General features: G+C 37.6%; 3 protein-coding genes across 4 annotated transcripts; 1 reads left to right on the plus strand and 2 right to left on the minus strand.

Annotated features, from left to right (window-relative positions):
• Positions 1-1,890: 1,890 nt before the first annotated feature.
• Positions 1,891-22,008, plus strand: LOC145775418 (vacuole membrane protein 1-like). 2 transcript variants are annotated; one of them, XM_082586711.1, is made up of 11 exons: positions 1,891-1,980; positions 3,516-3,593; positions 12,866-13,019; positions 13,995-14,085; positions 14,539-14,729; positions 15,298-15,379; positions 16,658-16,873; positions 17,324-17,502; positions 18,198-18,300; positions 18,968-19,143; positions 19,558-22,008. In XM_082586711.1, the coding sequence occupies exons 2-10, from the start codon at positions 3,551-3,553 to the stop codon at positions 19,109-19,111; spliced, it is 1,203 nt and encodes a 400-aa protein (XP_082442837.1). In that variant the 5' UTR covers positions 1,891-1,980; positions 3,516-3,550; the 3' UTR covers positions 19,112-19,143; positions 19,558-22,008. The 2 variants fall into 2 exon arrangements, 1 of the variants encoding a protein (XP_082442837.1); XR_014290152.1 differs by lacking the exon at positions 19,558-22,008 and having other exon boundaries at positions 18,198-18,389; positions 18,968-19,015.
• A 620-nt stretch (positions 22,009-22,628) lies between these two features.
• Positions 22,629-30,558, minus strand: LOC145775852 (guanine nucleotide-binding protein G(I)/G(S)/G(O) subunit gamma-7-like). Its single transcript, XM_082587232.1, has 2 exons — positions 30,413-30,558; positions 22,629-24,400 (listed from the first exon to the last, which is right to left on the minus strand). Exons 1-2 carry the CDS (start codon positions 30,512-30,514, stop codon positions 24,275-24,277), a joined length of 228 nt encoding a protein of 75 aa, XP_082443358.1. The 5' UTR covers positions 30,515-30,558; the 3' UTR covers positions 22,629-24,274.
• Positions 30,559-34,003: 3,445 nt separating this feature from the next.
• Positions 34,004-36,799, minus strand: LOC145776212 (uncharacterized). Its single transcript, XM_082587614.1, has 3 exons — positions 36,122-36,799; positions 34,904-35,947; positions 34,004-34,081 (listed from the first exon to the last, which is right to left on the minus strand). Exons 1-3 carry the CDS (start codon positions 36,797-36,799, stop codon positions 34,004-34,006), a joined length of 1,800 nt encoding a protein of 599 aa, XP_082443740.1.
• Between the last annotated feature and the right edge of the window lie 35,290 nt (positions 36,800-72,089).

Genomic DNA, 72,089 nt, shown 5'->3' on the forward strand with positions numbered 1-72,089 from the left:
AATGTAATTCATTTATAAGATTTTTTTAGTTAGGAAACCAAACAACAATCCAACCAATTGCTGAAATTTAGTATTTTGGCTGTTGAAGTTCGTTAACTATAATGTTGTATAAGCAATAATACCACAAAACTGTATTTTTGCTGTTTAGTCAAATTCTACTAGCAATAGAAGAAAAAGTTTTCTTAGAACAGGTAGAAATATGGGTCTTCTGAATCTTTTGAGCCATTAAACAGATTTGTAGCACCAGTAGAAGTGGAGATAGAGCAATTTTGACCTCGCGTGACCTTTGACCTCAGGTAAGAGGGTCAATTTAGGGGTAGGAGAACCAAAATTATGTTCAGGGTTGTTTTTTAGGCCCAAAGACAACATTACAACACCTTAAATTCACATCCAAAACATAAAGTGAAATTCACTCCACCCTAGTGTACAGTATCACGTACGCATGATCTCGCATTGCAGTGTTTTTGCTTTATAGCCTATTATAGACTGTATGTAATTCTGTGCAATTTAACACATGCTTATATTCATTTAATTATAGTTAACAAGTTAGTTTTCTGCAGAAGCGCAACCAACTTAGAAATGTTATCGTTTCTCAAATAGAAAAATCCATCATTTTTACACTGTGTAAAAATGATGGATTTTGTTGTATGGGTTGGCTGTAACAGCGCAGCATTCACGCAAATTTGAGACACTACCAATGGCAGACGCCTTTTTTTAATTTCTTTAATCGAGATGCGAGAAGTGCAGTCTAGTTGTTATAAGATGTCTATGGTTATGACGTTTGATTAACAGCGCTTCCTGAATTTTTGTGTCAAATTGGGATTGCCATTGCGTAAAATTTTAAATTAGTAGAGAATTTTCGATCTGTGCAAAAAGAACACTCCATGATATGGTCTTTGATCGTTTCTAGCACTAGTTGCAACGTTCATCTGATGAAATTGAAAGTAAAACTAACAACAAACAAGATGGTTTATTGCTTCACTGACGTTTCGCGCACCATGACAATGCGCATCCTCAGAGCGCATAATATACAAAATAAAATTTCACAAGGTTGGTTATATAGGCTACTGCAGCTACTGCAGTGCAATTGAAGGCAAAAAAAATAAAACACGCAATATTTTAAAATCTGGCCAATGATGTGTGAGCGGTTACTTTCCACGTTAAATTACGTAAAAACTTCCGACAATAAACATAAAAATTTCGAAGCAGTGATGACCAACAAAAAAAAATGCTATATTCAATGCCACATCGATTTGAAGCAAATCAAATACATGTTGTTTCCGCATCATGTAACAGATGATGTCTCTGATAATGAGATGTTGCTTAAAAAATTATGGTTTAAATTGAAATGCATTTTTTCGGATTTAAAAAGCCTATGAAAAGTTATAATTTCGAATTGATTTAATTCCGAAATTATTCTAAATACTGTACATAAAAATTTGTGCACTACTGTTACAGGTTTGATTTTAATATTTTCGCCCCCTTAGCTCAGTGGTTACGCGACCGGCCCAAGATCACGCGGCGCAAGTTCGACTCTCGGGGTGTGCGCTTGAGCAACGCATTTCAGGACTGCTTTTCATACAGCGGCACCTAGTGGATGGAATAATTTTCTAGCAACCACACTTCAACAATCGGACAACTTCACTCTGCCAATCCCGGTAACCGACTCTGCGTCAAGAGCCTCTACAAGTATGCGAAACTACCAGGAATAACCAATCAAGGCTTTGTCAGTCCGAGGATGAAAATTCAAAACCAACCAACCTTTTGCATGCATGCCAAACTTGCTGTAAGTTGAACAAATATTTGCTGTATACACTTTGAAACATCTGGCAACCTTGTTTGATAGATTCAGTGATCCGTGAAGAGTGCTGAATTTGCACATATTCATGTGAAGAACCTAACTTGCTGTGTGGCAAAGCTTGAAGTAAACAAGTGGACTTTGAACATTTGCTTTGTGCTTCCATTCAACCCAGACAAAAAGTAAGTAATTGCATTAGTTTTTTACATGCTGACGGAATTTGTTTGCAATTTAGTTGAAGAGTTTTTTTTTTTTTTTAACACAATGAAAGCTTTTGAGATTAGCACAGGCTCAACCAACCTTTGATCTATTGTAAATTTAGTGTTGTTATGATGCTTTATCTAAAAGTATTGTATAAAATAACCCCTTTTTTATCATCCAGTTAAAGAAAAAAGAATTGATGTAGCCTGCTTCATGTTTAGGCTGCCTTAATATATAGTAATTAAGAAAACTACGGTAGCCTAACAAACTTAATATTCCAGCTTAGCATATACCGGTAGCCTAACTGATGATTGTTTATGACAACACTCAACTGATTTTTGGATATTTTTTGATTGATTCTTTATTCTCGGACTGGGAAAGCTTCTTGCAGAGCTTAATCCTGGCAGTTTTGCATATTTGTAGAGGCTTTGAATTACTTACGCAGGCCGGTCACCGAGATTGACAGAGTGAAGTTTCCGATTATTGAAGTCTTTCCCCACTTTCAATGCGGCCAGTCCTTGCAGAGGACATCAAGCCTTTGAGCCATAGTGACAACGCTGGTTGTAAGTAGATGTTGGTGAGGTAGATATGCTCAAAGCGACTGGCTGACAGTAGGCCTATCAAGTGAAGAATTGAGAAGAAGGCTTGGTATCCACCAAGTAGGTGGTATGATGGAGGAGACTCGTTGGTATGGCCACATATAATAAATGGAAGAAGACTCTTAGCCTAAGAGTAAGAACTAAGAAGGTTCAGTCAATGGCAGTGGAAGGGCGTGATCCATGTGGACAACCAAAAAAGAAGTGGTGCAACAATGTGCTGTTCGATTATCCGAAAGGGGGAACTTGTGACAATCAATGTTCAAAATAGGAGTACGTGGAAAGCCACCATCAAGCTGGATCGGAATTTACTGATGTCCAACCCTTGCAATATTGGGAACAAAGAATGTAAAACTGTACGCTAACTTACTGTAATCATATTCATGGCTCAACTGTGTGTGCCCATAGACTGCTGATTAATGTTTGCATTTCTAAGTGAAGCATTGATCAACAATCTGCTGTCTTAAAAGGAAGAAATTAAGTTGAACATATCCTTAAAGATTTGTAACTCATTTACATTTACGACGCGCCAGAGTGTTGCGACATAGCCTATAGTTTGAAAATCACTATGATACACAAATAAAGCACAAATAATTATTAAATCTCATAATTTATCAATCATGCTGCAAACTCGGAAACTTTTGTATACCCCTTAAATCACTTTGTGGACCCCCGGTTGAGAACTGCTGAATTAAACCTTGCACTACTAATTTTGGTTTAAAGCTTTTAATTGCAATTTTTGTTCACCTTATGCTGCAAAGAATGTAAGGTTAAGCTATATAATTTTATCATTGTTTGCGTATTTATATATAAGCTGGAAAAGCTAATGCATTATTTGAAAACATTTGCTGCTAAAGGTCTTGAAAAATTTGCCTTTAAATCATCAAAAAGTATTCTTCCGACACTTTACGATCCTACAGGTTCATTACATGATTCTCTTCATGATACACGATTGATGATGGAAGAGAGTGATTCGATGAAACATCAAAGCATTAATGGTAAGTGAAAGATGATTCATAATAAATACGGTACGGTACCTAATATCAACTTTTGGTGTAAGATGTCATTTTTAGTTGAGCTGTAAGCAAATATGAATATTGAATAGTATTAGTAGTATGACAAAAGCACTAACTGTGAACAAAGGCTGACAGTATATTTAACAACAAATGTGTTCAACTGTTCAACAGTTAAAAAATACCAAATGACAGGAGAAAATGTGTTATTTACATATATATAATATTGTTCAATCACAAGACTTTTTAACATAGCAGTGTAATAGTTTTGTGTTTGCAGTTCTTATATTTTTGAAGCCAGTTTTGAAATGATTTCTGCAGTGGTGCACTCTATGAAAGCCATGGGTAGTGCAGGTTATAGACAGTCTAGGATGAAAAGATCAACTGTTTTTGCTTTTTTTAAATTTTGAATCATTTTCTGTTTTCGTGGTCTCCTGAAGAGAGACAGCAAGGTAAATGTCTGTTTAATGCAGAAAATCAGGGAAAGGTAGATCATCAATTATAATATGTGCCCATGGTAGGGGTAGCTTACACGTCATTCTAACGTCCAGTCGTCCACCATGTCAGAATGCCCTAACCTCATATGGTACTGGTAGGTTGTTTGAAACTGAATGAAAAACACCTCTCATGACTGTTAGCCTACTGTTATGGCACCACTTTGCTTTACCTAGGCAAAGTGTTAAACTGTGTTAAGTTGTTTCATTGTCCTTTGTGTGGTAACTAGGCCGAGTGCTTAATTAATTTGTCAGACCCCATCTTGATGTGTAAACTAGTTCTGAATTTCAAACTATCTAGTCTTTTTTTAGGATGCAATGATTTTGTTGTTTGCTGACAGATCACCATGATGAGATTATCTTTTCTGCTATATAGATGAATAATATAGTGAAACAAATACAGTTTGTACTGTGGACTAAATTCCTTAGTAACCTGTTTCATCTTTAGTGGAATTTTCAAAAGGTTCTAAAAACATGCAAATAAATAAACGCATAAATATTTTTACGGTATCTTCATTCTTTCCTCAGAATGAATCCCAAAATATATTAAAAAGCATTCACAAGTGAATCTCGCATTAGTCAAGGCTATCTTCTTTTGCTAGTTTTTACTTTGATTTTCTGACACATTTATTTGTGAAATGTTCCATGACCGATTTTTGTGTGCCTAATTTAGTTGATTGTGTATTATGGGAATCTTTCTTATCCAACCAAGGAAATTTTGCTGTTTGACACACTTTAAACATTGTAAAAGCTTTGAACCATTAACTTAAATATTATCACGGACGCTGACTGAGCAAAGTTTCTGCTTTTCATTGAAACGTTGTTGCATGCAAGTTATTCCATCTACTAGATGCTGCTGGATGGAGTAATTGGAGTTATTCTAATAGTGTGTTGCTTAAGCGCCAACATAATATTTGAGCCATCTTGATTTGATCTTGCTATTTTGTCGTTTGCAGATGGCAAATTTCGGTGCTTATCCAATTGAGTTAATGTGGTGGACCTATTGTTAGGCTTTACATACTGTATAATATGTACTAGATATTCAGAAAATTATAATTATTTAGATTTGGTTGGAGTTGTGCTATTGAAAAGTTGTTAATTTATATTGCAAATCAAGTATATAATAAACATTCATATATAATGGGTCTGCTACTATTCGGTGAGTCCGATTCGGTGAGTCCGATTCGTTGAGTCCGATTCAGTGAGTTCCTAACCTCTAACCCTAACCTCAAACCTTAAAACGACAATGATAATTAGGCTACGGTACCCGATAATTTAAAAAAAAAAATTAAAAAAAATCCCCCTTTAAGGGATCTGACTCACCGAATCGGACTCACCGAAACGGGCCATTCCGATATATAATAGGCTATAGGATATATATAAAAACGATAAAAACTATTAATACTACAAAAAGTGCTCAATGCTAATCAAAAAGGCAAAGCAGAGCGAATTAAATCAAATATATATAGTTATTACTATCTGAATCCTTAACAGCCTGTTTCACCTTAAACGGATCATCAGAAGTTCTTATTCAAATAGAATCCTATTTGAATTCTATTTGATTCTATATAATTTTATTTGAATAAGAACTTCTGATCATAGGCGCCGACTTTTCAAAAAACCATGGGGGGCGAGAAATGTGATGACGTCATAACCTTTGTTTTCTCTTCTGTTTTTTATCGAAAGTCTTTTATCGAATACCGTATATAGTCGAGTATAGGTCGAAATGTTCGCATACGTTTATTTGCATTGATTCAAACTTAATTTTCAAATTTAATGATTTCTTGTCAATTATAAACTTTATGCACTTGTTGAGCAATATGCAAAGCTCACGAAAGAAAACAGCAGAAAGAGCTGTTTTAAGAGATCAATTTTTTTTATTTTTTGTGTGTAGGATATAATCGCTCTTATTATGTAACATTCCATGACCGTTGAAGTCGATGTCAAACCTTAGCGGCCGCATAAAATGATGTACGGTTGGCTAGGTGATAATAGCGGTAAGAGACGTCGTTAATGCAGACAATATCTGCGACCAAGACCATTAAACACCTTTTCTTTTATCGGTTTTTGATTTACACTTTAATTCTCACACATTGCGAACACAACAATGCGTTCTGTTGAATCATAATTAATCTCACAGCGGAAAAACCTCGTTGAAAATAGCGCGTCTAATTTACCTGGTTTACTTAATATTGTCCTACTTTGAAATTTCCTCACCGTACGGCGTATGTCAATGCCAATACTTGGATAAACCATCGAATGGTAGTGCCAGGAATAAGCTATTCGACTTATACACGGGAGAAGGAAATATCACCGATTTTCAGTTCAAAAGACTTATACACGAGATCTACCTATACTCGAGTAGGCTATATGCGGTAGCGCAGGATGAGATGTATATATTTTCACATAATATACATCAACACAGTGCTTATTGAAGCAAAACACGGATGACAGTTTTGAAAAATGCATTTTTTCTTTTAAGCTGTATTTACGTAATTGTTCGTTGTGTCGTAGTTTTCAACTCGATAAAGTTTGAAGTTGCTCCTCACGCGTTTTGAGCGTTTCAAAAGAAGTTTTTGGCTTTGAAGTTGCTCCTCGCGCGCGGGAAGATAAGCAGTGTGTGACTGAGCGTCTCAGTAGAATTTACGTTCCAGAGAAAGTCATGCGATCAGCTTCTGTTTTGCGGGCAAGAACAACGTAGGCTGATTTTCGCTTTCAGCATTCTTTAAGTCCGTTCAAATGATCTAAAACTCTTTCGCAAAATATATTATTTTTGAAACACCTTGAAATAGCCATTTTTGTTGCCCCTCAACCATAAGTTTATGGGGGGCGCCGCCCCTCGGCCCCCCCGGAAGTCGGCGCGTATGCTTCTGATGATCCGTTAAATGTGAAACAGGCTGTTAAGGATTCAGATAGTAATAACTATATTTGATTCATATACCACAACTAAGGCATTTCTTTAAGGTCCACATCTTTTAGGCGCAGACAGTTAGGTGCCGGTCAAACAGGTGTGCACACTGTGGCGTCTGTATATTTAGGTGCGGAGCACTGTGGCGCCCGTTCATTTAGGTGTTATTCCGAGTAAAGTCTGCAGATTGTATCAGCTTGGCAGGTAGGACAATGCTTTTCACACAAAGTGTTATACTGTATTAAACAGAAAAATACGTTGTTTTGTTAAGCGCGTGTGGAGATGAGGTGAGAGACAACGCTCTACTACTCTTGATATTAGCACATATCCACAGGACATTTGCTATGCATCCTGATCACAGGTTGCAGCCAGATGGAACTTTACTTAATCTGTTATCTTTCGCAATTACTTCTACTCGGGATGGATTGGTCGTGTGGCGAGTACGTATGAGACAACGCTCTACTACATGAATACATTTTTATAGAGCATATCAACCCTGGCTACAAGTTGCAAGCATAATGGTGCGACTTTGTTCGTTATTAAACCTAGTCGGGGTTTTGACGGAAAACTAAGTTACTCTTCACTCAAGCCTACCACCCGTTTGAATATAGGCCACGGTATATTTTTTACTGATGTTTAGTGTAGTTATTATTTGACTCACAAACAGTGAACTCAATCATGTTCGGAAACTTAAATAATTTATTTATAAAGCTTTCACTGATGCAAACCTGGACTAACAACAAATAAATGCCTAACAAACCGACGATGGATTATGATGATGATGATGATGATGAACACGCGCATTAAAATACAATATATTTTTCTGTTTAATAACATATATATTAGGGTGGCTCATTTTCCTTGATGTTCTTTAAAATTTTTGTCAGTTTGGAATAATGTTTCATTTTGCTCACTGATATTTGTAAACCAAAAATTTTTGTTGGGTTTTGACCTTTGACCCTGGTTCACCCAAGGAGAAATTTTGAATTTTTCTGAAAAATTAGTAAATTTTGAAGTGGTTTAGAAGTATCTCAAGAGAGGATTTCTCAAAATTTGACCACATGATTTTGACGTCACTTCCTCTGTTAACTTCCACGTGGAACATCTTCACCCTACTCCAAGTCTGAGAGTCACTAATAGTGCATGCTTTTAGTGTCATTTTAGTTGATTTTACAGCCTTTTCGCAGTCAGTGAATCTATAACGTCGTAGACCAACAAAAAAAATTGGCATAAAAGATGAGAGTCATTTTAGAGTATTTCAGGGCCCCTGATTCCGAAAATGCACTTAGTTTTTTCGAATTGGCTCTAGTTTTCGAGATATTCGACAATGAAAATATTTTTGAAATTGTTTCTCAAAAACATTCAATTAGCAAATTACTTATTTTCAGCCCTGTTTACCATTATGATGTCATAATTGCACTTGTCTAGTTCAATTGGTTCATAATGCACGAAAGTTCAAAACGCAAGCAAAGGTTGAAATGAACTGTGTTTAACGTAAGGGAGACATAAATACTCAATGAAAACAGTTGTGAATCAGTAGGCCTACATCACAAGAAAAATATCCCGAAAGTCATGTGTTTATGAATGCAGCTTTATATTGAAAAGGTAGGCATACTGAAATGGATACTTGTACAAATGAAGTTTTATTCCAAGCCTTTGCTAAGGCCAAGTCTTTGCTGCAAGAAGTTTTTTTCTGGTCTATAGGCTAAATAAATGGCATATAGGCTAATAAAATATGCCTTTGACAAGTAGGATGCTGTACAAACAACCCAGATATATTTTGCTGCATGAAGCAACGCAGAGGACCAACACATTTTGCGATAGATACAGCGCTATATAAAAACAAGCATTATTATTATTACTTTGACATGAAGCTGGGTGATCAAGATAAGTTCTGGGTTCCTCCTAAAGTATGCAAACATTGCACTCAAACCCGTTTCTGGGCTCAAGGCTAAGAAGTTCAGAGTGCCATGACATAAAGAGAGCCGTGGAATCACCATGAAAATTGATACTTCTGCACGGTGAGGATGTTCGAAGGAAGTTGGAACATCATGTTTACATGAAGTGTGCAAGGCAGTCATTGCATGGACGTTGCTATTTCTGTTTTTTGTTTGCCCTCTCTATAGTTTCAAGTGGTGATTTGCTTGAAACAATAGGAAAACGAGCATGACTGAGAGTAACCTCAATACCTTCAGTAATGTTTTGGAGCAAGGTCAAGTTTTTTTCTCAAAACCATTTCTACCACCTACTGTAGTAGTTAAAGATTTAGTTATCAAAAGTGGTAGCTGCAATCTTGGCTCCTCATCTCGATCAACATGGCATTCTTGACTCCAAGGCCAAGATTACGTTCTTCCGCAGCAAGGATAAATGCAGTTACTTTACTGAAGAACATAACTTTGTATTCTGTAATTATATAAATGGCCTTCGTACCTTGATGGGTGTTGCTCAGTAGGCCAATCATAATAAAGAGTTGCGTTTGTTCATCGATAGCTTTGTTTTGTTTATTTGTCTAGTTTGTTAAGCAAAACAATGTATGCATTTTGTTTGTACTTAGTAGCTTAGTTAGTAAGTCTGAGACTGTTGAAATCAACAAATATATTAATGCAAAACGCAAGTTATATATTCTACATCTTGTATCCTCAGGCTTACTTCGCATCATATTTTGATTGTTACTAGGCCAGTAAACGTTAAATAGCTGTTTGTTTGGGTTGTAATCAACGTGATTGGTTCCAAATAGCGCTTATACAACTCAGAAATGTGCCTGGGATTACTTCCAGTTTTGTCTATGTAGTAAACGACACGACGCTAAATCTATAGGGGCTCATAATTGCGAAAAAAATGTTTTTGCTGTAACTCAAAAACTAAAGCCAATTCGAGAAAACTTAATGCATTTTTAGAATCAGGGGCCTCGAAATACCTTAAAATGACTCTCACATGTCTTTATATAAAAAAAAGTTTTGTTGGCCTGTGAAAATCGATAAACATCGTCAAATGATTCAAGAAACTGAAAGCAGTAGATATTTACTACGTGAAGAGTGCACAAAGAAAATCATGTCTGAAATGTGGTAGAATTCGACATTTTGAGTGTAATACACGTGTCAGTGTTCATGGAATTGCTAATTAAACTACTTTGCTTGCTACAAGTTTGTGTTACTGCCTCTTATTGTGTCCATTAAGATGCTAGAGTGCATTAGAAGATAGCGAGTGAGCAGTTTCAGGGATAAGCGAAAATTCGATATTTTGAAAAAATTCAAACCAGGTAAACCAGGGTCAAACGTTAATATTTTTTTGTAAAATTTGGTGTAGGAGATACATTTACCAAAAGGAACAATATTCCAAACTGACGAAAAATTTAAAAGAAAAAAAAATTTTTTTGGAGATTTTGCGCCAGCCTAATATATATATATAACATTTTGTGTGAAAAGCATTGCCCTACCCGGTACACGACAACTGGGCGAGACAAAGTGGGCGATACCCACTTGGGCGAGACCAGGTGGGCGACGAGACAAGTGGGCGACGGGTCAAGTGGGCGACGGACCAAGTGGGCGACGAGCCAAGTGGGCGATGGCCAAAGTGAGCGACGGAAGCGAAAGTTTAGCCGTTCGGGAAAAAAATATGACTTTTAATTTTTACTTTAAAATACAATGGTTGATTTGTGGAAGGGAGGCAATGAGAGTTCTCACGCTCAGTTTCACGAAGCATTGGAAGCAACATTTTCATTATTTTTTGTAGTCTAGTAATAGCGCTTGCTGTTTGATGTTAATTTGCATTGTGACATCATCTTGACACATTATTTTGCAATTTGTGGCGTCATGGTTTATCGTGGAGCTTAAGAGAAACCCCTCAGAAAAGAGACAAACGAATGGCCAAAGAGTGGTTGAAGTCAGTTATGAACGTTCCCTAACCGTTATCAAAGCTTGTCAGTTGTCAGTATAAAATATGACTTAATTTTTACTTTAAAATACAATGGTTGATTTGTATATTTTTTTGGGCATTTCGAATTTACTATATTTTTTTTTGCTTAGACATTTTGCTAAAATATCGGTCAATGACCGAAAAAAAAAAAACACAATTAGTGTTCTTGACGCTATAAATCGTATGTGCGCGGAAAATCCAATGTCTCATGGAGACTTGCTATTAACTTACATTTTACAATGTTGATTGTGAAACTGAAAGTACCAATAAAACTTTAATGGACAGGATCCACCACAGACTATGTGAGACAAAGACTTCTCAAGAGGCATAAGTCATAATTTTAACTAGGGCACTTAAAGTCAACTGATATTTTTAATCCGAATGCTCTAGTCTAAACGCTGCGTAGCCGCATCAGCAGTTTACAGAACACGTTGTGACTGGCAGTCATTACTAGGGCCATTTTGTTTATGACCTAAAAATTGAAAAAGTATGACTTTATTTTTAGATCATCAAAGTTATGCTAATCTCCGTAGTTAATGATTCGTATGTAAGTTTTTACATGTATTTTAAACAATAACACACTCGAACAACTAACAAAAACTTCTGTTTCGCTTGAAAATCACTACAAACATTCAAATGTCTAATGCATGTACCTACCAAACCACTTACTTAGTAGTTAAGATCTCAGCACTGGCTGACCTAGTGACCTACCGCAAGTGTTTATAATATTCAGAGACTGGATTGTGTGTTGCAAAATAATGTGTCAAGATGATGTCACAATGCAAATTAACATCAAACAGCAAGCGCTATTACTAGACTACAAAAAATAATGAAAACGTTGCTTCCAATGCTTCGTGAAACTGAGCGTGAGAACTCTCATTGCCTCCCACAAATCAACCATTGTATTTTAAAGTAAAAATTAAAAGTCATATTTTATACTGACAAGCTTCGATAACGGTTAGGGAGCAATCATAACTGGCTTAAACCACTCTTTGGCCATTCGTTTGTCTCTTTTCTGAGAGGTTTCTCTGAAGCTTCACGATAAACCCTGACGCCGCAAATTGCAAAATAATGTGTCAAGATGATGTCACAATGCAAATTAACATCAAACAGCAAGCGCTATTACTAGACTACAAAAAATAATGAAAACGTTGCTTCCAATGCTTCGTGAAACTGAGCGTGAGAACTCTCATTGCCTCCCTTTTACAAATCAACCATTGTATTTTAAAGTAAAAATTAAAAGTCAAATTTTTTTCCCGAACGGCTAAACTTTCGCTTCCGTCGCCCACTTTGGCCATCGCCCACTTGGCTCGTCGCCACTTGGTCCGTCGCCCACTTGGCTCGTCGCCCACTTGACTCATCGCCCACTTGACTCATCGCCCACTTAGTCCGTCGCCCACTTGTCTCGTCGCCCACCTGGTCTCGCCCAAGTGGGTATTTCCCACTTTGTCTCGCCCAGTTGTCGTGTACCGTGCCCTACCTGCCAAGCTGATACAATCTGCAGACTTTACTAGGAATAGCACCTAAATGAACGGGCGCCACAGTGCTCTGCACCTAAATATCCAGACGCCACAGTGTGTGCACCTATTTGACTAGCGCCTAACTGCGCCTAAAAGACTTACTCCCTTTCTTTACGACTTCTCTTTGAAGATTATTTAACATTTTGCTTGTTCAAAAATAGTTACTCAGCACAATTTAAATTTCACGTTGATTTGCTTCTTTCATACCTTGTATGTACAGATTACAAGCGGCCAGCATCATTGTAACATATCAAGTTCAGCCACATCCGTACAATGTAATATGCTTTTACACTTTAAGATATTTTTGCACTTTTTCTACATTATCATATAATTTACAAAAGTGTGTATTGGTAAAGTGAGTACCGTACAATTTTTCTTTGTGATTGTTATTTATGCTATACATAATGGTATATATTCCAGGTTCTGTTAGAACCAAGCATGATAAAGCTATGGAAGATTTGAAGCTTCGTGACAGAGAAGAACGCAATAGACTTGTCTTATGGAAACAACCCTTTACTACAATGAAATATTTTGTTTTGGAATTAATCATCAAGGTTCAAAAGTCATGCACAAGGTTAGGTGATAAGGAGTTTATTCATGTTTGTTTTGTTTATTTTTAAATCATTATTTTTGAAACATGTATAGTTTAACATTTTTTGAGTTTATCATCATAAGTAATGATATACATCGACTTCTAATGAAAATATACACTGGAGACTAGACACATTGCTTTTTGATACAAAGTGAGCATAAAGCTCTGTCTAACTGCAGAGCGGTACATATGCTGCATATACGATATAATCGATATATATATACTAAGTACAGAAATACAACACAATGTTCGCGACAAAAGAGTCTTCCACACAGTCTGCCTTGGCAAATGAAACACGGTCTGCTACTGTTTAGAGAATCCAATTCGGAGGCAGCTTTTTTCGGAGAAAGCTTCTTTCGGAGATTTCTAACATCTCACATTGGCATCTGTTTATTCAAAAAAATTAGCTTATTGTAGAGGTTAATCAAACAAAGTCTCAGCGAAAAAATAAAATAGTTGTCAAACGGCGTTTCATGATGAACAATAGTAGTTCAACAAATGAAGTCTCAGCGAAAATGTCTCGACTAAAGTTGCCAGATATCGCTATAGCCTATACCCGCATGATATGAGCTAATTTACATTTACCTCACTGAAACAATAACTTTCTCGTCTGCTTGGGTATGAAAAAGTTAACAAAAAAGCAGCTTACCCAAATAATTCTTTCAAATTCTCTAAATAAATAGAAGCCGTCGCTGCATTTAAGAAACCACTAAATCGATTTTCTCCTAGAAAAGGAATGTCTCTGAATTGGAATTTCTCGGAATGGGTTCTCCGAAACCGGTCATTCCGAATGAAACATTACACAAACACAAAAACGCCTCTTTTTTGTTAAAATGCAAGGTATTGCTTGCAACTTAGAAGTGCGGAGAAATGCTGTTTTCCATTGTATGATATATGTGTATTTTTTATTTACTATTATTTACGTTTATTTTTTCAATGAGTGTTTGCTAACATTAGGTTGATGGAGCGAAAGAAAGCAGTTTTACTCTTCACTGTGGTTTCTCTTGCTTTCACTCTCTTGTACAACATTGAAGGACCACACACCCAAGTAAGTGACCGCCGATACAAAGTTCATGACCCTTTTAACCAGCAAATCAACCTTTTTTACATTAATTCAACGTTTGCAGAATGATTTTCTGTCTATGTGGTTGTTGTGTTTGTGCCCTTTAAACATTCACCTGTTTGCAACAAGTTAAGTCTGTTTAGTTTGTGTTTTATTAGTACATGGCTTGATAAATCTTAAACTCTCTCAAAATGCTTTGGGATGGTCACGTATGCTGAAAACTCATCTCGTTTTTTATGCAAATCTCTTTAAATTTTCTCATATTATCACTACATAATATTTCTTTTAATTTTGACAAGTAGTTTGTTCTGTAACGGGAACGTAAAACAGAACAAACTTGAGTTCTTCTAGTCATTGTAACATGATGTGATCATCAGTTCATCACAAACCTTTTAACATGCCGTTGTATAATAAAATTATTACCAACGTTTATTTCAGTATTTTCACACGTGGAAAAAAGAGTTGTTTTGGTGCAGTTACTGGGTTGGATTAGGGATTCTATCATCTGTTGGCCTTGGGACTGGTCTCCATACGTTTTTGCTTTATCTTGGACCTCATATTGCCGCCGTAACGTTGGCAGCGTTTGAATGCATGTCGATTAATTTTCCCGAGCCTCCATATCCAGATGAGTAAGTCAACTAAATTTTTCAGCCATAGGTAGAAGTCTGTACATAATGAGACAACGGTTTTTAATTGAAATACTTTCTACTTTCTCAAGGTGCATGAACATTTATAGGAGACACTGAAAGCTTCTCAACACACCAACAATATCTTTTTGGCTTCTGAAGTTACTTGATATCTTACACTAATGTTTCTTTGTGCACAGCACTTAGTAATTTTATAAGTGTTAGAGAAGTTTAGTGGATCTTTGCAGTACCTGTAAACGTGACTTCGAAACATGCTTTTTGTCTAGCATAGTTGATTTAATTTTGAATAAAAATTAGTAGAATTACTGCATATTATAATTGTTATTCCTAACGAGGACACTTTGTGGTCACGAAACGTTCCGTCTAAATTTTTTAATGAATTTTTTTTCTGTGTCTGTTTAAAATTCAACGTAAATATGTCAAATCTGGTTGTGTTACTCGGCTTTGCGTGTTCGACTGTTCGTGGTACAAGACCGACTCTCTACCGAATCTTTAAAATTTAGACATATAATGTTTTACAAAATTATATGGATTTGTTCCATGTTTTTAGCATCGTGTGCCCACAAGAAACTGAAGACACCATGAGCTTATGGACTATTATGAGTAAAGTTCGGTTAGAGGCATTTATGTGGGTAGGTTAATTGCATTGGGTGTTTATTTGGGGAGCAAGTCTTTTAGGCGCATACAGTTTGAGATAGGCGTTGGTCAAATAAGCCCGCACACTGTGGCGTTGGGATATTTAGGTGCGGAGCACTGTGGCGCCCGTTCATTTAGGTGCTATTCTTAGTAAAGTCTGCAGATTGTATCAGCTTGGCAGGTAGAGCAATGCGTTTCACACAAAATGTTATATTGGAGAAAAAAATATATATATTGTTTTTTAATGCGCGTGTTCGGCATTTATTTGTTGTCAGTTCAGGTTTGCGTCGACGAAAGCTTTATCAATAAATTATTCAAGTTTCCGAACATGACTGAGTTCACTTTTAGTTATATAAGTCAAATAATAAATACACTAAACATCAGTAAAAAAATATACCGTAGGCTGTATTCAAGCGGGTGGTAGGCTTGAGTGAAGAGTAACTTAGTTTTCCGTCAAAACCCCGACTAGGTTTTGCCAAAGCTGAGCTGATTCCATCTGCAGACTTTACTAGGAATAGCACCTAAATGAACGGGCGCTACAGTGCTCGCACCTAAATATCCAGACGCCACAGTGTGCGCGCTTATTTGACCGGCGCCTAACTGTATGCGCCTAAAAGACGTGGAACATTTATTTGTAATAATGCTCAGTGCAGAATGGCATATCTGAGGAGACTGAGGTGTGCTTCAGTTATCTGAGATCTGTCTAGATGTGTCAGCGTTCATCAAGCTAAACGCATGCTTACAAATTTATGTTCTGTAGACCCAAACAACATTACGATTACGGTGTTCCGACTTCAGTGAAAAATATATTTATCTGTTCACTCAGCGTTGAGCGCCCTGCTTACCCCTCCCTGCTTAATCCAACTGTGACGAAACAATAAACAGATTGATTATGTGTCGTCCACTGTATGCGGCAATGAAAAAGAGCATGAATTGCTTTGAGGCTCTTATTTATACCAATATATGAAGATCAGATTAGAGCATCCAACAGCCGGATATGGGCCGTGGTGGGTGTCGCATATCTGCGACCTTGTTTAGTTAATACACCTGTTATAAAGCGTAGCCTATAATTTACAAACCTTGTTCAAGGATTAGGGCAAGCTTATGTATTTCGGAGATCTTTATTGGTTGATTTTTGAGAAGACATTTAGTGCTAAGCTTTTACTACCAAAAGACGTTTCGTAATCATTACGTATTCTTTTCAGTTGCCTGATCTGCACTGAATGTAGCTTGTAAACTTTGTCTTTTTTTAATACGTCTGTATTCTAACTTAGGGTGCCGGCACAGCAATTGGTGAACTGCCCCCGTACTTCATGGCAAGGGCCGCTACCTTGTCGGGTATTGACCCGGATGATGAAGAGTACGACGAAGCCGCACAAATGTTCGAGGATGATTTAAGTGATGATCATTCTCTCAGCACCAGACTAAAACTTGGAATGAAGAAGCTTGTGCAGAAAGTTGGCTTCTTTGGAATATTGCTTTGTGCATCGGTAATTGAGATAAGCAATGGTTTGAATACGCTGTTGTCTAAATAACAGTGGGCACGTATCACCGCAATTGTGTAGCAAAATTACAAAATTCACTTGTTTTTTGGAATATAAGATCTATCTTATAGTTAAAAAAAAATACTTTGCTTTTGTGTTGCTATCACCAGTCAGTTAATATGTTGACATATTACGTATAACCTTTTGATAATTAATGATCTATGCCGGTACAATAAACTGTTCCTTGATTGCGAGGGCAAAACATTTTGTCACTGAACTGATACATAAATTAGTATAGAAGCACTGAAATACACTCGAATGTCTAACAGTTCGACTGTTGTGGTGGATCAAACAATAGAACGGAGTCATATTATTGCGTGTTCTGTAATTTCTAGAGTTATTGTGAACATTACTGGACACAATTAACTCGTCGTTTTACAACTTATCTTATTTCAGATACCTAATCCGCTGTTTGACTTAGCTGGAATCACTTGCGGACACTTTCTTGTGCCATTTTGGACTTTTTTTGGTGCTACATTGATTGGCAAGGCTGTCATAAAAATGCACATCCAAAAGCTGTTTGTAATATTGACATTCAGTAAACACCATGTCGAAATGTTGGTTGATTTGCTCGGGTAAGATCAATACGATAAATATACAGAAGCTGCTGTCTAGAAAAGCTCTAGTTTGTGATGCAGACGATTGGTTCCGTATGCAAATGTTTAAAATTTCTTGTTGGAAAGCATTGAGGTAGATTTGACATGGACCAATTTTTTCATAGGCCTTTATTTTCACTTGCTATGCATGCTGCATCTTACACCCTGAACAAAGTTCATTTCTACTGTATTATATCAAATATAGTTATTACTATCTGAATCCTTGGGTCTGCTACTATTCGGTGAGTCCGATTCGGTGAGTTCCTAACCTCTAACCCCTAACCCGAACCCTAAAACGTCAATGATAATTAGGCTACGGTACCCGATAATTAAAAAAAAAAATTGAAAAAATCCCCCGTTAAGGGATCGGACTCACCGAAACGGGCCATTCCGTAAATCCTTAACAGCCTGTTTCACCTATACGGATCATCAGAAGTTCTTATTCAAATAGAATAAGAACTACTGTATTATATATACTTAATTTTTGCATATAGAACATTCTTTTGTATCCTTCAGTGAATTCAATCTGGTGATAAAGCCTTTTTTTCTTCATCTTCGTTTTCTAATTAACCACTCGCTTTTTGCATACTTTTATGTGATTGTACGCTTATTGCAAGCCTGGCGTAACATTATTTGACCATTACTTTGGAAGTAAAGAGCTAGCATCCTTGCAGATACATCCCATTGGTTGGAAAACCTATGCAATTGCCTTTTAAAGACTTTATTCAAAAGCAGAAAGAAAAACTTCATCACAAACCCGGAACTCCAGTTGCAGCAGTAAGTTGATTTAGTGGAACCCACCGTTTGTTCACCTGGTACCGCACTACTACAGCATATGGAGTGCTGAGCATCACTGCCTTTGTCAAGTGGGCACAATGTTCTTACAACGTAGCGTTTGTCTGCTTTAGTGTATTTTTATCGTATGCTGATTTTGCCTGATAGTTAAAAATTGACAGTGAATTGTGCGCGAAGGCAAGAAAGCTAATCTTTATCACCACTCTCAAGCATGTCATTGAATAACTTGTCGAGGCACCGCCGCATGCTTTCAGTGGGTGGCGAAGCGGCCTCCTTTCGAACGTTATACAAATGTTTAGACCTCTCCGCCTCTGTACCGTTGTTTGGCTTGCTTGTTGAATAATGGTAAACCAGTCGATTCAGCAAGTGATAGACGTCATAATTTGAGACGGTAAAAGAATATGTGTTCCACCATGAAAAAGAGAACTTATTCGAATGCAAAGAGCACTGTGAATAGTCACTCACTATCAAAGTGTTCTCTGCATGCATCTTTTCGCCATTATTGCGAGCTTTGTGTGTGTTAGAGAATTTCAGGATTTGCATATTTGTTGAGCCAGGTTGTTGGGAGTTAAACCCGATCAGAGTTGCAGCCAACTTCCTTTATTTTAAAGCCATTTCACGAGTTCTAATATTTTACCTTTTTTCACAGTCGGAAAGTTGGATTCAGTGGCTCTTTGAGAAGTTGATAATCGTCATGGTGTTGTATTTTGTCATTTCAATCATCAACTCGATGGCGCAGACGTACATGGCAAAGCAACAGAAACAAGCGAGAGAGAAAAAGGCGGCGAAATAAATCAATCCTGTCTCTTCAGCCTACTGTATGACGTGAGTTACAAAATTACATCGCATAATTATCGACGTAGCATAGTATTAATGTAAGTGCAGGATGCCCCATTGCTGATTCATACTTTTGATATCGCCTCTGTTTAACACTTAACCCCGAGTTTTTAAAGAGCGATGTTTATGTTTGTTGCGCAATCCGTGTTTAACCAACGCCATCTAGAAGTAGAAGGTAATTTCATGAAAAAAGCAAACATTGTGACGTCATCACGAGTGGTCCAGAATGTCATCGAAACCAATAGCTGGGTTAGTGTGCACAATGCACATAGCGACTGGCTGATAGGCCAGAAAGGTGAATACTTACGGTTTGACATGTGAAAGTTGACAGTTTTATATTTTTTTATTTCTTTACTTGGGATAAAGTATTTCAATTCATTTCTAATACATTTTCTTTTCCAGGTTTGAAACTTACTCAACTGCTATGGACATGTCGATTGGATATCTTAAATGTGTTGTGTTTGAATGCGTGTAATATTTATTTTAATTTTTGGTTTGCCCATTTTACTTTTTTATGTGATAATAATAGATTTAGGACAAACAGTTTTTTTGCCATTCTAACACATACGCTATACCTTAAGCATGCAATAAGTTATGTTATTTTTACTGTAACGCATTGCTTCGTCTGCCGCAAAGAAGCTTCTTGTTTTGTTGCGCTGATTTTTCTGTGGTGTATTGCTGGGCGACATTTTGCGTCCACTTCGTCATGACATGGCTGTGAAGCGCTGTCGTGACTAATATTTTTTAGAAATGTTTTACGAACTATCAAGTGGAAAGGCTAAATAAGTCTGGATTTTTTGAAATTTTGCGGCAATGGCTCTTTTAAGGATAGGAAAAAATTACTTGCATACGAATCAACGTTGTGTTGATTTTTGGCCATGTCGATTGTGGGTCAGAAATAGAGACTATCGCTCATATGCGTGGGACATGCAATTGCATGAAGGAACTCGACCAGTTGCGGCTCGTCCTGGTAGTCTGCAAGGCTGCAGCCTACTCTTTGAGCATAGGGTTTGGGATTTTAGGGATTGAATCTATGTCTTTTGACCTGGTGTACAATTCATCTGTATACTATCATAACATAAGTGCGCAATACAGTTAACAATGGTGCTAATTCTCGGCAGTAAGTTTTAAAGGCATAGTAAATGAAATTTTCAAACGGGGATTAAGCATTAAAATGCGTAAACTGAACATTCAAGAATACATTTCAAAAAGAATTACCGAAAAAAAATTGTTTTCAATGGCACTGGCAAGGCCCAAAGTTCAATGTTTCATTTATTTTTATTTTTTTTCAAAATGACCAAAAAGTGCAAACACTGCTCGAGAATACGTCACTATAGACAGCAATAACAAAAGCCACTGCTGTTTTGAGCAAACTGTCTGTTGTTTTGATGTTGAAACCTGCTGTTTTGATGTACATACATGCATAGCCTACAGTTAAATCGCCCGCAGTAAGAACGATTGCGCGATCAACTGATTGCTCGCCTATGGTGACGTAGACTGCACAGTCGCACGCTTCGCTGCTCACGCGTATTGTCGTCTTGAAAGCTCTGACAAAAGCAGGCGCGGAATGCTGATCAGACCGCAATGGGGCAAAATTTTATTGAAAATCGTTTTATGGTAGCATGTTAAACACAAAGAACGTGGAAAATTGCCAAGTCAGGTTTTTTCTTTTACTATCCCTTTAAGCTGTTTCAGAAAAACACTTTTACAGCCAATCTATGAAAGATAGCCACAAGCCACCAGTGAACTTGACCGTTAAAATATGGGTAATCCAACTGCACGACCAATCTAATTAAAAAAATCTAACTGCACGACCAATGGCGATGTTATTTTCAAAGCGTTGAAGGTAGTGGCAAGAAACGTTTATTGTGTCATAAGCCTACTTTTTCAGCTAATCCACACTGGATATCCAACTTTTTTTCAAAAAGTGTCTTATACCCCCTTGCAGTAGAAAATCGTAAATCCTTGATACGAGTAAGCTGCTAAAGGAATTTCCCCTGCACGTGTAATTTCTGCTGTGGTACTGGATTCATCATTCCTGGTGTTTTATCGTTTGTCATACCTAAACGTTTTTCTGTGTGCCACTTTTTGGCGACGTTGTTTCAAGCAACTGTTCTCACTGAATAAATCGTGCACGGACATTTTGCCGAAAGACATTTTGCCGATGGTCAAATTGCCGAAAGGACTAAGGTTGTGAACGATAGACTAAAACACACTGTGGAGTATATCGATACATATAACACAAAAGGAGTTTCGGCAAAATATCCATTCAGCAAAATGTCTTTCGGCAAAATGTCCTTTCGGCAAAATGTCTTTCGGCAAAATGTCCGGGTACCGAATAAATTGTTTGTGTTGTCACCTCGCGGAAACTATTCACCGTCTGCATCATACGCTGCATGGCGCTAGAGATGCATTTTGAAGTTTGAGCAGGCTGCCTGTGTTTATACACTATGCTATTGCATCAACTGTAAAGCGTGTCTCGCAATGTGCCTGCTCGCTGACTTTTTTATGCATTCCTTTTCTTAAGACATTGGATGTAATATAATTTCCTAGAAAAAGCGTCTATATGCTGAGTTTTAGTTTGCAGCAAACTGATATTATTACTGATGTTTAATCGTTGCTGTGTTTTTGTCTTCATTTGATTGATCTGATGGAGTTACAAATAAATGTAAGCCTTGTCTGTAGGCCATTGTTAATATGCGTTCTTTCTTGAAAATCTTGAGATGACTAGCCTACGCATCGAAAAGCTTGTTGGGCATGCTTTGGTTAAGCGAGTGTTTGTAAATACGCATCTGTTTTGAGGAAATTGATATCGAAGAGTGAAAACAAGTTCATATCTTCACTGTAATAAAGTTAAAGGTGGTCTCGTACTTGATTCAAGAGTCGGATATGAGAAGATAAGGTTCGGCATAGTTCGTAAGCCTTCAATTATGCCCACCCAATTTATTATACCCTGGGTAAAGGTGCACTGTGTTTTCAACAACCAGCTGAAGCCGGAAGTCGAACCAGGTTTGCATAATTGGAAAGCCAACGCCTTAGGGAACGTTCAAATATTACGTAACGCTTTTTTTCCGAATTTTTGACCCCCCCCTCCCCCATGTAACGCCAACGTAACGCTTTTTTCAATCCCCCCCTCCCCCATGTAACGCTTTTTCACTACGAATTCAGCACAAAAAACTACCATTCCGTACTCGAAAGCGTTACGTAACGTTTTGCTTGAACCCCCTCCCCCCCCGATGTGACGCTAACGTAACGCTTTGCATAAACCCCCCCCTCCCCCTCGAAGGCGTTACGTAATTGAACGTTCCCTTATCCGGTACGCCATCCCACCATCACTGTAATACAGGCAAGACAGTGTTGCGTAAGTCGCAAGTTCAAAAACACATCCTATGAACGGTTTTCCAACACTTGATTTAGGCTACACTCTCAACGTTACACTATCGCCGTTATCTGCTTTGATTTTTATTCCACACTGTAAAAGACCCAGGTAGCATATTAAGTCAACCAGAAGCAAGATAACATGCAGCACAAATAGTTCGAAAATTCAAATACGCTACAATTTTCCTGATACGTCACCTCAGAAAGATTGCACAAAAGTGGCGTAGGATACTGACCACACAGACAGAAAATTGTTCATTTTTACACTGATTTATTGTCTAGGCCTACAGGCGTTGAATCAATGCAGAAAATATGAATGTAGGCTACTGTTTGGGTAATTTTACAAACAGGTTAAGTCTTGGCTTTGACCTGAACTGCTTCTGCAGCTAAATACAGTCGGAATAGATCCGTGCCATCGTAATGTTGTTGATACTACTTGAACGCTTAAGTGAAATTTGAAAGGAGCAAACCATCAGAACAAAAGTTTTGTCCTGGATAAAGGCTAAAGAGGTGACGAACTGGAATTTGCTCCAACTTCACGACAATATGTACAACCGGTAGCGTTGACAAGAGGTACCTCGTACCTTACTTTGGTTTGGTTTAGAATCTTTATTCTCGGACTGACAAAGCCTTGATAGGTTATTCCTGGTAGTTTTGCATACTTGTGGAGGCTCTTGAAGCAGTGCCAGTTACCGAGATTGGCAGAGTGAAGTTTCCGATAGTTGAAGTCTTGTTGCCGGGAAATTATTCCATTCACTAGGTGCCGCTGAATGGAGAGCAGTCCTGAAATGCGTTGCTCAAGCGCTCACCCCGAGAGTCGAACCAGCGCCGCGTGACCTTGAGCCTGGCGCGTAACCACTGAGTTAATGGGGCGGACATTTAAACACGGGATGGTTTTAATTCCTCGTATCCTTTCCAAGGGACAAAACTTGAAAAAAATTCACCGCACATTCTTGAGGATGACTGGTTGACCCTAGATTAGGTGAGCGAGTAAAACAAGATAGCTGTAGGCAAGACCATTGGAAGGATAATCTTGGCCCCGTACAAGTGAAACGCCCAGCCCCACCATACAAGACTCTTTAGGAAAATAATTTAGTTTCAAAGAATAACATAATGTAATGTTTTCGTAGTTGTAAGGCCCTCTGGAAATATTCCGTTCCCTAACATGATCCAGCATCCAAATGTAGCCTACCTCCTGTCAACGACTCTGGCTTTGGACTCCGCATTTTGTGGCCTGAGCTACGCGCTTCAATATTAGACAAATTCTCAAATGTTTTCAGGTTGATTCGATCAACAATCGGTTATACAGTTTAGTACCGTAGGCTAGTAGGGAGTCTAATCTGCACAACGTTTGTATTCTTTCAAAAATGCAGCTTACAAACAATCTGTCACTTTCCTATATTGTGCAACTAAGGATTGGGTGCATCAACAGCAAATTTTTTAAGCGGTTGATTAAGTTAATTAGACAATTTTCTTAAAATTTTTCAACGGTGTATGATCTGGAATTGGTAGATGATCTACATCCAACCCTAATGTTGATTCATGGAAAAATAACAAATTGTGAGCATTTAGTAAAAACCAAATGCGAGCAAAGATTGGGCTTTCAATAAATTCCATTACCGAGCTTGTAGGCTGCAGTAGCTTACTGGTGACGTGAATAGACGAAAAGCGATAGGTTACGAGACTATGATAATGCATGGCTTCATATCCTTCAAACATTCAGTTATTATCCGAAGTGATCTCATATCAACGAACAGGAACTTTTTTCTCGAAATGGATTTGAACTTGATGGTATGCCTATGACCAAAGGGTCCTTGGGCGTTTCGGCTTGGGACCAATCAAGAATGTTCTTTGATCCTTCCGAAGTCTACCAAAAAGAAAGAAAAATCTAATTACTCTATAACGTTGATAGTACCGTAGCCTATTGTATTGACTAATAATGGTTTTCCCCGATAGCTTAAGTGGTTAAACCAGTGGTTCCATCCTCTTTGCATTCCCCCCTTTGCTTATAACTTTTTAATTTTTCCCTATTGCCAACAGTAGCCTACCATAGTCAAAATGCCTGAAATAGAGAAGCACCGCTTTGGAAAGATTCATAATCACATAATGTGGATTGGACTATGGGCTACCATCTTAAATCGCCCCCTTTAGTTGCGTTATTGCATCTTTGGATAAGTCGCTGTAGTCAGACCATCGATAAAATTGTATCATCTGAGAGTATAGGTTAAGCTTATGAAAATCTTTACAGATGATTTTGCACAATCAAATGCAATAGATGCAAATTCAGTAGATATTTTTGTCAATGTACTCAGCTGCGCCTCTATACGGCTACATTGACACTGTCTGCTTTGTAAAGCGCTGAGGAGCAACGCATTCTGCGATTGATAAAGCGCTATGTAAAAACAAGCAATATTAACCGCAGATCTTTTAGGTTATCTGCCCAAAATAATGATGGAATAAAATATTAAAAGCACTAGTCACAGTTTTTGCTACTTTTGTTCTTGTTTTGCTGAAAGGTTGTTTATTTTTTTGAAAAGTTTAAAAACTTACATTCTCTCTTATATACTCATACTGTACCATTATGAATGTTTATTGTAGTCATAAAAAATATTGAAAGACTTTTTCAAACAATATTGATATCGGCTGTGCTGGCAAGATTTTTGGAAAGCAACAATAGCGTCTGACTTTAAAAATACTTCAGAAAATGTTTTTTTAACCTTCCTTCTGACACTGACAGCATACAGTAGGCTAGGTACAATTTATTGCAATTTTTGCGTTTTTAAATTGTAATAACTTTTTTACTGGAAGCAGCAGGCCTATTGATCTGAAGTTTTCTGACATTTCTACATTTATAAGTTAAACATCGTAGGCCCAATTTCAGGCTTTCAACAAAGCCTTTACAGTAGTTGCTGTAGCCTACCCTATAAGCCTAGACAGAGTCAACGTAAAATGCAGAGTTTTATTGGCCAGAACCATGTGGACAGAACGAATAACAGCTGGAGGCTGAAGTAGGCTATAAAGTGACAATTCCTCTCCTGAACTCATGAATTTCCTCCTTGCGGAGAAAATTCTCCCCAGTGAGGAACCACTGAGTTAAATTCCCAATTTTGTAGACAGAGAAACGGCATAATCAAGCGCCGCTGGTCCAGTGTATGCTGTTTAAAAAGTCACCATTAAGGCAAGTTTTCGATTCACCGGCACATAGTGGATGAAATAGTTTGTAGACAACAATCACTTCAACAAACGGCTTCTGCCAATCTCGGTGACCGGCCTGCGTCAGTGGTTCAAAGCTTCCAAGTGTGGAAAAATGCCAAAAACATAAAAGAAGTTTTCTTACAGTGGTCTGATTAAGATTCCACAATCCATAACATGCAAAAATGGATCGTTGGATGGTGGTGGCAATAAAAATTTTGATTACCGATTATAACCAGCCAATTCTTTTACTTATTTGAATTGCGTTCAGTGAGTGATTAATGCTGCTCATCAACGTTTGTACCGGCATTCCTTGCTTTCGATTGCCGTTAAGCAGTCCAACACAATATGCAAAACTCAGTAGACCTAACAGTGTTAGATTTACCATTAGACTAAAAAGGCTAAAGCCTAGAGCCTCAAGATTTAGGGGGCTCAGAATTTAAGATGTACCCAGGGATATCTAAAGAAGAGGATACAAAGTCTTATACTATGTCTGACAATAGAAGGGCTGCTGTTTATCGTAGATAATCTCTTTGTCGTAAAATGACATTTGGCACCGACAGTGATTTAATAAAGCTTACTATGATAACCTGCATTACGGTATTAATATCAAACCTGGATATTTACTGCATGCTTATAGTTACTTGTTAATTCAACTACCCGTATAGTGGGAGATCGGGGCAGGTTGAGCCACTTAGATAGCCTATACTTACTCACTGCAAAAAGCTTTATTTGTAGAATGTACTTAGCCTAGATCAAAATAATGCTAAGTTTTTTGGCTTTAATTTGAGCCAAAGCCTTTCTGTATTTATTTACAAATAAGCCTATACACTTAAAAATTCACTTAATTTTTTTGCAGTTGAGCCCAGGCCCGTAATTAGGGGGGGCGCAGGGGGGGCGAAGCCCCCTCTGCAAAAATGTTGGCACTCCCTGGAAAAAATTATGTTAATTAGCTCTGTTCGCTGACTTTTCAGTTTTATACTCAATTTTCTTGTATTATTTAATTGTAAACATTGTGTGTTTAAGGGTGTGGTAGAATGTTGTCTCTAAAACAAAGTTTGCCTAATTTTAAACGAAACTGCATTAAAAGAACGAGTTTTGCCAATACCAAACATTCAAATATCTCAGCCAGGAATTAGCAACAAGAAACGTAGAGACTTAGCTTTATTACCGAAAAATGCCCTAGAAAACATGATCTTATCCTTTTGCTATGCCACCGGACAGCACCATTTTACAGGAATATTTATACCCACATGTTTGTTGAAAATGCTTTCAGAATGCACCAAATTCAAAGTAATTTTTCAAAATTTTCTGGGGGAGGCCCCCCAGACCCCCGCTGCTGGGTGTCGCCTTTGGCGAAGACGCCGTCGGTCTTTGTCCGTCGGCCGTCAACCCCCACCCCCTTTCAAAATTCCTGGCTACGCCACTGACTGTTTCTATGATAAACTAGTCTAATGTAAACGTTGTATTAGGCCTACGATTAATGTTCTTGCGTAAAATATACCCACATTGTGTACAAACGTCGTTTTCGTACATGATACGGAAGGGAAAAGTTGGGCCCCCTCTAGAATACTTTTTCCCCCCTGCTGCTCCAAGCTAGTTACGGGCCTGGTTGAGCCACAGCCTGGGGTAAGTTGAGCCATATACCATTTCTATTGAACATATCAAAATAAGCACGTAATATTGCATTGTGTACATACCAGTTTATTGTTGCATTGACACAATCAACAATAAGGTTTTGCATTATTAGCAGTGATCCTCAACCAGCGAAAAAAAAGCTGGTAAAGTTTCACGTCACCAGAACTTGCTGCTACTCAATGTTTAAAACGTCAAGATTGCAGCTATCGAAGACAAATTTCTGTTGCCGTCGAGCAGTTCCTTCAATTGCTTTCAGGGCCGAGGGCTTTCTCACTACATCTTCAGGCGGAAACACACACTCATCGTCGGTTTTGAAAACAAAAGCAACCCTTTAATCAAAGGCACTACGAACAGATTTCTATAGGAACTCAGCAGCAATACTATCATCTTGAAATTCTTCAATTCCACCTATGTATTGGTGAGTTTTAGACGGGCCCTTAAAGCGGACGAGAACCAAGTCACCAACATTGTATTCTGTACTTTCTCCGCTAATATCATCAAGATCCGAACCCAAGCTAAATTTTTCAAAATCGTGGACAGAATAAGCTTTTTCTTTATCACTGGTTACATTGGATTCCTTGAGCTCTGTTGGACGTTTGTGTTTGTGCAAGGCTTTTCTTGTTTTATTCGTTCTTTCCTTCTTTTTCCTATTCTTATTTAGAAGCTTCTCTTCTCTAAGCTTCTCTATGACCAATAGGGTGGGTCGTTTTTGACTTTTTTCGAAAATCAAAAACGGCTGGTAATAAAAAGTAGCGCATGCATAAAAAAAGTTACGTGTGCAAAATTTCATCAGTTTGGGGGTGCATCTTCTGCCCCTGCAGAAGGGTCAAACTTTTAATTTTTCGAAAAAAGTTAGAAATTTCACTTTCCGTTTTAACATAATTTTTTTTTATAATTTTTCTTCTGGCTAGTTATAAATTGTAAGTGGGATGTACCCAGAACTTTCCTATGTAAAGGCATGTTCAAAGCTTAAGGTTTACTGCCCCAGCATCGACGATCAAAATGCCGAATTTTCACCAATTTGAGATGCAATTTTGTCATTGCTCAATAAACAAACTTGTCGCAAAAGGGCGAGATGGTGTTAACGCAGTACGCTCATTTATGTTCTGTCCACTAACTTGGCAGGAGGATACGAATTGACAAACTGTAAGACGTAGTCTTTCTTAAATTGTCAAAGAATTCTCCCACGTTATGCTTGTTGAAAGCTGTTGTTCTTGCTAGCGAGAGTGCTTCAGGCTTTCTGACAGCTAACTTTTGTCGTTTCTGGAAACTTGCAAGCCAATCATCACCTAAATGCAGAACAATTAGCTACTGCATGAATGTATCACTCAACATTATTTAAAACCTTTTCACCAAAGCATTATTTATAAAATTCTCATGATAGTCTTTATCTTTTTCCAAGCAGAATAAACAAGATATTTTCCTTGATATTTTCCAAGATATTTTCCTTCCCATCTTTTCCTTGCAGAATAAACAAGATAATAACCTATATACGTGCAGCAACATTGAAAAGAAAAGTGAGGTAGATTCGTCAGCTCACCTGCTTTTTCATTTTTTATCTATGGTTGACGAACCAATATGCCATTTCTCTGCGCAAACTGAAAAGCAAGCACACGACATTTGGAATAAGATAGTCCATAAAACTTTTCAGCCAGATCCTTTATGTGATCAGCTAAATCTTCTTCGTGCGAATCAGAAAAAAACTCGCTTAGCATCTGCAATTCGTTTATAGCTAACTGACAATGACACATCGCTGCCTTTTATTCTGATATACCGTTGCAGCGTCATTCTATCAATCCCACGACGTGATGCAGCTGTCCGTAAAGATGAACCGCCTGCGATATCTTTAGCAGCTTTTTCCATTTCTTCTTTGTTTTTTCTCTATTTTTTTTCTTTTTGTAATTTTGAGCCATATTTAAGTTTTTATTATAACCTTCTGCGACAAAAACATATTTAGATGAGAGCATGTGCTTGTAAAAGCCCACACTATTTTACCGGGGCAAGTTGATCCACAAGGAGCCAAGGTGGCTCAACTTGCCCCGCTACCGCCATTTTTCGTATAGTAACATTTACTAAGAAAGCACTAAGCTGTCCTGCTGCTACCATGGAAAAATACTATCATTTCATAACTATCACTTAACTATTCGATTGAAGTACATTGACCAGCTACTTATATACATCTACAATCAACACGCGATTGAATTGGTGAAGCTATTGAGTTTTCTTATTGAGTTTTCTTTCTATTCCGTTTTCTTATGAAGAGGGTGGATCAACTTACCTCGGTGGCTCAACCTGCCCCGGTCTCCCCCCTACTTTCTTTACATGTAGGCTACTCCTTGTTTACTGCAAAGATTTTGTCAAGAAAAACATTTTACTGGTAAGCACCTTTCAACCGGCTTTCCAAACAAGTATTCTTTAAATATGCTTTAGCCTACAGTCTACATTTTGATAACTGTCTTCTGTAGTTAACTGCATCAGCTGCACTACAAAACTTTCTGCAATTTTAAAAAGAACCGCGTGTTTAACACGGTACCAACTACCGCGAATCTAGTGTCGTGAGAATAAGGGAATCGCTGTGAGCCTTCGCATCTCCTTGTTTAAATATCCCTGGATGTACCACGTATATTTAAAAACGTAAAAACATGGCCTACATATTTAGAGAAACTTTCACCTGGTAATTACGTGAAGTTTTCTAGCAAGCAGTTTGAGGGTCTTTTGGGGCATATGGTCTATAGGGCACTGTTTATAAGTAAACTAATAAATGTGAAATCCTCATGTGGTTTTTATAGCCCATTGTAGCCTAAATTAATAAAAAGAAACAACGTTATGATCTGTTGGGCGTCATATGGAATAGCCTAATATAAAGAAAATAATAAAGTCACATAATATCTGAACAACCTTTTCAGTTTTAGCTCTGGCAACAAGTTACCGGTAGGATGGCTTAGGTACCATAACTTAAAGCCTACAGTAGCCAGTTGCCTTTCACATTAATTATCATGTTAGATGTCAGTGGTAAGATGATGTGGGCTACGTGCTACGGTAGGCTTACCTTTATTCTCTTGATGCCTTTCTCTTTCTTCAATTGAGCGATGTAGGCTTTTCTTTGGGCATCACTCATCATAGTAAACGGATCTTCTTCTGTATCACTCATTTTATCGCTTGTTATTCTCTTTTACTAACTTTTACAAATTTAGATGTTCTATTACAGGTTTAGCAAATATAATTTAATTAGGAATAGAAATTTCAAAAATACTCGCTTTCCGTACAGCGGCTACGAAAGGGGTGAGTCAGGCAACTTTCCACCCTAGCATAAACTTATTAAAGAAAAACTACTAGTTTTTTTTATTTTTTACTTTTGAGTGAGGCCATTCTTATTGCTAAAATAAAAATTTACCAACTTAAAATACACAAATTTTTGTAGATGCTGCTGTAGGCTACTCTGGTGTTTTTCATCAACAACCAACCATGCAGTCTCGTGATAGGCTATGTTAAGCTAATGAAGCCTACTTCAAAACGTGAAATCTGATGCTGTTACTGATATTTACATCACTGAACGGTTTCTGTTGTTTCAACCTGAAAACTGGTTCTGCCTTGGCTAAAAGGGTAGGGTACTGCAGTATTTTTGCTTAACTAACTTAACCTTGAATTCAAAATCAAAGCTGGACAGGCCTATGATATTGGATTCAACATGTCTGGAAAGATGAAAGGTGTCCAAGCAAGATAAAAAGAAGTAGCCTAAAGCTTTTCTTCACCTTTTCTTCCTATGTTCTGCTAGTGGATGCAATTGCTTAAATCGAATTAATAATTGTAATTGATTGACTTGTAATTGATTGACTGTAGGCTTATGTTATTTTCGGTTCAACCAGATAAGAAATTTTAAAGCTGTTTCATTATCTTTGCAAAAAACTACTTTGAGAAAGTCATCAAAGCATAGGGCAGACAAACCCATTGCTTTACATTACCTTTTTGTAATTGAAGGTCTAAAGACCTTAGCCTATCTAAATGCAACAACTTGGAATCGAGAGCTAAATCGGAAGCTGAGTCCCTGCTGTTTTTTTCGACGTGCTATAGGAGCCTACTTGAGCAGTTTCACATTTGTTCTTCCCTGTATTATATGGTGAAAAATAATTTAATAAAATTAAAGGAAGATATAATCAAAATTAGAGAATGCTGGGAAGAATAGGCTACTAGGCCTACTGGCAAGCTAAAGTTCTTGTATCTAAAAGAAAAACATTATCTTTTTTGAGGAAAAACAACCCTCCAATAACTTCGCTTCACCAGTTGAATCATTCAAACAAACTGTATTTTATGTTGCGAAGGCTTCACAAGTTGTTGGTAGCCTATCAACGCATGTATCAACAAATTCAAACAGTACCGCAGTATATAACTTAGTAGCCTGCTTTTTATCTTTATGTTATTCGCTCTGAGGATGAGGATTGGCATGGTGCGCGAAACGTCTGTGAAGCAATAAAATAACTTGTAAGCTATGTTTCTATTCGTTAGTTAGATGAACATTGCAACTACCGTACTTCTATAAACTCCTATATCGTCGATAAGTTTGAACTTTTATGGAAATGTCATCGCAGGTCACAAAAAGCAACCTTTGGCCTTTACTAAAAAACTAGTCCAAAATGTACATTGCTGCTTTGTATGAATTACACACTCCTATTGTGGCATCTAACGATACTGATTATATTCGTTTGCTTATGCAACTAGAATCTTTATATCTGCTGCACTCCAACTTTAGTCACCAAGCAGTGTACTAGTAGGCAGCAAATTAAGACTTTTTAAACCATCACAAAACTGGATCAATTTGAAAGGTTGCAAATTCGAACACAGCTATCACATTTCTCAAACAAATTGACCACGATTTTGATGATTTGGATTATTTCAACTGTTGATTCAATTTTGTCACTAATAAATTAACAAAACAAATCATAAACCATGACCAAAAAAACACATTTATCACATAGAAAGAGGCATTAGTCCAAATTACACAAGGGTCCAAATTTCACTTTATTCCCCCTACTCTTGAAAGAAAGCTAGGTAGCAAACTTTAGCCATAAAGCTACGATTTCCACTCAAGAATATCATTGAAACGTTTCTTCAAATCTGATTTAAATTTTTTTTTACGTATTCCGGTAGGCTACTTCCAACGGTTGAAAGGTGCAAACGTGTCTTTAGCACACTGAAGTTTATAAAGAACTATTTCCGCTCCACCATGACTCAAAACTGATGGGCCAGCCTATACATTTTGTGCATCAAATCAGAGGTTGCAAAATCTTTATTATTTGATACTGTGATTTTTAACTTTGCATAGCAAAATATCCGGAAAGAATTGAATTAAATGCATTGTTGAGCTATCATATATTTTTTTGCCAGCATTGTATTAGCAACAGTGGCATTTTCGCTGCAAGTGTAGTCGAGTGATTTTCATAAGGAAAGAAATTTTTTTCATATCGATATGTTGTCAAAAGCGCAAGTTTAATAGAATTTAATTGCACGCTGAAGAAAGTAGGCTAAGTTAAGGTTAAGACGCATGATAGCCTACATATTTGCTGCTTTTATTTTTTCTAAACGTTGCTTTTTAGCGACCATTTTTTGGATTGCTCCTCGAGCAGACCTGATTTCTCTTTTGCCCTGTTCACTTAGCTGGCAAGGAGAGCGTAATGCGATTGAGCAAGCGAGAAAATATTGCACAAACGGAGAAAAACTAGCACTCGTTTGTCGATTTATTTTTGTGGAGGAAGACGCACGTGACTAAGTGCCTTTCCTCAAACTCACTAATGATGATAGCCACTAGCTTGAAAACTTTTGGTCTGCCGTTGAAAGCTTGACTAAACTTAATTTGCGCTTTCTGTTGGTGAACTTCAGGCTTGATTAAAAAAACTGTAATCTGAGATTTCATCAATCCATAAAGTTACAAAACTGATTTAACAATAACTTCTCTTAAATAGCAGACTTTGTCTAACTGAAACAAAGTGCATCTTCTTAGCTGGTTTAACCATACGGTGCGTTTTACTTCATCAAAGCACAGCAGCAAACAGTGAGGCAGTTGTTGAAACACCTTCATTTAAGACGAAATATGCGGGAAAACAGTGTTGCCTCACAAAGCTGTCATAAGAATGATTCACATAGCGGAAGTTGCTCGAGATAGGCTGTGTTTTTGTTTGACTGCAAAGTGTTTGAAGTTTCTAACATCAATGCAAATTAAACTGGATTATAATTATAATATTCTATGACAGCGCTGTCGGTGCGCTGACTTTCCGAATTAAAAACTGCGAGATCGACAAACGATGGTTTGCCTCTCGGTGTGAGCACATGAGCGTTGCGTGTCATGGAAATAACCAGGGCTGTGGAGTCGGGCGAAAAAGAACGACTCCGACTCCTCTTTATAACTGGCCGACTCTGGACGCGTCAAAATTCATCCAAATCCACAGCCTTGGAAATAAAAAACTTCGTAACAAGCAAATAGGCCTGCTACAATCCCTCAATCTCGGCGATCGAGCTTGTGTCAGTGGTTCAAAGCTTCTGCAAGTAGGCCTACGGTATACAAACTACTACGATTAGGCTGAGCATTTAGACAGACTTATTTCTCAGTCCTGGGATAAATGCTCTCTCAATCAATCAAGCCATCTAGCTATTCACTCCTTTTTTCTGCACCGTTGATCTGTCGTAATATTGCAGAGAGATTATCACCTTCTTGCTTTCCAAATGGCTACAACATCAAATATATTTTATAACTAAACAATAAACACTTCATCAAGGCAACGCCTTATCCAACATCTAGTTAGTTTGAATATTATCATTTAAACTTCGATTTTTATCAACTTTTCAAAGCACAGCACAGTAAGACTAGTATTGTGTCCAATAATTGCATATTCACAGTTTCAGTGGCTTAACCTATGATTAATAAATTATTTGCATCAGACTTCTTTCTTCTTCAACAGATTGATCATGTTTGATCATCTGTGATCTCCCTTATGAACTGCCTCCATTTTGTTCTGTCCTTTGTTTTTATTAGTGTTTCCGGTATGCTTTTTATTCCTGTAATTTGCTTGATATTGTCAAAATATTTCATTTTTTGTCGTCCGTTTGTTCGTTTGCCTTGCACCATCCCAGTCAACATTGAATTTTCCACCGAGTTGCTTCTTGCTATGTGTCCGAAATATCTCAATTTTCTGAGGTTAATGTTATTAATCAGACCCCATTTATCGTTTATTTGTTGGGAAACAAATTCATTTGTTTTTCTTTCCATCCAGCTGATGCGTAATAGTCTTCTGTGACACCACGTTTCAAAACTTTTTAACTTTTTAATGTCACGTTTTTTGCATGTCCAAATTTCACATCCATATGTGGCAATTGGGAAAACGAGAGTTCGCAGCAATCTTAATTTTGTGTTTTTACCAATTGACCTATGTTTCCACACCGTTGTAAGTGATGTCACAGCTGTTTTTGCCATAGCAACTCCCCTTCTAATTTCCGTGCTATCATCATAAGTGTCAGTTATGACACTGCCAAGATAGCAGAAATTACTTACACTTTCAACAACATTACCACCAATGTATAAGTTTGGACAAATTTCATCCTTTTTACTTATGGCCATCACTTTTGTTTTTGTGGGATGTAATTGCAAACCATATTCTTCACTTCTTGACTTGACCCTATTCAAAAGTTCTTGCAGTTCCGTTACACTTCCACTGACCAGCACTATGTCGTCAGCATATCGAAAGTTGGTTACCATTTTTCCTCCAATTTTCACAGAGCCATCAAAATTCTCCAAAACTTTTCTCATTATGTGTTCAGTATATAGATTGAAAAGATATAGTGACAATATGCATCCCTGTCTGACACCTTTTCCAATGGAAAACCACTCGGTGAGGTCATTTCCAGTTCTTACTGCTGCTTTTTGAGCAGTATACAGGCTTCGCATTAAATTGATCAGATGTGTAGGAAAGCCATAACCTTTTAGAATTGTCCACAATTGTTGGTGCTTCACTGAATCAAAAGCCTTTCGATAGTCTAGAAAACATAAGTGAGTTGAAAGGTTGCGTTCTCTTCGTTTCTCTATCAGCATTTTAAGATTGAATATTGCGTCTTTTGTTCCTTTGCGGGGTCTATAACCAGCCTGTTCAGGAGCTAATTCGTGTTCAATTTTGTTTTCTAGTCTTTTTTTAATTATTGTTAACATTACCTTGCTGGCATGACTAATTAAAGCAATTGTTCGGTGGTTGCTGCATTCCGTTATATCGCCTTTTTTTGGTAATGGGACAAATATTGACTTTACCCAATCATCTGGCCAAATGTTGGTTTCCCATATTCTGATACAAAGTTTATCAATTGTTCTTACTGCATTTTCTCCAATATATTTCAATAGTTCGATGGGTATATCATCAGATCCGGGACTTTTTTTGTTTTTAATAGTGTTTAAGGCATTTTCTACTTCACTCAGCAGTGGTCGTGGCTCTGTATCATTTTCATCTTTGCATTGTGTAATTGGATTTGTTTGTACATTATCGATAATGTCTTTTTCTCTGTATAATTCTTCGCAATATTCTTTCCATCTCTTTTTTACCTCCTCTTTCTGTCACAAAACTTCACCAAACTTCTTCATCTTCACAAAACTTCACCATCAAAACTTCACCATCTTTACCGCTTGGTATAAATCACGACATGAGTTATTTGATGCGTATTTTTCGATTTTACAACGTTGTTGTTCTATATTGTATCGTTTGTCTTTTCTCATGGCCTTTTGTACCTCCCTATTGAGCTGAGCGTACTCTTGTCTGGCCTCTTCTGAATGGGAAATGTTTGCTTTCAATTTTTTCCGTTGTTTTATTTTCATTAATGTCTCTTCTCTAATCCAGTTGTTTTGCTTCCTGTTTTTCATTGGTAATGTGTTCTTGGCTGATTTTAAATTTGTTTCCTTTGTGTTATTCCGAAGCTTCTGAGGTGATGATTCTCCGTCTATACCCAATAAAACCTCAAATTTGTTACTTGTTTCAATGGAATAATTTTCTGTCATATTGTCATAATCGAATTGAAGTGGGGGTAAAGAGTGTGTCATCTTTTGTAGTCGAAGCTTTAATGTTGCTTTTAGCAGTTGATGATCGGTACCACAGTCAGCTCCAGGATAAGTTTTTACTTTTTTAATGCTGCTTCTCCATTTTTGTGAGATCATGATATAATCAATTTGATTTCGTGTTTTTCTATCGGGTGATGTCCAGGTATACAGTCGACGAGGATGCTGTGCAAATGTTGTGTTTGTTACTACAAGCTTGTTGTTTTCACAAAACTCTATTGGTTGTTCTCCTTGTGCATTTTGTTGACCAAGTCCATGGATTCCATGTGTACTTGATGCACAATTAACTTTTCCTATTTTTGAATTTGTGTCTCCCATAACTACTAAAATATCTCTTTTTGGAATTTTGTCCATTGTATCTTGTAATGAATCATAAAATTCTTCGATAACAGAATTTTCTGCTGATGTAGTCGGGTGCATATATTTGTATAATTGTGTTGTTGCAAGACTTTGCCTTGATTCTTATCATTAAAACTCTGTCATTTACTGGGAGATATCCCATAAGACTGTTCGAAGTATTCCTTTCCAACAAAACACCAACACCATGGCAGTATCCATCTCCATCCTCCTTCCCCGAGTAAATAAGCAAATTATTATCAACTGTTCTGAAAGTACCTTTCTCTTTCAATCTTGTTTCACTGAGCCCAAGTATTTTTATTTTGTTGTTGTTTCATTTCTTCACTAACTACATTTAATTTTCCAGGTTGTATTAAAGTTCTTACGTTCCATGTTCCAAACATTAAATCTTTTCTTAGTCTCACACGTTCATCAGTTACATTTTCCGTGACTAGACTTCCAGAAGGATTTAATCTAGCCACATCATAAATGGCATGCTTTGCATCACCATGTAAACCAATTTCACCAGTGTGGATCTCTTCCCCAGTCGCTATTACAGAGCTGGCCGACAGCCTGGGGGGCCTACTATCTGACCAACTAAAGTTTGCTTTCTTATTTATTTTGTTCATAATAGGAGATAGTCTGGAGGTATGAAAAATTATGGTGGTAGAGCCTCCAAAGTTCTTTCCACCATCGCAGTATCTCGCTAACTGAGATTTTTGATCTTTGTCGTTGTCCACATGTAGGGATCTTCCGCCAAACATCTTATTCTGACCTCATCGTTGAACTCATCTTGGAGCACTTCCGTTGAGACAAGAAATCCATCACCCTGCTGCCAGCAATTTCGCCAATTTTTTCGAGTTGGCTTCTCTAGATCCGCCCAGATTAGCATAGCAGGCTCTCCTTGTGCAGGTTTTAGCTGGGACGGTCTTGCTACACAGACAGAGGCTGAAGTTCCCTTCAACATGTCCTTTCGCCTGGGTTGTGAGGACCAGTAACAGACGAGAGGCTTTGTATTGCGCATCAGTCAGTAAAAGGTTCTACCTCTCCAGAGCCCTTGAGCCCTTGATCAGACTTCTGCTGCCCAATTTAAATAGCATAAAGTTTTGCTCTGGCTCTGCAATATTTCATAAAGTGTAGCCACTGAATATACTGCAAAAACTAACTTCAATAATTGAATAATTAAATATAGTCCAATAATTAATAATAACTTTCAATAATTGCATATTCACAGTTTCAGTGGCTTAACCTATGTGTAAAAGTGTAAACAAAACTTTAAACTAAGCAAAACTTTAAAGTGTAAACTTTAGTGTAAACTAAAGTGTAGCCACTGAATATACTGCAAAAACTAACTTCAAGGTAATAGGCTACTGCAATTGACTTATCGATCCTTCATTCAAACATCACTGTCTATTTCTATAGAAATTGTTTCGGCCAGCTTGATGTTTGTCTCCAAGGATGTCACACTTTTTGTCGTTTTTTATTATGCATGCGGATAAGCAACAACCTTGTTTGCAGTCAATGCTTGCTGGAAAAACAAGATTTTATTTCAATAGACAATTTCAATTGGAAAAAGTAGTGTATTTTTGGTATCATATCTCAAAAATCTGATGTGATAAACAAAGAGCTCAAATGCGGATTCAGCAGGTAGTCACTTTTGCATGACAAACACAGCCACGGAAGCCTTGAACCAATCAGTCAATCATAAGCTGCGTTTTCCGTGACTTAAAAAAGAGCGGAAAGAAGATCATACAAAGTAGGCTAAATTAGCCTAAGTGATGGTTTCGCCGTCAGCTGCTTGGCTTTGTGGTTAGGGCTAGGCCGAATTGTCTTTTCGATTACCTGGGTTCCATTTCTATACCTAACAACCTAACATTACTCTTTTTTCTTCTGTAATTATCGAACAAATTTCAAAACAAGGATCAACTTTCTGGTTGAAGGGTCACAGTTGGACGGTAGCCTCTTAAGACATGCTCCAATTAGTTGCGGTGTCATTGCAGTCATTGGAATCTGGCAGAAATTCTTCATGTTGAAGTAATTCACCACTAAACTAATTCCCCACTAAACCAATTCATCACCCATCACCCTACTCTAACTCGCATCACAACAATTGTTCTTCGAGCCAGTCGCTCTCATTGTGTGCAACACGACAATGATTGATTTCGATAGCCAATCTTTCATGGCGTAGTTAATTTCATCGTCCTATTCTTCGCTTTTGCCTGGGCGGCTCTATTGCAGCGTGTAAAGAAAACGAAGCACAGTGTTTCCAGTGATGATAATTGCGCTTTGGCAGCATTAATGCAGTAACAATGCGATTACATCAGAAAACAATAGTCCAATATTAATTTCTCCGAAATAGCCAGAAGACAAAATGAAGCAACAATTATAAAAGAACTTTAGAACATAATAAGCTTATTGCGTTGCTACCTGGGGATTCCTTATAATACTCTACGAAGTGATAGTGGGATGAAAAGTGCTGGGAGCCACCAAGGTAACAAAGCAAACATTATAAGATAAATGGACAATGCAAAACTTACCGTACTGTCCGAAAAAATAAAGTTTGATAGGGCCAGGGAGTGTGGTAGGCTTGTCCCCCGGAAAATTTAGACACACATAGGCTAATCTTGTTCTTGTTCTGGTCACGTTTTAGCTATTTTTGGCACAATATTGTTTTTTTTATCATGATGCACAATTTGTGTGTAACCAAAGCTGTAGGCCTGCGTAATTGGTCGCTATGTAAGCTATGTAGGCTAACCAAATTCATCAAATTAAAATTGGATTTTAGTAGAAGGTTTGAAATTTAAGTTGGTCAACCATTGCAAGCAAATTTAATTCACGACCACAAAAGGATTTCAATAATTTATTTCTTCAACATTTCTATAGCCTAGTGTGGTGTAACCTATATTCAGATGGCGTATTATTCAGATGGAAGATGGTTTATCTGGTGCAATGGACATAAAACGTGGAGTTCGCCCGATCTCCATGCCTATTCAACCTGTATGCTGAAATGATTTTCAGACAGATTGATAGAATGGAGGGTATCAGCATAGGAGGTATGAATATATCCAACCTACGGTATGCAGACGATACTATTTTATTGGCGGAATCAGCAGAACCTCTCCAAACAATAACAGAAAAAGTGAACAATACTGGAAAGGAATATACCATGCAAATCAACACAAACAAGACAAAAACGATGATTATTACAAGAAAAGAAAATGTACCAAGTTTAAATATTACTATTGACGGAATGCTGGTCGAGCAAGTCAAAAGCTTTACCTATCTGGGACACACAATAACTGAAAATGGCAGATGCGATACGGAAATATTGAGACGAATAGAAATAGCAAGAAACAACTTTGTAAAAATTAAAAAGACATGAACAATTGAACAACACGCAAAATTAACATCAACACTCGAAAACGAATTATGAAATGCTATATATAATTATGGACTATACGTTACTTTACAATGCAGAAACATGGACAGTTGGACACTGTCATCACGAATGGTTAAACGACTTGAGGCATTTGAAATGTGGATTTATAGAAGAATGCTTAAAATTTCATGGAAGGATAAAATCACAAACAAGATGTACTATCCAGAATACAAACCAACATGGAAATTCTACAAACAATTAAATCAAGAAAATTGAAATATTTTGGACACGTGATTCGCAATAATTCTATTCAAAGACAACTACTAGAAGGAAAAATGAATGACAAACGAAATAGGGGCAGGCCACTAAGAATTTAGACTAATGATATTGAATTGAATACTGGTCAGGACTTAATTACAAAACTGCAGTAGAAAAATCTCACAATAGAGAAACTTGGCGTCTCATTGCCTCCAACCCTCGACGAGAGGAAGGAACTTAATGATGAGTGTGGTGTAGGCCTACTAGGCCTTCAGCAAGCTACTGTAGAATTTCGAAAATATATCTAAGGTGTCCTCTTCTTCACCTATAGTATTTCCTAGGGACGGTACATTACGGGACGCACAACTCCGTTGTTCCTTCAACATTAGAAGGGTCAATTGCCAATTTTACATTTTTTTACGCTTTACTGCTGGCTTGCTTTCAACTAAAAACCTTAAATTACGGTACTTTAAAACCAACTTCACTCTTCTTATATAACCCATAAAAAGTAAAATATTTTGTAAATTACAAACAAACGTAACCCTTCTAGTGTTGCGGATAAGGCAAAAGCGGATGAAGTTTCGCATCCCTATGATCTACAATCCCTAGTATTTCCAAGAGACATTTCACTTTATGGCCTATCTCTATCAACACTGAAATTTATGAATTGTTAATTAACTAGGCTGAGTGAGCACAGTTAACTTCAGAGTATTAAATTATTTTGTTCGTTTTTTGTGGGACACAAATAACTTTGTACTCCATTAATCAACGATTGAAACTATGCATGCCCAAGGTCGCTAAGTAGGTGAATAAAATGTAGTTGACCGAGCAAAGCGACAGAGAAAACATTGCAAAAATGGAGATAGGTTAAACAATAAATACTATTATTACAACAAAAAGTGCTCAATGCCAAACAAAAAAGTCAAGCAGAGCAAATTACATCAAATATACATCAATATACATCAAATATAGGCTACATGTAATTATTACTATACTTTCTTTCAATACTTGAATTGTGCCTTTATTTGTTTCAATACAAGAATTGTGCCAAATGCCAAACATTAATACTGAAATTTTACTGACAGAATTAAACCTTTCCAAGCTTACTATTAACGTTTGCTTGGAATAATATAAAAGCAGACACTTTCCAGAATAACAAACTTTGAATGAAATACAAAGTGCAACAAATTAAGCAAATGAAAACCTCTCATTGTTTTCAGTGTGTAGATTTTCAAAACGGTGAAAGTTTAAAAGATGTCAAGCTTTCTCGATAAAAACTTACAAACTTTTACTTATACAATTTTCTTGGATTGCCCCAAATATTTTATATCATTAAAATCATTGCTTCAGAGAGTATATTTTTACAAGCAAAGCCACCACCAAAAAAACTAAAATAAGCATTTGATATTGTGATATATCACAAACGCCATATAGGCTATACTTTGTCTGAAGGAAACAATTGAGTTTATACATGATAGGTGTTGATCAGGACTGTGTGAGCACCATCTTGCCCCCTCTTCCAAAGATACACTAGTGGGCCCCTATGTTTAGTGTTGACCAGTAGCGTAGCCAGGAATTTTGAAAGGGGGGGGTTTTGACCACCCAGCGGCTGGGGGTCTGGGGGACCTCCCCCAGAAAATTTTGAAAAATTACTTTGAATTTGGTGCATTCTGAGAGCATTTTCAACAAAAATGTGGGTACGAATATTCCTGTAAAATGGTGCTGTCCGGTAGCATAGCAAAAGGATAAGATCATGTTTTCTTCAGCATTTTTCCGAAATAAAGCTAAGTCTCTGTGTTTTCTTGTTGCTAATTCCTGGCTGAGATGTTTAAATGTTTGGTATTGGCAAAACTCGGTCTTTTAGTGCAATTTTGTTTGAAATTAGGCAGTTTTTTTTAGACTGAAAGCATCATTCGCAATATTGTGACGTCACACGCGTGCCAAAGGGGGGTTGTAACCCCCAAAACCCCCCCTTGGCTACGCCACTGGTGTTGACTCTTAAAAATAGGACGAGATAGCGTTAAGTTATAGGGTCGCAAACTCTTTTAATGTATAAGGAAAAGTTTATATTCCTCATTTTAGTAAAGAGTAAACATGGGAGCGCTCAAACATTTTAGTTTATTTTTGGCGAAACAACACGAAGTTTTTACAATCAATTCAAAGTTATAGTGGCCTACGGGACAAGCTTGATCAGACTGCAAGCCGAATGACGTCTTTGCGGCATTCTTAACAGCTCGAATAAAAGCAGAGCGTGGGTTTGGTAAGGTGAACATTTTCATAGAATAAATGCTTCTAGGCGCGAGGAACCCGCGAAGATGGCTCGAACAGTTCTCAAGCTCATGAGTGGTTAGTTCACGCTAGACTGCGAATATTTGAATTTGTATCATCACTTGATTGTGGTTACAGTTTGTATTTGTAATATCTAATTGTCCAATGATATTGATGTGCATTATTTTTGTTTTATGTACATGCTAGCCAAGGTAATGCACAATACGGAAATAGTCGTTGTTTTTTTTATTTTGTCCGTTCTCCAGGTAACTTTATTATGTAATAGGCAATAAACTTATGAAATATTAATACTTTTGTAAAAAAAACATAACAAATACCACTTTAATGAAACGATCAAGTGGAAACAGCCAGTGCAAAATACATTCTCATGCAGTAACACGGCATTGTGCAATACGATGTAGACAGCATAGTTAGCCCTTCAGTTGGACGCCAATGGACGGGCAGGTTTCGAGTTTCGCATCACGTAGTGTCAAGATATATCTAATATAGGCCAATGCACAACTATATTTTGTCATTTTTATTTAAACAAGACATAATTGTTTTAGATAAGTCAATGATACTTTAATCAGCTTTATTTCATGACAAGTGTTGTATTTTTAAAGATTTTGTAGATAACCAATGGCTTCTTCAAATTTATTAGTTTCGATTAAACAACGACCGATGTCTTGTAAGATGATCGCCACATCCTTGTCAGCGTCTTCATCTAATGATACTCGTTGTTCGATTTTTAGCTCCTTTTGCAGATAACTCATGGCTTCTTCAAATTTATTATTCTTCATTAAACAACGACCGATATCTTGCAAGGTGATCGCTACATCCTTGTCAGCGCCTTCATCTAATGATACTCGTTGTTCGATTTTTAGCTCCTTTTGCAGATAACTCATGGCTTCTTCACATTTCTTACTCTCCATTAAACAACGATCGATGTAATGCAAGGTGATCGCCACATCTTTGTCAGCGTCTTCATCTAATGATACTCGTTGTTTGATTTTTAGCTCCTTTTGCAGATAACTCATGGCTTCCTCACATTTCTTACTCTCCATTAAACAACGACCGATATACTGCAAGGTCATCGCCACATTATTGTCAGCGTCTTCATCTAATGACACTCGTTGTTTGATTTTTAGCGCCTTTTGCAGATAACTCATGGCTTCTTCACATTTCTTACTCTCCATCAAACAACGACTAATGTAATGCAAGGTGATCGCCACACTCTTGTCAGCGTCTTCATCTAATGATGCTCGTTGTTTGATTTTTAGTGCCTTTTGCAGATAAGTCATGGCTTCTTCACATTTATTACTCTTCATTAAACAACGACCGATGTCTTGCAAGGTGATCGCCACATACTTGTCAGCGTCTTCATCTAATAATGCTCGTTGTTCGATTTTTAGTGCTTTTTGCAGATAACTCATGGCTTCTTCACATTTATTTCTCTCCATCAAACAACGACCGATGCAATGCAAGGTGATCGCCACACTCTTGTCAGCGTCTTCATCTAATGATACTCGTTGTTTAATTTTTAGCGCCTTTTGCAGATAACTCATGGCTTCTTCCCCTTTTTTTAATTTCGATTAAACAACGACCGATGTCATGCAAAGTGATCGCCACATCCTTGTCAGCGTCTTCATCTAATGATACTCGTTGTTCGATTTTTAGCGCCTTTTGCAGATAACTCATGGCTTCTTCACATTTTTTAGTTTTGAATAAACAACGACCGATGTCATGCAAAGTGATCGCCACATCCTTGTCAGCGTCTTCATCTAATGATACTCGTTGTTCGATTTTTAGTGCCTTTTGCAGATAACTCATGGCTTCTTCACATTTATTACTCTTCATTAAACAACGACCGATGTAATACAAGATGGTCGCCACACTCCTGTCAGTGTCTTCATCTAATGATACTCGTTGTTGAATTTTTAGTGCCTTTTGCAGATAACTCATGGCTTCTTCAAATTTATTAGATTTCATCAAACAACGACTAATGTAATGCAAGGTGATCGCCACATCCTTGTCAGCGTCTTCATCTAATGATACTTGTTGTTGGATTTTTAACGCCTTTTGAAGATAACGCATGGCTTGTTCACATTTACTAGTTTCGATTAAACAGCGTCCAATTGTTCCAAGGGTAATAGCTACATTTCCATCCTTGTCTGCATTTACAGATAAACGTTGGTTTATTTCCAGGGATTTTTGCAAATAACTTATTGCTTCCACATTTTGATCTGCATAATATAAGCACCATCCAATATTGTGCCACATACTCGCCACTTTTCTATTGGTTAATTCATCTCCATTATTTGTTTCGTCAGTTTTTAATAAAAGTCTTTTGTATAGTTTGTCAGCGCTTTATTGTAATTTTGTAAGTTCATGTAACAGTCTGCAATAATTTCAATTGCATCTAGTATGGCAGTGTCGACGTTTTCATCAACGTCTTCTGAAACTGAATGTTTTACGGATTCTAGATATTTTTCTCCATACTCAAGTGCGTCGTTGTAACTTTTCATGTGATGCAAAACTTTGCTTATTTCAATGTATACGCTTGGTTTTATCTGTGTAGGCTGATTTTTAATTCTTACTTTTTGTTGTTTAGTTTTTTGTTTTAACAGGTGCATGCTTTGTTCTAATAAACGGATACTTGTTTCAAAATCCAGTAATTGTGAATTTGTAACTGGATTATCAATGAAGGATTCCATTAATTTTGTTGTTGGTTCTTTTAAGTTGAGAAAGTTGCAGATAAGAACATTCAACAAAGTTAAATGTGAATAAAAATGAATCTTTTTCATTTGCAATTGTTTACAAATGTCGCACTGCAACGAATAGGCAATTTGGAAAAAGCTGATACAGCTATGTTCTCCAACCACGTCTATTAACGTTGCCTTCTCGGATTTTGAATAGATGGTTAGTACAATATTTTTCATCAGATCCACTTGTCCTTTGTGTTTCATGTAAAATTTCAAGCGCACTTCCAGTGCTACTGCCACGGAAAATGACAACTTTTGCATTGAATATTTGCTGATTAATTTTCTTTTATGAAGTTCAACAATGATGTCAAAGCAAGAATTGGCAGAAATCTTATGTAGTCTTCCAAGAGCAGATATGAATAATGTTATACTTCGATAAACAATTCGTTTATGATTGAATTCGTCTTGATTTGATGAGCCTGAAAGATTTGGCTTTATTGCAAAACTGGTCAAATCGTCTTTGAGTTGTTCTGTTATTTCATCTTTCAGAACTTGAAAAGGAATTGTGTTTAATGTTTTTTGCACACCTTCAAAGAATTGATCAAATAATTCTATTTTACCAGAGACAAAAGTGGTTCTAGTGAGAATATCACTGAGATGATAACCATTCTTTAAAGATTGTTCAGCTTTCAGATAATTCAGCATTTCACTTACAGGTTTAATTAATTCCGTTGTCCATGGTTTATCTTTAGTGATCTGTTGTCGACCAAGTGGTGATTTGCAGGCATGTGGCATCATGCCATCAAAGGAAACACCCCGAGTAGTGAATGCATCAAAAAACCAATTTCTGTTCTTCTTGGTTGTATCATTCAAGCAATTAATATTTACACTTGGCAATATAGTTTCCTGTAAATTAATCAATATGACTTGAAAGATGACAGAAAACCACCTGAAATACTCCAATATAGCTTCATAATTGTCTAAACTTTGGCATCCTTCTTCCAAAACAATAATGTTTTCGAAATCAGAATATGGGGTGATCTCCTTTCTGGCTAATGATCCCATGCCTACAAGACTATATTCACAAGGCCGCGTTCCCATTACTTGTTCACAGTAATCACTGATTTCTTTCATGATTGATGTGTACTCTGCAGCTACTTTATCTTGAGTCTGTTGCATTTTAACAATTTTTTTCAGCTCTTTTTTGTGCAATTGTTGTTCATTTATTTGTTTTGGAATTATTTTCAATTGAAGCAAAGATTCTTTTACCGATTTCCGCATTCTGTTTAATCGTTCTTTGACATCTCTTGCTTTGTCAACTATATTCGCTTGCTTTTTCACTGCACCAGCTTGATCAAGAATGTCTTCGCACAGCTTTTGCAAATCTTTCTTTGCCTCCTCCACATTATCAGGTTCTCTTGTTATCGCTGCATTCAACAAGGCAGCACTTTGAATGAGGCTGATTTTGTCTGGACTTCTATTTTGATAAACAAGTCCCAACTGATGCAAAAGTTTTGCGGATTCCTTAATATTTTTTTCTTTGCCATTCAAGTTACAAATAACTTTCAGGTTTTCCCCAAGTTTAAGTTCTTCTTCGTCCAAAGACATGATACAAACGTTTTAGTTTAATTTATGCACAACCAGAATTACAATCAAAACCTAAGTTTATTCACCAATAAAGTTTTGCAAGCTATTTAGCGTAAATACCCTGAAACAAACATGAAAACCTTGAAATTAAGTTTTTCGGCACAAAACCATATCTACAATGTTGATAAGCAATTTACTTTTTTGCCTTGAACAATTTTTTGAACCAATATTTTGAACAAGGCAAAAAAGAGTTTTAGCCATTGTTTTCTTTAACAATATATCTTTGATAAAAAGTACTGTACTTCTTAATTCTATAGCAGTGCATACGAAATGTGAGTTGGAAACAAACTGAATATTAAAACTATACTTTTGCAAAGAAAAAGATTGATAATGAACATCGATGATTTCGTTCTTTCAGTGAAAAGGCTTGTACTGGTTTGTTCAAGTGAGAGACGCGAGAGGCGATCTGTTACGGCCTTGAAACTCAAGAATTAGAAGACATCGCGAGCAAACACATTTCAATATTATGAAAACTTGTGAACATAAGTCAGGGATATCTATAACTACGGGATTGGAAACTCTTTTCAGTGCTATACATCAGTAGGCTCAACATTATGACTACAGAAGAGAAGAGTTATTAAAATAAAACACTGTTTATTTCAACTAAAGAATGTATTAAATTCAATTTCGCAATAACAATATAAAATGTACACTCACATCAAAACTTATTTCATATATAAAAGTTTAAAACCACGAATCCAAAAAATAAAAAAATAAATGAATGCAAAGAATCCAAAATTTCCTGTTGTTCTCATTTAAGTATTGCAAACCGGATCAGAACGAGGAGTGTTCAGCAATCAGTGAAATGTGTTGTCGTAGGCTTTTATGATAAACTTATTCACAGACCAACCCAGTACGAAATCAATAGCCTACGTTTAAGATGTCATGAGAAGTAAGACTAATACTCGATTTTGAAATCATTGAGCAACAAACGAAATACGACAGGGTTGCACAAATGGAATACACATTAAACAAACTAGGCAAGTGAATACTTTACAGTTTACGCCAGGTGTATTGATCGTTACACTTTTCCTTGTCTGTTTACTATTTTTTAAAGTCAACTTATGTAAACCTTTAAACGACGCAAAGAACAGTGACCCAACTGGTGTATAAAAGTGTTTTCAGTTCCACAGAGTTTCCAATCCCGTAGTTATAGATATCCCTGACATAAGTCTATTCAAGTTGTCATTTTCTTTAAAGCGAATGTTATTTTAAAAATAAGTCTTCGCATCTCTTAGATTATTTTCAAAAAAGAAACGCTTTTTCTAAAAGAAATTGCTTATTTTTGTAGAAATCGTCAATGCTCGGCGTAGTTCCATCTGAAGCAGAGAACAATGCGCACTGCCAGGACTGCAAACACAACTTTAGTGAATAACTTTTTATTTTAAAGTTTAAGATTATTGATTTAAAAAGTCTGAAAAAGGTTCATGGAAAAAATATTACGAGTTACGTTGTGCGAATATAATGACAAGAAATGTTTAATTGTATTCAAAAGCAAGTGTCGCATATAGATTGCAAACCACCAATATAGATGACAGTTTAAATGTGTTATAGATGCGGTTCTTCTTGAAATGGAAACATAATGTTTGACTCGTAAGTTTGACTCAGAAAATCATTTGTATTTGACATAGCTGTGGAAAATGTTAGTACTGTAGGCCTAATTTTTTTTCCGTCATTTGTCGGTCATTGATCAAATTTTTAAACAAAGTATCCTTAAAAATTGAAGTGAATTTGGTCAAATTATTCGAAAATAAGTACACCTGAGTAACTCGATTTCAGTAATTGCAAACATAAAAAAAATTGTCAATTGGAAATACAAGACGTCAAATTTTAAATCAAAGTTGTGAAGTCTGAACTGTTTCGGCACGCAGCAGCCTTCGAAATTTTTAGGTCATATTCTTAAAATTGATTTCTGTCAACAAGCGTTTTTTAACCGTGGAAAACACTTTGGTTTTAGGGCCGGAGGTTTTGATGGATCACACAAAGCCTTCATAAGCACTCAAAGTTTTTGTGGAAAGCCCCACTAGGCCTTGACCAATAAGTTTTGTTGATCAAACAACGTTTGATCAACAGTACTTCTTGCAGAAACACAATTAAATTCCGCGCTGCATAGTGTTATAAATAAGGGAAGTCTTTACATGTTTCACTGTGAACTATAATATAATATACCGGTAGGCCTAAATAGAAAAAACGTAAGTACGTCATAACGACATTGCAGTCAACTAACCCAACCTTGCATTATCATTGTACAGTATATTTGGTGCAGCCAACACTAGTACGGAATTGGCTTCGGATTTTTTGTTTTCCCAATGAGGGTGTGTTTTTAAGGGAAGGGACCTTGATGTTACGAGTATTTGCTACTTTACTTCTGATTTCTTTTTCTAAGCCACTCTCAAAATTGTCAGCATTATTCTAAAAACTTTTTTTAATAACTCCTTTCATCATCCGCAATCAAAGAAACACATCAACTAACACTGGTTTGCATTTCGACAATCACAGAGCTTTTTTTTTATATTTTGCGCATTTTATTTCACAGAGCGGCAAACCTAATTATTAGTCAGGTTCGTTATGTAATTTCGTTCAAATTTTTTGGAGATTAGCAAACCTATACATTTTCGGAAAGCTTAGACCATGAGGAATCCGAAAAACATTGATTACATTTGCAGAGATGTCCCCATGGCCGCCATTTTGAAAATTCAAAATGGCGGCCGCAAAATATATATTTTGATATATCTCGGCTGCTAATAAACTTAGAAACTTTATCAAACATGCTAATTCTATATTTTAAGGATCAAGAAATTCATTAGAAGCATACCTAGATACCAAGCGTTAACTGCTTTGCAACTATCCGCCATATTGGTTTTCAAAATGGCCGCAGAAATTATATTTCGTTACATTACTACTTATATACAGTGTTACGTCGTATTTGTCCGTAATTAAGTATAAAAAATGAAAATAATGAAATGAAAAAGTATTTATTCGTATTTGTTGTCCTCGTGCTGGAAAGGCACCACACATGGAACAATCACTGCAGTGTATCAGAAAGCAAATATTCCAGGAGAACTAGTCGCACCAAAGCTCGAACTTACTGCAGGTAAGAACTTATCAATCCTTCCATATCATGTGCACATTAAGCCATGTGCCAATCCAAAACCAGAACTTGACAACAAAGCACGGAGGTTTGAGGCCAACACAACAGGTGTTGCTCAGTCAAATAAACTGACCCAGTTAGGGTGGGTCACAGCATCTACTTTGTCCAGAGCAAGAGAAAATGATGAACAGAGCAAGATCCCCGGATGGGCAGGATACAAGTCACTCATCTCATCTTGCCAACCACTCACTCACGTTGGTGGACTGCCCCTGCTACCTGAAGTTGCCACGAGTGGCCTACTATGCTGACTGTGATTTTACAAGTATCCCAGCAGAAGACGTTAGTCGTTGGCCAGGGGTACCCAACTGTGATAACCTTCGACATGGCTACGAAAAGGCAGTATAGTTGCTAGACGCACGGTCGACCTGAAAAGAGAAATTGTTTCCAGACTGGGTGAGCTGCATGCTGTGATGGTTGCACTAAGAGCTCTCGAAACTTCCATAGAAAAACCAATAAAAAAACAAAAAAGTCCTCTATTGTGATGTTCAAGTCTATGATGAACTATGTTCACTGTGTGGAAACGATCTTATTCTTTGTCGAGACATCCCGGAATGCAGATCTCAATCTCCATTTGCAAGTTGGTGAGGAACTGAATAAGCCCTAGATAGGATAAAGTACAAGCGCATTTGGCCACGGTATATTGCAGATATGCATGGCCTGAAGATCAACCACCCAGAGACTTGGTGTGAACTTCAAGAAGGCAATGTGTCTGTTACCAAGGGTGAGATCCCATTTGTGTCCATTGGTGCAGATCGTGCATGAGAGCAGTTCAACAAGCTGATGAAAGTTCGCTCTGGACTAATTGGCATTTCTAACAACACGAATGCCCGGCAACGGTTTTTCCTGGCTGCACCAAAGATGTCGCGCTTATCAGAAAAGTTTAAAGAGCAGTTTGGAGACACTTCTTCCAAAAAAAAAGTCACCCTGAAGTACAACCAGCCATTGTCAGGAAAGAGCATAAAGCTGTTGACAAGATAAAAGCTACCATACTGAGTCACGGAAATCCATTCGCAGTTGAAGGTGATGAGTTGTATAACTTCATCACACACGCATGTGTTCCACAAGAAAATGTCAAACAGATCCTGACCGTCGATGAGCAGGGACAACAGCTCTACAAAGAGTATGCTGCAGAACGCATTAATGGTGATGTTAGCTTATGGGCACCAGTTAAGAAGCAGAACAACCCCATGTACATGTCAAAAAACAAGTAGGAAACAGTCAAGGTTCGTGACCAGTCGGTCGATCTGAAAGAAACAAAAGATCCCTACGGCGCTTCATGGTCCTATCCAGATCAAGCCGGGACATTGACCAGAAGAACGTTATCAGTAACTATGAGTTCACCCTCACACCGAGAGCACTATTCGCTCCAGATGGATCAGTTTTATCATGCACTGATGAATCAAAGCTCATCCATTGCCGGCAGCATCTGGTTGAAACTGATTGAACAGAGCATGATGCGCATGAACTAGCATCTAGTGGACAGAGAGTTGACACTGCTAATGCAGAACTGTTACCATCGGCATCGCACATGAGTCAGAAAATTGCCATTGTCAATAGCATGGTGATCGTCCAGAAGATGCCAAAGAATACTGGGCCATCACGACAGTCAAAGATCTTAGCCAACACTTCAATAACAAGCTCATGACGTTGACAGCAGAGTTTGACGAGATTATTCTGGTGTTCGACACGTACAAGTCTGACTCTTTGAAACAGAAAACTAGAGCAAGACGACGAAAAGACAAAGATCCCGTCTAATACCAAATCATGGATGACACCAGAATCAAGCACATATACCACTGAGTAGGTTCCTGTCCCATGACCAAACGAAAGCAGATTTGACACATTATCTTGCTGAAGAAGTAATCGGATACAACAAGCATTCTCCAAAGCTGGTGATAACTTTAGCGTCAGGCCACACCAGAAGCAATCTTCAAACATCACGTTTGAAGTGAACAATCACAAAGAAGCTGACACCTTGATGATCGCAGCATCACAGCGGAGTCTTGGTGCACAGTTAGTCTTCTTCAGTCTGGACACAGACGTTCGTGTCCTTGCTGTTGCAAACTACGACCAACTCTGCAAACACTCGTCCATTTCCATGCTATCAGGTACACTGGTGATCGCACCAATATGGAGAGCTGTAGGACAAGAGAAGGCAAAAACATTACCCGTATTCCATACTTTCAGTGGAGCTGATAATGTTGGCAGATTCTCAGGATTGGATAAAACCAAGTGGTTGCAACAGTACTTGAAGGCAGGAATGGAAACAATCAGTGCACTAATACACTTACCTGAGGACAGCACACTATCTCCGAATGTTAAAGAAATGCTGGCAGCTTTGTCTGCACGATGTACTGCCCGAAGGGTGTCCACATAAACAACAATCCAGAACTGAGATGGCACCTGTTTTGCAAGAACTTGATGGAGATCAAAACTTGCCTCCAACAATTGGTGCATTAGAGGAGCACGTTGAACGTGTGCGAGTTCAGAGTCGTGTCTGGTGCCACACCACTGTCATGTGGCAACAGCTCCTTGATCCACTTCAGCATGGCTACCATCAGCATGAAAGTGGGATTTCACCTATCACCACAAAGATTCTACCTGCACCGCAAGCCATTATTCAGCTAGACCGATGCCAATGCAAAACCAACTGCTCAACCCAGAGATGTTCGTGTCGAAGGAACAACTTGACCTGCACCGACTTGTGCCTGTGTGGGATAGACTGCGAAAATGACGTTGACTGTAATGCTGGAAATAAGACTCAGGACAGCAGCTGTTGGAAAATGTTTGTCCAAAATATGACAGTGGCGGGCAGGCTTGCTTCTAATGAATTTCTTGGTCAACATAACTTAGTACGTTACTAGCATGTTATTGTTGAATGAAGTCTATATCTCAACTAGTAAGTAGTAATGTAACGAAATATAATTTCTGCGGCCATTTTGAAAACCAATATGGCGGATAATTGCAAAGTGGTTAACGCTTGGTATCTAGGTATGCTTCTAATGGATTTCTTGATCCTTAAAACATAGAATTAGAATGTTTGATAAAGTTTCTAAGTTTATTAGGAGCCGAGATATATCAAAATATATAATTTGCGGCGGCCATTTTAAAAATTCAAAATGGCGGCCATGCGGACATCTCTGCAAATGTAATCAACGTTTTTCGGATTCCTCATGATCTAAGCTTTCCGAAAATGTATAGGTTTGCTAATCTCCAAAAAATTTGAACGAAACTCTTTTTTTTGACATAGTGAACCTGACTATATCAGCATGCTGCAGCTCAATGAAGAATACAATCATCATCAATAAAATAAAATAGCAATATATGAATTAAATATATATTGCATATCGTGAATGGACTCATATCATCTATCAATGACGTAATATCATTAACAACACTGGATCTGTATTTTCATATTTCAATATTTTAGATTATCACACACTACCTTCTCCCGATATGCTGCTCTTTCCCGCTCGGATCAACCTCGCGTTGCTTTTAACTCATCGATAAACATGATTTCCCGATCAACTCAATGCAACCTCCAAAGTTTCATCCCACTATTCTATATTTTTCCTGGTAACGTAGCCTAGTCATATCTACGCTTCGATCGCTAGTCCCCCCGACCCATCTGGGCGAACCTGCCTCAACGTCTGGCCAGTGCACATCCGTGCTCGTTGGTTCAACGTCAACATTTTTTCGGTAGGTAAAGCATACAATATATTCCCACTTACCATCTTTTTTTTTACACCAACTAATTGAGCCCTTGCTCCAGATTTTATATAATTTTCGTCTCCCACGAGTATTCAAATCGTCCTCGTAGCTAAGCTTCTCTTCCTCGTGGGAGACCCCAAAGTTTATCCGCTCTGCCGACGGGCAGACCGGGTATAGGAGTCAAACGTACCTGTGTTACGGTCACGTGATGGAGACGTGGGCGCTGCCTGGCTTTATAAAACCTCTGTCGCCCGGCCCGTCGTGAGCTGACCTTTTTGCGTTTGCAGAAAGCAAAGCCCGTCTCCCTGGCCCGTTCCGCCATTCTAACTTTTGCGGACGAGTCGCACAAAATTCTCGATCCATACTTTCCTTCCACAGGTACCTAGACTCTCCAGCCTGGCCCCCGCGACCTAAGCTGGTGGACTTCCCTTCCGGGTGCATCGCCACCCCATAATCACGCCGCTCCCCGCCTCCACGGGGCGTGGCAGGCCGGTTCTTTAAAGTCTTTGACCTGGCTATGTTTATTGTGTTCTTCTCGCCGTGTCAATTATTTTGTACTCGTGCGTCGTTGATCAAAATAAAACAGTTCATCATCTATTGCTTTTGTATCAATGTCCGATGAATCGAATAGTTATAACATTCCACAAAATCCTAACGTTTGTGGAACTTTCGACCTGTGACAGGAACTGCGTCAATGGATAAGCTGCGAAAAGCATCCACTGTCGGTATTGTTAACTGTTTACTACCAAGCTAATTATTATCATTTGTGCATCTCAGAAGCCTGATCTGTTCACTGCTGCCTGAGATTGGCTTGTTGAACTGGCTGGCCACTTACGCTTCACACAGACTATGCTTCAGCACGATAATTTTAACGTCACTTTGTACCGTATAACCTGATACTTGGGTTTGCTAAAAGTCAAAGTCGCATTCCGCTCCGTTGACTTCTACTCTTTGGTCACGCCATAAAGAATTGCACATTGCACAACCTTGCGACACGGCAGTGAGCAGGAGGAATCTTAAACCGAACATGGTAAAAAATGCATCTGTTTGCATTGTTTTGGTGTATGTTGAAGTTGAATCAATAAAGAAGAACAAACTGTCACAGCTGCGTGAGGGCGAAGTTTGACTGCACTCAGTAGACGTGGTTTATTGGGATATTTCCGAGAAATGTTACCACAGTTGTTGCAAGATTAGTTTTACAAGTTGGGATTTGGGATCACCACATAAATGTACTTGCTTTCGTCTTCAATGACCATTGTAGATGAAATTGATTGTAAATTTATAAAAGGTCAATTTATTATTGTATTGCTATTGTACTTAAAATTATATTGTAAAGTAAACTAACAATATATTTAAAGAGAGAGAAGCGACTAACCGTGGCAATTGGTAGTCTACTTCTCATTGAACCAAAGTAGCCTACTTGGTATTTCTACGTATACTGGGATGTTGCAGGCGCTGTCGAAGAAATTATATTTGGACCGATCAATCCTACCTTTGTTCCTGCGGTGGTTTGTGAAAAAAGACCACAAATCAAATTTCAACTCATTTAAGATCAAATTTACCTCTAGTAGTAGGGGAGACGAGTTATTTGGCAAATTTTTTAAATCCAAGTTTAGAATATCCAACTTAGAGAACACATTTAACCCTTAAGTTACTAGGCCTTTACGTGAACTAAAACCGGATTTAGGGAACAAAATAGATTATGTTGATTTGTCAATTCTACGTCAACATTTCACCTGTATCAAGTCTCTTATTTATCGCCTTGAGGTATCGATATAGGCAAGTTTTGCTGTATTTGATTGATTGATTGAATCGTTATCCTCGGACTAGGAAAGCTTCTTGCAGATCTTAATCCTGGCAGTTTCGCATACTTGTAGACGCTTTGAATCACTGTCGCAGGCCCGGTCACCGAGATTGACAGAGTGAAGTTTCCGATTGTTGAAGTCTTTCCTTTGCCTTGAAACTCAAGAATTAGAAGACATCGCTAGCAAAAACATTATAATATTATGAAAATTTGTGATCATAAGGCTATTCAAGTTGTCAGGAAGCATATTTTGCAAGTTTTGCATCAAAGCAAATGCTATTTAAAAAAATAAGTTTTGGCATCTCTTAAATTATTTTCAAAAACGAAACTCTTTTTATAAAAGAAATTGCTTATTTTTATAGAAAAGAAAATCTTCAATGCTAGGCGTAGTTCCATCTGAAGCAGAGAACAATGCACACTGCCAGGGCTGCAAACACAACTTTAGTGAATAACTTTTTTATTTTAAAGTTTAAGATTATTGATTTAAAAAATCTGAAAAAGGTTCATGGAAAAAATATTCCGAGTAGATTGCAAACCACCAATATAGATGACAGTTTAAATGTGTTCTAGATGCGGTTCTTCTTGAAATGGAAACATAAAGTTTGACCAGTCAGTTTGACTTAGAAAATCATTTGTATTTGACATAGCTGTGGAAAATGGTAGTACTGTCAGGGCCGGATTTAGCTGATGGGGGGCCCGGGGCACTTTTAGATCGGGGGGCCCCCGTGCAAAAAAAATTTTCAAGCCTACGGTGCGAAAAACCATCTCTACGTCTACAGTAGCATCAGTCCAGTACTGCACAGCATTTTGCAGAAACTTTAAAGGCCAAAAGGGAAAAAATAACACAAAATCACATTTTTTTCCACATAGGGGGGCCCTTCAAAAGTCGGGGGGCCCGGGGCAACTGCCCCCTCTGCCCCCCCCTAAATCCGGGCCTGAGTACTGTAGTCCTACTTTTCTTTCGGTCATTTGTCGGTTATTGACCAAATTTGTAAACAAAATATCCTTAAAAAATGTGGTGAATTTGGTCAAAATATTCGAAAATATGTATACCTGGGTAAATCGATTTCAGTAATTAAAAATATAAAAATTGTCAATTGGAAATACAAGACGTAGACTTAGTGTTTAAATGTTGATCAAATTTTAAATCAAAATTGTGAAGTCTGAACTTTTTGGGCAAGCAGCAGCAGCCTTCGAGATTTTTAGTTCATATTCTTAAAATTGATTTCTGTCAACAAGCGTTTTTTAACCGTGGAAAACACTCTGAGTGTAGGGCCGGAGGTTTTGATGGATCACACAAAGCCTTGGTAAGCACTCAAAGTTTTTGTGGAAAGTTTTTGTTGATCAAACGTTGGTGCAGCCAACACTAGTACGGAATTGGTTTCGGATTTTCCATTTGCCCAATGAGGGTGTTTTTAAGGGAAGGGACCTTGATGTTACGAGTATTTGTTATTTTATTTCTGATTTTTTGTTTTAAGCCACTCTCAAACTTGTCAGCATTATTCTAAAAACTTCTTTTTAATAACTCCTTTCATCATCCGCAATCAAAGAAACATATCAACTAACACTGGTTTGCATTTCGACAATCACAGAGCGGCAAACTTAATCATATTGCTTTTGTATCAATGTCCGACGAATCGAATGGTTAACGTTCCACAAAACCCTAACGCTTGTGGAACTTTCGAACCGTGGCAGGAAAAGCATCCACTGTCGGTATTGCTAAGTGTTTACTACCAAGTTAATTATAATCATTTGTGCATCTCAGAAGCCTGATCTGTTAACTGCTGTCTGAGAATGGTTGAACTGGCTGGCGACTTCCGCTTCACACAGACTATGCTTCAGCACGATAATTTTAACGTCACTTTGTACTATGTAACCTGATACTGGGATTTGATCAAAGTCAAAGTCGCATTCCGTTCCGTTGACTTCTACTCTTTGGTCACGTTATGAAGAATTGCACATTGCACAATGCACAACTTTGCGACACGGGCAGTGAGCAGGAGGAATCTTAAACCTAGTATGGTAAAAAATGCATCTGTTTGCATTGTTTTGGTGTATGTTGAAGTTGAACCATGACGTACTCAACAGAGGCCATGTCATCGTGCGTGCTGGAGTCTAAACTGGAGGCGAACATGTTTTCATAACTTTGACATACCATATTGAAAAGATATGTATAAAAAGTTGAAGTGAACGTTTTTCACCTTAAATATTTATCTTATATGAAAAAGTTTGCTAGAAAATCAATTTTTAATTGTATATTCATTCGCCATTTGCGCAAGCATACTAAAACGATGCAGAGTTGCCAGGTGTGAAAACCCCAACAGATATCTGTGTGCTTTAATCGGTACTGTCCCGTTGTTCTGTTATTGAATTTGCACAATTGTTTTAACATACCCTTCTTTGAACAGGAAAAATCTACAAAAACTATCTATACTTTTCAAAAACGCAGAAAAGTCTTAGTTTTTAAAATACTTTTTTTTTCTTTCAATTTTAATATAATTCCTATGTGATGAAACTTTACTAAACGTTTCATTTAGCAGCTTTATCTGCGGTTTTTATAATTTATATATTGAACAGTTTTTTTTAATTTTACCCAGCTTTGTTTTGAAAATTGCACTTCTTTTCATGGCATTTCTTTTAAAAAGTTAATTGTTTTAAACTTCTGGCAACACTGATGTTGTGTTCAATAATTGAATTAGGTTTTGTGGTGGTTTTTAAGGTGCTTGCTGTTGAAATGTTATTTAGGGTAGGATATTTGGATAAATGAAATGTTGATTTATTGAAATACTGGCCATGCAAACAAATATTGAGTACCGAGGCTGAAGGCTAGCTAGCGAATGCCGGTAGCCGCGTCGGTTTTGGTAAAATAATGTTAGGCTACTTGAGGGCACACCCAGAAGTGTTATGAAATTGTGTGAAAAGTAACTTACTGTACGGTAGCTTAGAGAATGATGGGAATTGTTGAGGCTTGCTTTGTTTTTTTTCCAAATTGGTGTAGCTGTTTTTATTTTTAGTAGAGATGTAGTATATTAAACGCATGATTGCAGGGTCAGCCTTCAGCTCTTGAGCCTAAAATTGCTTGCATGGTCAGTATTTCAAGGTCGCCATGGCTCAGACAAATCTAGAAATCCTATGCAGCATTTTGAAATTCTACTTTAGAAAAATAATTGCTTAGTCTGGCTAGACTTGTGCAGGCAAATACTTTGCTACACTGTAGAACAGTACAGCAAAAATGTGGCATGAAGGCACCCAGGAATTAAGAGACACTCTCATTTTCGAACCTGGTTTTAAAATTTTGTTGCAGTCTAAAATACCCGATTGTTTTATACTGTGCATGTAGTATAAATAGGAATAGTCTAATGTGGTATAAGAAGGAATAGTCTAACAAACGCTTTTAAGTTTGTGTGCATTAATAAAAATTTAGTCTCCAATTTTGAGACCAGCAAAGTTTTTTAAAAAAAAGCAAAACGTTAACATGTTTAGATTGTTCTTATAAAAACTGTGCATTTAAATTGTGCTGCTTAAAGTTTGATAAGTTGAATTTGGTCAGTTCATGCGGTCTCAAAGCATCATTTGTGACCTTAATTTTGTCAAACTTGTGCCATTGCAAAGTGTAGCCTATAGTTAGTGCAGGCATAGTTTTCATTACATCTTCATTTGCATGTATATTTCAAAGTACGTTAAGAGGTTATTTGATATTTAATTAAGATGGGTAGAAAATGTTGTGTGACTAATTGCCATGGAAATTATGATGAAGCAAACAAAGAAACAACTTTTCGTTTACCTCGAAATCCTGAAGAGAAATATACCATATATATGCATATACCAGGTGACACAGTTTGTCTATGGGTACTTTATGGTTATATCATGTTTCATGAAGTTGTTAACCACTGTTGCAGAACCTCGTTATGTCGTGTTTTTCACTTTATATCAGATCAATACCAGTTATCTGTGAACAAAAAGTATGCAGCTACATTGGCCAATATTATGTTTAAAAATTATTGTTGTCTATTTTCATCTGTATCAGAAAAGGAAGTAAAACAAAAGATTTTAAAACTTATATATGCATTAAAAACTTGTTTTTTGTTTGTTTTTCTTTGTTGTTGAGACTTCTGTAAGGACTGTTATAGAACTTCTTTAAATGTCCATTTTCATTCCTGAGAAGTCCTTGCACTGATATTATTTAAAGTTGTCGTAACAGATAATTTTTTCGTTCATTATCTGAACTAAAGTAGCACCACATTAGTTGCGCAACCAGGGGGGCTTGGTTTAGCCCCCCCCCCCACTTTACTAAAATCCTGGTTGCGCTACTGGCCACAGTCCTTTCATGTAGTAGTTTTGACTATGTAGGTTATACATTGTATTTTTGTGAATCAGCTCTATACAAAATAATAACTTCAAAGTTAAAACCTTACACATCTACTGTAATTGTTTTTATTATTGTAACACACACGGGAACAACTATTCATTGGAATAGACTATGTCAAGCATATGAAATGCCATGGATGAAAATGTATTTTACATTTTGAAAGCAAAATTTTCATTATAATCGTTTTAGGTTTAAATATACTGTGTTTGCAATGCAATATGTCAATGGAAATGTTCGCCTCCAGTTTAGACTCCAGCACGCACGTTGGTTTGGCCTCTGTTAAGTACGCCATGAGTTGAACCAATAAAGAAGAACAAACTGTCACACCTGAGTGAGGACGAAGTTTGACTGCACTCAGTAGACGTGGTTTATTGGGATATTTCCGAGAAATGTGACCACAGTTGTTTTACAAGTTGGGACGTGGGACCACCACATAAATGTACTTGCTTTCGTCTTCAATGACCATTGTAGATGAAATTGATTGTAAATTTATAAAAGTTCAATTTATTATTGTTTTCTATTATTACTGTATTGCTATTGTACTTAAAATTATATTGTAAAGTAAACTTACAATATATTTAAACAGAGAGAAGCGACTAACCGTGGCAATTGGTAGTCTACTTCTCATTGAACCAAAGTAGCCTACTAGGTATTTCTACGTATACTGGGATGTTGCAGGCGCTGTCAAAAAAATTATATTTGGACCGATCAATCCTGCCTTTGTTGCTGCGGTGGTTTGCGAAAAAATACCACAATTCAAATTTCAACTCATTTAAGATCAAATTTACCTCTAGTAAGGGAGAACAGTTATTTGGCAAATTTTTTAAATCCAAGTTTAGAATATCCAACTTAAAGAACACATTTAACCCTTACTAGGCCTTTACGTGAACTAAAACCGGATTTGAGGAACAAAATAGGTTATGCTGAAAATTGAATGAGGCTGTTCACCAGGCATTAAATTAAATAATAGGAGATGTTCTACTGGTGCAAATTGAGCTCAACTATCACAAGATGTATACAGTGAATAAGTAAATAAGTAAATTAAGAAATAAGAAAATAAGTAAGAAAATAAGTAAATTTTTGCCGTCTTTAAAAGACCCCTTGAAACAAAGCGAAATCTCGGGTTTGGTGTACCAAGTTTCTTGTGATGATTGTAATTTAATTTATGTTGGCCAAACAAAACGAGATCTTAAATCTCGCATTAATGAACACAAAAGAGCTTTCAAATATCAACGCCCGGAACATTCTGCTCCTTGCATGCATGCCATAACTTCAGACCATAGAATAACTTGGAGCAATTCTAAAATTCTAAAAGTTGAAAGTGATTATAGAAAGCGAATGTTTTCTGAAAGTTGGTTCATCAATCAAAAGCCTCATGTAATGAATCGCAATGATGGCATCTCTTTTCCTGCTATCTACAAAAAACTATTGTAAGTGGTTATTTTACGTTTTTTAAATTGGTTTCACGCTGATTGTAAAACTGTGCAGTAGTGCGTTTTTAAACTCGTTTCATCATGACTCATGCCGTTCATCCTCCTCTCTTGTCAGTATTTCAGTTTCTTCCCTGACAGCAGAATCCATCATTTTTACATTGATTCAACGTCTGCGGACGTTGGGTAGATGTAAGAATGACAGATTTTTGTCTGGGTTGTTAATTGTTAAAATTTAAATCTTTCCTTTTTTCTAACTTAATTCAAACTTTGCGCGCGATAATTTTGTCTAGAGTTGAATTTTCATTTTACGTGTTTAGTTGGTTTCAACAACATGGTCCTGTGTTTTGCCATGCTAGACAGGTAGTCACTACCTGGTCTAGCCCCTTGAAGAAGTCAGTCGTGTCTGATTGACGAAACGTCGGAATAAAAGCAAATTGTCACTGTATACATCTTGTGATAGTTGAGCTCAATTTGCACCAGTAGAACATCTCCTATTATTTAAAATAGGTTATGTTGGTTTGTCAACTCTGCGTCAACACTTCACCTGTATCAAGTCTCTTATTTATCGCCTTGAGGTGTCAATATGGGCAAGTTTTGCTGTATTTTGCTCAAAGCCTTTTAATATCAGGAGACACGTTACATAAATCCAACTTCTTTTCTTCTCGACTACTGTACAAGTAAAAAACTCTATCAAGAGCAAGGGCGGGCAATACATACAGCCCGCAAGTCGGATCTGGCCGGCGACGTAAGTTTGAACGGCCCGCCCTTACATGATCATTTGACCGGCGGCCACAGTCTGTGGCAATCCCCCACTACCTGCTTACTACGTCAAATAATAATGATTGTTAATTTGTTTTTATTGTGATGTTTGATTATTTGATTTCGGTTTTTAGTCAAGTGACAAGAATGTTATGTTCCGTCATGAAAGGCCTTTCCATCTCTTTTTTTGTCTCTTGCTTGAATTTTTTTCAGTCTCAAGCACAAGCCGGAAAAATAGATCAAAGTGACATTTGGTTGATTAGTGTAATAAATAAAGGCAAAACCGACACAAATAATAGTGATTGTATATTATTCTTTAGTTCTACCTGCTCGTCAATTACTTCATTTATCACTATCAGGCCCGTCAACTTGTAAAGTTGCCCGCCCCTGATCAAGAGGCTTACAAATTGAACGAAATTCAAAGAATCGACAACATCTCGCGGCACTTTTCAGCATTGAACACGGCATCCGAAGGTGTCGCAACATCCTATTACCTCACTTCGAAGTGAGGTAACAAGTGAGATATTAATCGAAACGACAGTTTATCGAACGAAAATTAATCGAACGACTAACCCTAGCCCTAGATAAAATTTGTTTCGGGAGATTCGTCGTCCGATAAACTGTCGTTTCGATAAACAGCGGGTCGATGAACTGTCGTTTCGATAAACAATCGGTTCGATTAACTGTCGTTTCGATGAATTGTCGTTAGATAAACTGTCTTTCGATAAACTGCCGTTCGATGAATTGTCGTTAGATAAACTGTCTTTCGATAAACTGTCGTTCGATGAATTGTCGTTAGATAAACTGTCTTTCGATAAACTGTCGCTCGATTAACTGTCGTTCGATAAATTGTCTTTCGATAAATTGTCGCATCACGGATTTCGATAGCCAATCTTTCATGGCGCAGTTAAATTCATCGTCGTATTCTTCGCCTTTGCCGGCTCTATTGCAAGGTGAGAAAAAAATGAGGAACATTGTTTTCGAGTGATAATAATTACAGTTTGACAGCATTAATGCAGTAACAATGCGATTACATCAGAAAACAATAGTTCAATATTAATTTCTCCGAAATAGCCAAAAGACAAAATGAAGCAAAAATTATCAAACAAAATTAGAACATAAGCTTATTGCGTTGCTATCTGGGGATTCCTTATAATTAGGGCCATTTTTATTTTGACCTAAAAAAAAATTTTTTGACTTTATTTTTATCAAATTTTGACTTTATTTTGACCTAACCAAATTGCTTATTTGTAGAGGCCACAGTTCTTCCTTGAATTGACACCAGTTACCCAAACATAATGTTTTGTCGATTTCAGACCCAAACGTAATATTTTGTCGAAAAGTCAAGGTGTTTTATGGATGATAAAAAGTGCGTCGTGTTTTTTGGCGATAGGAAAATCTCGACAAATCTGTCTAACTTTTGCTGAAGACGATTTAGCTTGCTTAGACATTTTTGTGTTACAGAATGTCTGTAAGCTATTCCTAAAATCCAAACGGTTGATCTTCGAAAAGACCACGTTTGTGAAGAGGGAGTGTTTTATAAAATTATTTAAATACGTAACAATGAATAAACAATTTGAGATAAAAGTTACTGCTGATCTAAGTGGGCATTGTGACATATTTCCTGTTTTTATGGGTTAATATGGTTTAATTGTGTCGCAGTTCCTGATTTACAATGCTTCCACGAGGATTTTGACAAAAATTACTCTCAAGAAACACAAAAAGTTTGTCAAAAGCCATAATTTGACAATTTTCGACTTTATTGAAAATTTTGACTTTATTGTCAATTTTGATTTTATTTTGACCTAAAAACTTCTTAAAAACAGTCCCCTAGGTGCTGAAAACAACTTTATTCTTTGATTCGTGAATAAACGAGGTCCTTAAACAATTTTGACTTTATTGGCTTTTGTGAGCCCTACTTATAATACTCTACGAAGTGATAGTGGGATGAAAAGTACTATGGGAGCCAGGAGACAAGTTAACAAAGCAAACATTATAAGATAAATGGACAATGCAAAACTTACTGTCCGAAAAAATACAGTTTGTTAGGAGGTGTGGCAGGTTTGTCCCCCGGAAAAGTCTGACAAACATAATCTTGTTCTTGTTCTGGTCACGTTTTAGGTATTTTTGGCACAATAATGTGTTTTTTTACCATGATGCACAATTTGTATGTAACCAAAGCTGTAGCCTATGTAGTTGGTCGCTATGTAGGCTATGTAACCAAATTCATCAAATTAAAATTGGATTTTAGTAGAAAGTTTGGAATTTAAGTTGGTCAACCATTTCAAGCAAATTTCATTCACGACCACAGAAGGATTTCAACAATTTATTTCTTGAACATTTCTATAGCCTAGTGTGGTGTAACCTATATTCAGATGGCGTATATTCAGATGGAAGATGGTTTATCTGGTGCAATGGACATAAAACGTGGAGTTCGCCCGAGATGTATACTATCTCCATGTATATTCAACCTGTATACTGAAATGATTTACAGACAGATTGATAGAATGGAGGGTATCAGCATAGGAGGTATGAATATTTCCAAACTACGGTATGCAGATGATACTGTTTTATTGGCGGAATCAGTAGAAGCTCTCAAAACAATAATAGAAAAAGTGAACAATACTGGAAAGGAATATAACATGAAAATCAACACAAACAAGACGAAAACGATGATTATTACAAGAAAAGAAAATGTACCAAGTTTAAATATTACTATTGACGGAATGCTGGTCGATCAAGTCAAAAGCTTTACCTATCTGGGACAAACAATAACTGAAAATGGCAGATGTGATACGGAAATATTGAGACGAATAGAAATAGCAAGAAACAACTTCGTAAAAATGAAAATGACATGAACAATTGAACAACACGCAAAATTAACATCAACACTCGAAAACGAATTATGAAATGCTATAAATGGACTATACGTTACTTTACAATGCAGAAACATGGACACTGTCATCACGAATGGTTAAACGACTTGAGGCATTTGAAATGTGGATTTATAGAAGAATGCTTAAAATTTCATGGAAGGATAAAATCACAAACAAGATGTACTATCCAGAATACAAACCAACATGGAAATTCTACAAACAATTAAATCAAGAAAATCGAAATATTTTGGACACGTGATTCGCAATAATTCTGTTCAAAGACAACTACTAGACGGAAAAATGAACGACAAACGAAATAGGGGCAGGCCACTAAGAATTTGGACTAATGATATTGAATTGAAGACTGGTCAGTGGTCAGGGCTTAAATACAAAACTGCAGTAGAAAAACCTCACAACAGAGAAACTTGGCGTCTCATTGCCTCCAACACTCGACGAGAGGAAGGAACTTAATGATGATGAGTGTGGTGTAGGCCTTCAGCAAGCTAGAATTTCGAAAATATATCTAAGGTGTCCTCTCCTTCACCTATAGTATTTCCAAGAGACATTTCAGTTTATTGCCTATCTCTATCAACATTTAAATTTATGAATTGTTAATTAACTAGGCTGAGTGAGCACTGTTAACTTCAGAGTATTAAATTATTTTGTTAGTTTTTGTGGGACACAAATAACTTTGTACTCCCTTAATCCACTTTTGAAACTATGCATCTCCAAGGTTGCTAAGTAGGTGAATAAAATGTAGTTGACCGAGCAAAGCGAGAGAGAAAACATTGCAAAAATGGAAGATAGGTTAAACAATAAATACTATTATTACAACAAATAGTGCTCAATGCCAAGCAAAAATGTCAAGCAGAGCAAATTACATCAAATATAGTGATTACTTTACTTTCTTTCAATACTTGAATTGTGACTTTATTTGTTTCAATACAAGAATTGTGCCAAATGCCAAACATTAATACTGAAATTTTACTGGCAGAATTAAACCTTTCCAAGCTTACTATTAGCTTTTGCTAGGAATAATATAAAAGCAGACACTTTTCTGAACAACAAACTTTGAATGAAATACGAAGTGCAACAAATTAAGCAAGTGGAAACCGCTCATTGTTTTCAATGTGTAGATTTTCAAAACGGTGAAAGTTTAAAAGATGGCAAGCTTTCTCAATAAAAACTTACAAACTTTTACTTATACAATTTTCTTGGATTGCCCCAAATATTTTATATCATCAAAATCTATTGCTCCAGAGAGTATATTATTACAAGCAAAGCCACCACCAAAGAAATTACAATAAGCATTTGATATATCACAAACGCCATATATGCTATACTTTGTCTGAAGGAAACAATTGGGTTTATACATGATAGGTGTTGATCAGGACCGTGTGAGCACAATCTTGCCCCCTCTTCCAAAGATACACCGGTGGGCCCAAATGTTTAGTGATGGCTCTTAAAAATAGGACGAGATAGCGTTAGATTAGGATCGCAAACTCTTTTAACGTAAGGAAAAGTTTACATTCATCATTTTAGTAAAGAGTAAACAACACTAAATTTAAAAATAGTAAATACGTCGACAATGCAGCAGCGGATCTAAACAAAAGTTGCGAAAAGACCAGAGTTTTAGTTAAGCTTGGTTAGAGTTTGATAGAAGTTGTAGCAGGCTTGTCCCCCGAAAATTTTGGACAAATATAATCTTGTTCTTGATTCGGTCGCTTTTTAGATAGTTTTGGCACATTAATGCTTTTTTTTATCATGATGGATTGTACGTAACCAAAGCTGTATGTATTTTGGTCGCTATGTAAGCTATGTAACCAAATTTATCATATTAAAATAGAGTTTGAGTAGAAGGTTTGAAGTTTAAGTTAGTCAACCTATTCAAACAAATTTTATTCACGACCACAGAAAGATTTCAATAATTTATTTCTTGAAAATTTCTCAAGCCTAGTACGGTGTAGGCTTTCAACAAGCTAGAATTTTGAAAATATATCTAAGGTGTTTTCTTCACCTAAGGCACCTGCAGCTAATAAGGCCTGGCCAGTAATAAGGCCCACCCCCTGGATCTCCGTTGTTACAAATCTTTTAAACAAAATTGGAAGCTCTGATTGCTGCTATGGCAAATTGACACCACAAAAATAGAATAGAATAGAAGCGTCATTCCCATTCACGCTCCACACACCGCGATGGCACCGCTCGAGTGCGCCCGCCACCATTTTTGTTAGCACAACCAATTGTGAAAGCCTATTCAACAGGTACCTCTAAATACCCATTGTCAGGCATTGTAGGCATTGCCGGGCATTGTCAGGCATTGTCAGCTTTTTGGGGGGTTGTGGAGCATTTTCAGGGGTTGTCGAGCATTTTCAGGGATTGTCAGGTATTGTAGAGTAGTCTAACTACTTTCAGGAATTGTTGGGAATTTCCAGGCATTGTCGATCATTATCAGTGGTTGACAGGCTTGTGAGGCATTGTCCAACATTTTCAGGCATTATCAAATATATTCAGGGGTTGTCTAGCATTTTGAGGGGTTGTCAGGCATTGTAGAGTAGCTACTTTCAGTCATTGTTGGGAGTTTCCAGGCATTGTCTAGGATTTCCAGGCATTGTCGCTCAACATCAGTGGTTGGCAGGTTTGGTAGTCATTATGGAACATTTTCAGGCATTGTCGAACATTTTCAGGGATCGTCGAGCATTTTCAGGGGTTGTCAGGCATTGTAGAGTAGCTACTTTCAGACATTGTTGGGAATTTCCAGGCATTGTCTAGGATTTCCAGGCATTGTCGATCATTATCAGTGGTTGAAAGGCTTATTAGGCATTATAGAACATTTTCAGGCATTGTCGAACACTTTCAGGGGTTGTCGAGCATTTTCAGGGGTTGTCAGGCATTGTAGAGTAGCTACTTTCAGGCATTGTCTAGGATTTCCAGGCATTGTCGATCATTATCAGTGGTTGACGGGTTTTTTAGGCATTATAGAACATTTTCAGGCATTGTCGAACATTTTCAGGGGTTGTCGAGCATTTTCAGGGGTTGTCAGGCATTGTAGAGTAGCTACTTTCAGGCATTGTCTAGGATTTCCAGGCATTGTCGATCATTATCAGTGGTTGACGGGTTTGTTAGGCATTATAGAACATTTTCAGGGGTTGTCGAGCATTTTCAGGGGGAGCGGGAGGGGCGGACCGCCCCGGCGGCAAGTCTGGGGGCGGCACTTTCAGACTACGATTTTTGATTTTGATTATAATCTGATAAAAAAACGCATTTCATTTTCACACAGGGCCGGATTTAGCTGATGGGGGGCCCGGGGCACTTTTAGATCAGGGGGCCTCCGTGCAAAAAATTTTTTTGTGCCTACGGCGCGAAACACCCCCTCGACGTCTACAGTAGCATTAATCCACCACTGCACAGCATTTTTCAGAAACTACAAATCTAAAAGAAAAAAAAAAAAACACAAAATCACACTTTTTTCACGTATGGGGGCCCTTTAAAATTCGGGGGGTCCAGGCCATCTGCACCGTCTGCCCCCTTAAATCCGGGCTGGTTTTGCATGCTTTTTCTTGAAGGGGCGGCAAAACCTGAATCCGCCCCGGGCGGCACATTCCCTAGCTACGCCACTGCCGACAATGCCTGCCAAAAAGAATCTAAGGTACTTTACAATGTCTGAGAACCCCTGACACCTAAAAATGTTCGACAATGCTTGAAAATTTCCGACAATGCTTAACAACAAGCCTGTCAACCATTCATAATGATCGACAATGCCTGGAAATTCCCAACAATAACTGAAAGTAGCTACTCTACAATGCCTGACAACCCCTGAAAATGCTCGACAACCCCTGAAAATGTTCGACAATGGCTGAAAATGTTCTATAATGCCTAACAAACCCGTCAACCACTGATAATGATCAACAATGCCTGGAAATCCTAGAGACCTAGACAATGCATGGAAATGCCCAACAATGCCTGAAAGTAGCTACCAGTACTCTACAATGTCTGACAACCCCTGAAAATGCTCGACAACCCCTGAAAATGTTCGACAATGCCTGAAAATGTTCTATAATGCCTAACAAACCCGTCAACCACTGATAATGATCGACAATGCCTGGAAATCCTAGACAATGCCTGAAAGTAGCTACTCTACAATGCCTAACAACCCCTGAAAATGCTCGACGATCCCTGAAAATGTTCGACAATGCCTGAAAATGTTCTATAATGCCTGATAAGCCTGCCAACCACTGATAATGATCGATAATGCCTGGAAATTATCGACAATGCCTGAAAGTAGCTACTCTACAATGCCTGACAACCCCTGAAAATGCTCGACAACCCCTGAAAATGCTCGACAACCCCTGAAAATGCTCGACAATGCCTGAAAATGTTCCATAATGACTACGGCACCAAACCTGTCAACCACTGATAATGATCGACAATGCCTGGAACAGTGCCGGTCTTTGGGGTGTGCAAACCGTGCGATCGCACAGGGCCCGCAAATTAGGGGGCCGGCAATTTACTCAGAAAACGCAGTAATTTTGTCATTACCAATGGAAAAATTCAACAGAGGAATTAGCAACAAGAAAACATAGAGACTTAACCGGTGCAACCTATTTCGTACCCTGAAAAGATCGAGAAAAAAAAGCAACAGAGCCGAAGTCGCTGATCGGAATTGCCTCAAACATTTCAAAATTTCTCATAATCTTTTCAAGGGACGAAATAGGTCGAAATTTGATTTTGTTACTCCGATTTCAGGGTACGAAATCGGGGTAAGAATTTTTCAGAGGACGAAATAGGTTGCATCCAGACTCAACATAGAGACATATAAGCTTTATTTCCGAAAAATGCCAAGGAAAGCATGATCTTATCCTTTTGCTATGCCACAGCACCATTTCCCAGTAATATTCATACCCAAATTTTTGTTGAACATGCTCTCAGAATGCCTCAAATTCAAAGAAATTTTTCTAATTTTTCTGGGGGTGGCCCCCCAGGCCCCCCGCCACTGGTTGTCGCCTTCGGCGGTCACGCCGTCAGGCTTCGCCCGCCGACCGCCAAACCACCCACTCCCCTTTCAAATATACCTTGAGGCTACGCTACTGAATTGGATCATTGTCATTGGGGCCCGCAAAGCATATTCCGCACAGGGCCCGAAATACCCTAAGACCGGCACTGCCTGGAAATCCTGGACAATGCCTGGAAATTCCCAACAATGCCTGTAAATTCCCAACAATGCCTGAAAGTAGCTACTCTACAATGCCTGACAACCCCTGAAAATGTTCGACAACCCCTGAAAATGTTCGACCATCCCTGAAAAAGTTTTCCCTGAGCCCTTTTTGAGGCGATTTGTGCAGTTCATAGCTGCACAATAAGGCATTTTGTAAACAATTTGTAGCACGTATATCAACTTGAGAAAGCTCCAGCGGTGAATACCATGTGCTAACAAAGATGGCGGCTAGCAAGTTGCGACGGTGCCATTTAAAGCGCTCTATGACGCTTCTACTCTCTTAGGATTTCTGTGATTGACACTAACTGGTAAAGTTTCACAGCCTAAAGTTGAGAACTTTTTGAGTTACGGAAAGTTGAAGTTTGGGGGGACTGAAATTGAGTGGTTTTATTAATTTTCACATAATTTAGACTGTTCTGCAGTTTACAAACCGCTTTGACTTCCGTTTTTTTGCATTTTATGTGAAAGATATATGCATGCTGGTGTCCGACGTTTTCTTCGTAAACAGTTTTTCGTAAAACAATCGTTCGTAAGCAATTGTTCGCAAAATCAATTCTTCGTAAAGCAATTCTTCGTAAAGCAATTCTTCGGGCATGCAATTGACCGTAATACTAATTGTTCGTAAACAAATGTTCATAAAAGTTAGGCTACAGCTTTTAAAAAAAAAAACAGTTACAATAATTGTTTACGAACAATCAATTAGGGTAGCCTATATGCTGGAGATGTGCTAATTGTGCTTAAAGACGTGTTGTACCTGTAGAGTGTAGACGAGCAGACAGAGTGTAGAGTCCCTGATTCAGAATGGCATTACAGTTTGTGAGCAGCGAAAAAGGAAAGCCAAAACTTTTGTATAGTGGCCAGCTTTATTACAAAGATTATAGTGCACTTAACGCACAAGGGCAAGAAACTACTTATTGGAAATGTGAGCATTTTAATAAGAAATGTCCTGCACGAGTAACAACTGCTATGGCAGCCATTGTACAATCCAGAGGTGAGCACAATCATGCTGGAGATGCTGGTCATGTCGAAGCAGCAAAGGTTATGCAAAATATTCGTTGTGCAGCAAAAGACAGTCGTGATGCCCAGAGGCGCCGGAAGCGGGGGGGGCGGATGCCCCCCTGCCCTCAATTTTTCTGCAGATGGAGGGGCAGGGGGGGCAATGGTGCCCTTTTAAAGTCATGTAAGCTACTGCACATTTTGCAATATAACAATTTCTGCTATTCGCCTTAAAACTTGTTGTTTTTTCGGCAGCCATCGTGGCCTACTAGGAGCTCCTTCTCGGCGGCCAAATCTGCCTGCTTGAAGGCCAAAATAAAAATAACGATAGCACAAGTAAATAGAATTTAACTTGCAACAATGCTAAAATGATCACTTAGCGTTGTTGAAGTCTGGGCCTGGGCGACGTCCTACAATAAAATTGTTGCACCACGCAATAACTGCTTTATCGGGATTATAATCCAGTAGCCTACTGCGGGACCATCTAACGACACTCGCACGAGTGTTTCCAATCTGGCTGATTTTAAAGAAGTTCGTCACTCCTCTAGAATTTTTTTTAGCAACGAAAAACAACGTTCGACATGTGTTGACGATGACGGCAAGGTAATAAAATAAGTATTTCAATGATGTGAAGGACATTACTAAAAGAAGCATAAATTTTGCAAAATATGATAAAAAAATATTTTCCCCTCGGATGTCAACTAACCTAGTTCTCCTTTTTAACAACGATTCAATTTCCGACA

The sequence above is a fragment of the Aplidium turbinatum genome, chromosome 8 (genome assembly GCF_918807975.1).
Source record: "Aplidium turbinatum chromosome 8, kaAplTurb1.1, whole genome shotgun sequence".
Taxonomy (NCBI): Eukaryota; Metazoa; Chordata; class Ascidiacea; order Aplousobranchia; family Polyclinidae; genus Aplidium; species Aplidium turbinatum.

Bases quoted from the DNA above. Each gene is read 5' to 3' on its own strand.
- LOC145775852 (XM_082587232.1), bottom strand. From the start codon at position 30,514: ATGAGTGATACAGAAGAAGATCCGTTTACTATGATGAGTGATGCCCAA. The intron at 24,401-30,412 runs GTAAGCCTACCG...TCTTTTTGGTAG, and splicing joins AAGGCATCAAGAGAATAAAG to ACTTCGGAAGGATCAAAGAA.
- LOC145775418 (XM_082586711.1), top strand. From the start codon at position 3,551: ATGATGGAAGAGAGTGATTCGATGAAACATCAAAGCATTAATG. The intron at 13,020-13,994 runs GTTAGGTGATAA...TGCTAACATTAG, and splicing joins GTTCAAAAGTCATGCACAAG to GTTGATGGAGCGAAAGAAAG. The intron at 14,086-14,538 runs GTAAGTGACCGC...CGTTTATTTCAG, and splicing joins TTGAAGGACCACACACCCAA to TATTTTCACACGTGGAAAAA.
- LOC145776212 (XM_082587614.1), bottom strand. From the start codon at position 36,799: ATGGACAAAATTCCAAAAAGAGATATTTTAGTAGTTATGGGAGACACA. The intron at 35,948-36,121 runs GTACAAAAGGCC...GTTTTGTGACAG, and splicing joins ACGCTCAGCTCAATAGGGAG to AAAGAGGAGGTAAAAAAGAG. The intron at 34,082-34,903 runs GTAAGTAATTTC...TTGATGTTGTAG, and splicing joins GTGGTAATGTTGTTGAAAGT to CCATTTGGAAAGCAAGAAGG.